The following is a 53,845-nucleotide window of genomic DNA, read 5'->3' as shown; positions in this document are numbered from 1 at the left end:
TAAGGTTCAATTCCTGTGTCTTCTTTTTCAGCCTGTTTCTATCCACTGCTGGATGTAGGCCTCTCCAACTTCTTTCCATTTCGTACGATCCATTGCCATTTGCTGCCAGTTTGTACCTGCAATATTCTTAATTCCGTTTGTCCATCTCTCTGGTGGTCTACCTATAGCTCGTCTTTTATATGGTCGCCAGTTCATGATCTTTTTGGTCCAACGTTCGTCTGTCCTTCTTGCAATATGTCCCGCCCAGCTCCATTTCAGAGATGCTATTCTTTCCATGACATCAACGACCCTGGTTTGTTGTCGAATCCATTGATTCGTCATTCTGTCTCTGAGTGTTATTCCAAGCATACTCCGTTCCATGGCTCTTTGTGTCACTCTCAATTTATCTTCGGATGCTTTCGTTAAAGTTAACGTTTCCGCTCCATAAGTAAGCACTGGAAGGACACAAGTGTCGAAAACTTTGCGTTTCAGACTATTATTCATTTTGCTTTTGAAAATTAGTCTGAGTTTTCCGAACGCTGCCCATGCAAGACCAATCCTACGTCTTATTTCTGCAGTTTGGTTGTCCAGACCTAACTTCAGTTTATGTCCTAGATATACATAGCTGTCGACTCGTTCAATGACAGTGTCACCAATTTTGATTTCTCTATCGTCCCCGATGTTGGTCATGACTTTTGTTTTCGATAAGTTCATCTTGAGGCCAACTTTGCTCGCCTCTTCACTTAACTGTTGTAGCATAAGCTGAGCCTGACCTAGATTCGCTGCTATCGGTACAATGTCATCAGTGAAGCGGAGATTGCTCAGGTAATCTCCATTTATCTTTAATCCCATTTTACTCCAGTTTAACTTCCTAAAAATACTCTGCAGAATCGCCGTGAATAATTTCGGTGAAATGGTGTCACCCTGCCTTACACCTCGGCCAATTCTGAATTTCTCCGTGCTCTTATGAAGTTTTATACATGAAGTAGCATTTTTGTACACATATCGAATTGTGTTGGAGTACCTTGAGTCTACTCTACATTCGTCTAATGCGTCCAATATCGACAATGTTTCCACTGAATCGAAAGCTTTTTCGAAGTCTATGAATAGCAAGACTATGTCGATGTTGTATTCACGACACTTCTCAATAAGCGTTCTCATCACCTGCAAATGGTCGTTTGTGCTGAAACCAGATCTGAAAGCAGCTTGTTCAACAGGTTGGTAGAAGTCGAACTTGTTAGTGTTCCTCTTCGTAATGATTTTCATAAACAACTTGTAGAGTGTTGACAATAGGCTTATGGGTCGGTAATTTTCCAGCTTTGTTATGTCTCCTTTTTTATGCAGCAATGTAATTACCGCATTTTCCCAGGCTTCTGGTACTTCTTCCCATTGGAGACATTGATTAAACAAAGCCGTGATTGCCTTTAATAAGGAGTCTCCACCCAGTTTAATGGCTTCCACTGGAACACCATCTTCTCCGGGAGACTTTTTGTTTTTCATCTCGGCTACTGCGGCCTTGACTTCATCAACAGTTATGTCGGGCATATCCTCCGATCCCACGTTTCTTATTATTGGTCTATCTTCGGTTTCTTCCGTTGGGCTCTTCCGTCTTGCTGAAGAAAACAAATTCTCATAAAATTCTGTTGCAATGTTTAATATCGCATTTCGATCCGTTTGGATCGTTCCTGTTTTGTCTCGTAATTTGAAGATTTCTTTTTTGGCGTTTGTCATTTTTCTTCGTAGGACTTTCATATTGCAGTTAGCTTCAATTATGTTTTGAGCCAATTGGACATTATATTTTCTTTCATCTGATCTCCTTGCTTTGTTGATACTTTTAGACAGGTTCCGGTATTCCACCGAATCTCGTCCTCCGTTTTTTACCAACTCTGCTCTGCTTGCGATCAGGTCTAATGTTTCTCTGCTGAGTTTTGATTCTTTCCCTTTGACGGATTTGCATTTGGATTTCATGAAACCCATTATTGTATCGACGATTTTGGTATTCAATTCGTCCAATGTTTCACATTGATTGTTGACGTTATCTAATTCGGCAGTCATTTTCGTAGCAAATTCTTCATTTTGTGTGTAAAGCCGTTGTACGTCAATCCTTTCACTTTTCTGAACTAGTTGTGATCTTTGAAATCTGGTATTTAACGTGACTCTTGCACGAACCATTCGGTGATCACTACCGGTTGAAAAATTGTTTAGGACCGTAACGTTCTTAACGGTTGACTTACAGCCAGTTATGATGTAATCGATCTCATTTTTCGTTACACCATCTGCACTAGCCCAAGTCCATTTCCGTTGAGGCTTTCCTGCAAAAAATGAATTCATTGCGTACAAATTGTGTTGCTGTAAGAAGTTGAGTAAAGTATTTCCACGCTCATTTCTTTGGTCGTTGCTAAAACTACCAACAGAAACTTCGGAGTCTTCTTCTCGTTTTCCCAGCTTCGCATTGAAATCACCGACTAGATATTGGTAATGTGAAGGGTTTTCGTCCAGAGCTTTCTCGACATCTTCATAGAATCTTTCTACTTCTTCGTCATCATGGGTGGACGTGGGTGCGTAAACCTGAATTAATTTGACACTGTATCTGTTATTTATCTTCAGGCTTACGTATATCACTCGATCGGATATGCTTTTCGTGTGAATTATGCGATCCGACCACCGCTTGTTTATGAACAATCCGACACCGTGCATCAGCATCTGACTGTCACTTCCTCGGTAGAAGAATGTATGCCCTGATTGTAATTTCAGGCATTCCTCTCCAGGTTTTCTCACTTCGCTCACTCCCACAACATCCCATTTTATCTTTTCTAGCTCTTCTTCCATTTCTTGCATTTTTTGTCTTGACGACAATGTTCTGGCATTATATGTGGCAATGTATAATTCGTTATGGCTTCGTTTGAAGGTTTTTAGCATTAAAACACCACGCTTGCTACTGCGGGTTGGTGAGTATGAAAGCTTTACTTTGCTCGCCCCCGGTAATCCTCGAGCTCTGACCCGCACATTTCTGCACGTTCCGGGACCACCGTGCCTATCAAAGTGCACAGTGCCCGACGGGGTAGTGTTACTCTTTTTGAACATTCTTTTCCATAAAGCTTTGCCCATTCTTTTGAACCTATCTGAGCAAAAGGTTATTCGTCCTTTAAAAGCTTAACCTAGTAGCTAATAAGAATTCTGGGATCGATCTATCCTTTGGCTTCCTGATCGTGTTGTTTCACCTCAACGTTGGTCCCTTAACCCCAATTCTTTCGGCTTCCAGCTCACGATTCATTCAACCTTAAGATTGATCTATCTAATCCTATCTTATCTACTGCTACGTCCTCGTTAAACTTCATTCCCTCCACTCTTTTTCAAACTGGCTTGGGACAGTCTTTGGCGGTGTTAATTCCTGTGTAGGCAGATAAAAATGATTTTATTTAAAAATCGGTCCGATTTCGGTAGGCTGGTTTTCAAAAGAATCCCTCATTTTCTTTTGAAAATACATTTTCATAATAACCGTTCTTTCTGCATGAGTATATAAATACCCGATTCGTCGTGTCATATATAAAATACGTTCCGAACCCGATTTATATACGAACGTAATCTGAGATTGCGAAAAAAAAATAAACAACAAGAAATTGTGACCGTGTTATCTAATTTTAGTTACTAGCATAATAACTTTCCACACGACTTTCTTCCAAGTTTTAATTTGGCTAATTTTTTTGTTTTGTTTGAATCGAATAAAATTTTAAGATTCCGCGTCCGAATAAATCAATTGATTACCAGTCATTACCCTAAAAGACGCGAGACTTGAGAGGACTCTAAATAATTGTTGGAGAGGCGATATTTCTACACGGTGAATATCCTCAGGAACGATATTATCGTCCTGTCGTTTTTTGAACAGTAGTAACGTTTTTTAGACGACAGTATCGTCTTTCATTATGCTTTAGACGGCAAGCATAATAATAGTTTTACTATCTGATCTATTACTTCATTTGATCGAAGATTTTCAGTGAGTGATTTCAGAAATCTTTTACTTCATTTGTTTTGAACATGCTTTTTGCTATATAAGACCTCTTTAGTCATAGCTTGTCGTTTATTAATACTGTCTTTGTCGATAACAGATGAGAGCCGTCTGTAACAGGTTAACGTTACGCTTTCGCAATGGACCATTAGAGGATTATATGAGTCAGTGTTGTGGTATGTAATGCGCTTGAGGACATGTAACTTGAAATGAAAAATTGCTGCACAGGTGGGACACGAACCGAAACCCACATCGTTTTGTTGAACGATAAGATCGTTTTGTTGAACGATAAGATCGTTTTGTTGAACGATAAGATCGTTTTGTTGAACGACAAGATCGTTTTGTTGAACGACAAGATCGTTTTGTTGAACGATAAGATCGTTTTGTTGAACGATAAGATCGTTTTGTTGAGCGACAAGATCGTTTTGTTGAACGATAAGATCGTTTTGTCGAACGATAATATCGCACCGGACAGTATTATCATTCAGGAAGACATTTTCCTTCAGAAAGATATTATCGTTCGTACATACCATGTAGAAATGTTTGGCCACCGTATCAGGTTCCAATATTACAATGTTTTGCAGAGTCAAGGTTTGAATTTTCAAGGTAAAATTTATGACGTATTGTTACGAGGAGAAAGTTGGCTGATGTGAATGAGATCGGCGTTTTATAAGATTGATTGTATGTCCCTTTGCTGTCTTGTCTGCTTTATCGCTCCCTGATCTTCATTCCTATCAATCAGATTTATGCGGGACGGACCAGTCAAAACGGATTACTTGTTCGAATGCGTCAATATGTAAAAAGTGCAATAGAAAGCAGACGACGCTGGCCTAGGGCCACTATTGCAATCTGAGGTCGAAACAGTTTCTTTTGATGTTCTGTACATCACCCTTCCATCTGTCTTGGTGTTGCAGTTAGCCCAATTATTTGCTATGAAAATTCGTAGATCTGATTTGTGAGTAGTCAAAGACTACTCCGGAAAAAAATCTGCTCACTTTACACAGTGATATTTAACGACAAACTTTAATCGCTTAACAGAAAACACGTGTAATTGGAACATGTAATTTGGGATTAGTACCCTAAAAACGGGCCCGGATCAATGTTTTATCAATGCACTGTATAGATAACTGACATGCAGTAAGCTAGCCACATTGAGTTGGAGTTCACGAGTTTATTACTGATACGTGAAAGTAGCAATATCGTCATTAATCCTTCGGAAATTTAAACTTCGCTTGTCTTCTCAAGTTCTTGTATACAACACTTTCAAGAGGCTTCCACTCCTTTATATTTATCTAAGCTATATGTTTGTTCCAAGTAACTGTAAACCAAAAATTTGACAGTTCAACTTGATCCAGATCGACATAACCTGCACGATTTTTCATATATCATGTCCGGAGCGATAGCAGAGGACTTGACGCAGTCTAACTTCCAAAAAAAGAACGAAGAAATTTTTTTGAGACGCGGCAACTATGTATAGCCGAACATTTCAGTTTCTGCCCTTTAGTGTATATCCCCACAAAACCTATTCTATCTTATTCGCGCTTCAAATACGAGCAAAACGAGCTATCACTCGACTATGTAGGTTTAAAATTGCCGGAGATACATCGTTTTGAAATTGGTCACTTTTCATACAAAATACACCAAATTGACTTTTTCCAAACAATCAAAATCTTTCAACTTATGTTTCTGTCTATCTATCTATCTATCTATCGACGGTCGATCTCGGAAACTAATCAGCCAATTTCCATGAAATTTTGCAGGAGTCTCAGGGTGGGCATTAAAATGAAAATGTGATACGCCATTACTCCAGGAAAAACCAGAATTTTGTTTCATTGGCCTCGAAGTGGTTTCTGAGTGTGGTTTTCGAGGGTCGCGAACGCGTTTTCGGCTGTAGCTTAGCTGTATTGAAACCTACTGAGGCGTGAGACCCATCAAATGAACACGAATCGAACAAAAAAATAATTAGAAACATTGGTGCAGATCCGGTTGAGCTAGAGTGGTCAGAGTGACCAAATTTTGAGCTACTCGAGCGTAGGATGAAAGAACTAATATTTTTGCGATTATGAGAGATAGATAGTTACTTTCTTCGGCAAAGTCTCAGAGTTTTACGAGTAGAATAGATTGGCATATGTGAAAAATGTCGAAAGTTAGAAGGGTTTTAGAGCTATTTCTTGAATGGTTGCAGATAGAGTTACTTTCTTCGTCAAATTTTCGAATTTCGTCAAATTTTCGAATTTCGTCAAATTTTCGAATTTCGTCAAATTTTCGAATTTCGTTAAATTTTCGATTTTCGTCAAATATTCATTATTTCGTCAAATTTTCGAATTTCATTCTAAAAAGCACTTCTAAAACGACTGATATCCCAACAAAAATCTCTTCGATAAAATTGTGACACAGAGATTTTTGTTGGGATATTATATACAAACGTTGATGAGGCTATGTCCATCTGGATCAAATTTGACAGAAATGTGACACTTTGGACATTGGAACAAACCTATACTTGTAAATAAGTGAAGGAATAGAAGTAAAAAAATGCATGGAGCTCATGAAGTTACGTACCTGTTTTGGTCGGTTGATTTGAGGTAATTTTTCGCTCATATGCTAAGACATCCAATCTGGGATACATTGGAGATGTAAGTCGGTTTTTGGGTCCACGCCCTTTCGTGAGCAATATAAAATCAATCGTCCAAACAGTACCGGACTGGCTCGAAAAAGCCCATGCAACTCAATTTAAAAAGGCCCACAAATCAAAAATTCTCATACAAAAATCCAAAAGGCCCATCGGGAATCCCCCGAATTCACCGTATGGCCAGTCCGGGCCTGCGTCCAAAACAGGTCCGTAACTTGCTATCAATTTTTAAAGTTTTCGAAGATTTTAGTTGATTTTCGACTTGTGTTTGAGGAAACGGACGTGATTTCTGGACGATCCTGATGAAATGAAAACTCATTTGTTGAATTTGGAAATGTTTTTCCTTTTTAATTTTATAAAACGAAATTCGTACAAAAATTAGGTTTAAAACAAAGCCGAGAACAATGTCTCAATAAGATGAATCGAAATTACGGAGCTTTTAGTTTGCCACAAAATTAGTATTGATAAGACACTTTTGTGTTTCACATAGTACTTTGATTTTGAAATAATAAAACTGTGTACGGAAAAACAACAACAATCCGTAGCAAAGCGAATCATTTTAGTTTAATTAAGTTTTACGGAAGTTGCAGTTTTCTTTTCTTTTTGTTCGCCAAATTTAGCATACTTATAATATACTTCGATGGAATGTGAAAATAAAAACAATCAAAATAGCAATTTCTAACATAATTAAAGCTCAACACTCAAAGCTAATCTCTTCTCATTTTTATCGAATTTCTCCTCATTTTTTGAAATTTCTTTTTCAGTTAAAAAAAAAATTGGAGTCGTCGGTCCCTCTTATTTATTTATTATCATTTGAACTACGTTGCATTTTTCTTTTTAATAAACTGAAATATATTTGGCAGGGCCTATTATTCGAAAATTTAATTGTTCATTTCTTACAAATTCTTTTAAAGATCAAAGATCTTGAAAATTCTTAAATCTGTGATTTTCAAGAATTTAAATTCTAAAACTCCTTAACAGCCTGAAATTTAAGAGTTTTTTGAATTTATTTATGAAAATTTCCTAAAATTTCTAAAAATTCTAACAAAAACATACGCCACAGATGTACGAATTGTATCAAAACATTAGCATTTCTAAATTACGCGTCCTATTGGAAACAAATGACCACAAGACCTGTGAATCTACGAGTCCAGTGTTAAAACAAAACTTATACTTTTACATATCCAGTATTGTTTCGAGAAACTTTGCCAATTAATTCATAGACCTGCCTGACGCCAGGATTTTTATTGAATAGATGAATGGAATCTTTTTTTTTGATTTCATTTGAAGTTTTCAGAATTTGTGCGTAAGTCACGCAACTACCTTTTTTAACGAACGTGTTCCGCTTGGAAATGATCATTGATCATGTAATCATGTACCCATTCCAACTATAACTTGCTGGTACCTAGATTATGCGCCGGCTTTATGTAAAAAGAAAAAGAAATATGAAGTCCGACAACTTTTTTTCAAGGCTGTCACTTTGGTGGCTACAATTTTGTAGTTTTCATATTTGATACGAATTAATCAAAATCAGACAGTTGGTAAGCAAAAGGTGTGAAAAGGTGACTTTGATTACTGATCTCTAGTTGGTACGAGCTTTAAAGCCTTTTGCTTTTGCAAAGATTTTTAATAGAATAAGAAGTCGCTGTCAGTGAACATATGCAGGAAGTGGCCATGTTGAAAATGTGCATCTAAAAAATGTATTTAAATTGACTGGTGGCGCTACAATTTCTTGAGATGGAATTTTTTTGAGAATTTTGATTCCGAAAAAATTCTGAAAATTTCGAACAGTTTTCCAAAAATTTCCGCAAAAATCTGAAAATTCTGAAAAATTTCTGACTTTTTTTTAGGAATTTTCTGAATTAAAATTCCAAAAATAAGCCCTGGAGTGATAATATTTTTCGCATCGAGAAATGTTGCCAACCTCATCAGTTATCATAAGCACATTTTTCACTAAAAGTGTGACATCCTCGTTTTCTTCCTTTCTAACCTTCATACCGTTCCGCTGAATAAAATAAATGCGAAAGTTCATAGTTACATTGAGAAAAATCTATTCAAAGTGTTACCCAATTTTCATGTCTTTTAATTAAATTTGTGATCGATGGACCTTTGAGTTTAAAATCGATTTGGAGATGATATGAGTTTTAGTAAATTGTGGGGTGGGTGATAGCGAATTTAAACGGACTGTGTGAATGCATTACACGTTTCCGAGATGAAATCGGAGAAAATTGTCTCTTGGTATAATTGGAAATAGAGTTAAGATCTTCTTAACTGCTATTTACAGACCGTTCCATTTCGGATATAGTTCACTTTTATGCTGCAAGGACACCATCCAAAAGACGATGAAAATGTTCAGTTTCACAATTTTTTGTATGTAGTTCTGTTGGGACAAAAATTGAACTAATCGCGAAATGGAATGTTCTACTATAATGCACGGACAGTCTTTAAATTTAAGTTGAAAAAATAAAACAAAAAGTGAACTCATCAACATCATTTTAACATGAAAATTTACGCGGTGATTTTCAAATATCAACTAGGATTGTGAATGCCATCGCCCATTGTTAGAATGTTAGTAACAAGTTGAAAATGTGCTGCATTGCTCTCCTTCTCCTAATTTCCACCTAATATCCAGAAAGATCGGCGTATTTAATTTCCAAGTCTGCCGCAATGTTCTTATATCTTTCACGTTCTCTATTGAAACTATCTGAAAATGAAGGTAATATGTCAAGTGGTTAGTTATGGTTAGTAGATGAAAAGGAAAATGTTTTTGTTTAGTTCTAATTAAATGACTTAGATCAAAAGAATTATAGGGTGGGTCGGTATAGCTAGGTGCCGTATAGTTGTCGAAAACGTCGCCTGTTGTAATATGAAGTTCTACGATGTTCCTATTTACACAATTTACTCGTCGTTTCATACACAATTTCAAACTTTTAACCAAATTTCGCTATAATTGTTCTACGTTGGATAGCTGTCACTTATGTCTACTAGAGGAACGGAAATTTTCTGATACAACATGCCGTTGAACATTTACACTTTGGCAGCGCACTTCAAGCATGAGTACTGAAGTACTGAAACTCATATATATGTAGGATATATGCGACATGTAGACGAAAAATGTAATCACTCATGCTTGCAGTCACCGGACTACTCTAATGCTTAGTTTCCTCTTACCAAAAAAGTGAGAGAGACAAAATTGATTTTTTTCAATTTTTCCTTTGTTTATTTGACAGCTCGCTCTCTCACGGCTCTCTCACGGAGTACTTTTTGTTGAGTGGAATGGAGACTTAAATAGGGGACTGAAACTTGACAGTGTGTCACACAACTCTAAAAAACTCTAGAAAAAGTGTCGAAGTGTTGAAGTGCTGTTGTTCAGTTACAGTTAAATAAATCTAGATGTTTAGGTAAAACGGAGAGCCTTTGTGCAAAGATGGATAGTGTTTGCTCATGTTTTTCATCGCGTAGAGGGTCAATCCGAATGGACTAATATAGAAATTCGAAAATTTGACTTCCCCAGCACGAACGTCCTTCCAATTCACGCCGTAAGTGCAGTCGAAATTCAAAATCTTTCTCATGCAAGTCTTTCTGTCGCAGCATCATTTTCATACAATGAAGCATTGAAATGTATTTTTCGGCTCACCTTTTCATCGACTCGTTCACTTGAAATTTAAATTTTGGGCACACTGACGGCGTGAATAAAAGTTGTATCATTCAATTGTATCAAATTGACTGAGATATTCAAATTGAGACCCCTTAGTTTTCACACATTTTCCTGCATAGTTGCCATTCGTTTCATTAATAATTTTTGGGAAAACTAAGGAAAATATACGAAAATTTAGCGAAATTCAAGAAAATATGGGAAATTGTTTTACCAACAATAGTCCCTGTTTCAGGCTCTCAGTCTACAAGGAACAACAACCTAACATAATTGAGTAGGTAACTAGTAACTATAGACTCTTTTAACCAGAAATTATTTATAATTGAGTTGTTGTTTGTTAGCTTAGTCTGAAAAGTGAACAATACCCAGAGCTTGGGTTTCACGAGCAACAAGAGGATCTACGAGATTTTAAAAATTCTTTACAATTAGCTGCCTTGTAATTGCAACATTTGCAACTGGAGAAGGGAACTAAAATGAAAGTAAATGTTTTGTTGTATACCAGACGATTACCGCACCTGTTTCTTTCGAATTCGACTGCTTCATCAACTCGTACAATACATAACAGAGAATTCAATCAAATAAAGAGCGAATAAAAACCAAAACAATTTGTTCATAAAATAGTTTTAATCAAAATAAAATAATCAACAAAAAACGAAATGATGGAAATACTTTACGATTTTTATTGAAATTTTTCGTTTAAATAAGCAAAATAATAAAATATTCAATTTCTGTAACATTTTATACATGAAACGAACCAAATCATAAATTTCATTATACCAGATGGACTTTCAAAGGATATCTCAACATGGTTGCGGTAAGATCTCAACTTTTTCTTAATCCTTGAGAATAAGTTCAACGAAAGCGGTATCAAGATCGTCTCCAATATCCTTGTATTTCTCTTTCTCGCTGACGAGTTCGTCTGTATAGTGGTATTTGTTGTTGTTGTTGTGGAAAGAAATTTTGAATTAAAAATAAAAACAATTTTACTTGAAGCGGAAAATTAATAAAATTTTGCATATTTAGCTTAGCTCTGCAGCATTCCGCAAACGAAATCGAAAATACGGATTTTCCTTTACCTATTCATAGGCAGATTGAAAACCATTTTTTTTTTAGAAAAATCAAAACTAAATTAGAACTGGCCAAAACTTCAAATCACTGCGTTTTTGAGTATAGCTCTCAAGAAATATGTTCAAAATGTTTTAGTTTAAGCTTAAGAAGACATTAGCAGATTCTTAGTACTTAGCACATGCGAATGAAAATGAAACTTTTTTTTTGTATAATGCAACAGATTAAGAGGTTGCTGCTGGAGCTGCTTCGGCTGGTGCTGCTTCCGATGTCACTGGAGCGGCTTCCACTGGTGCTGCTTCTGTTGTTGGTGCAGCACCTTCAGCTGGTGCTCCTTCTGTCGCTGCTGGAGCACCTTCTACGGATGGTGCTTCCGTCGTTGCTGCTGCTGGTACTGCAGATGCTTCAGTTACTGGTGCTGGACAATCCGACGCAACACCAACGTGATGACTGGCAAAGCTCGATATGAAATTGCATGTTGGTTGTCCATCTTCGCGAATGGCAGTCGGCTCTGGCGGTGGAACATAATTCTTAACAAACGGAACTTCAGCACCCTCAGCCGGCAGATCCAAGAAGTAATCGAATGGTGGCGGTGGTGGTGGTGGACCTTTCGGCACTTCTGGTTCCGGAACAACAGCAGTTGCGGCTCCTGATTCGCCTGTCGCAACACCGTCCACTATAATAGCAGATCCGTCAGCAGCAACGCCAGGAGCCGCACCGACTTCACCGCCAGCAACAGTTGCCACTTCTGGTGGCGGTGTCGGCAGTGCTGGTGGTGTTGGTAATTTTGGTGTTGGTGGTTTTGGATGTCTGTCATTGTAGCATGGAGTCACGCCGGGAATGAGTTCGACAAATGCAAAGTCGAGATCATCGCCGATTTCGGCGTATCGTTCGCGTTCTTTAATGAATTCGTCTGCTCGATTCGGTTTAATTTATATATTTATGGAAAGCGTCAGGTCAGCCAAGCAAAAGCGGTTTTAAGAAATGTTTGGCGGATAAAAAAGAAAGAAAAGAAGCAGAATAAATGATAAAAGAAAATTAATTTCAAAATAAAACACAACGAACGTATACAGTTGTCAAATAAAATGATTTATTATATAAAAAAACACATAAACAACTTTTGCTGGATTTTTAAATTAATTTCAATCGGATGGGGGGTAAATTTTGTGGAAATGCAAAAATTAATTAAATTCACAATTTAGAGAAGACAATGTGCATGCTAATTTTTAGTGTTACTTGTTTTAAATAAAAAAAAACTCAATCTTACAATTAAATAGACAAATTTGTATATTTGTAAAAAGAAATAACAAAATTGTTTTGCAAGGAAAAAAATAAATATTCTGAACACAAAACTTCGAATGTTTGAGGAAGAATGTTGAATAATAGGAATCATAAATTCATGGGTTTTCAGAGCTTTTTCTTTCTAAATTATTTTTAAAATTAAAATTATTTATCTTTCCTGCTTTGAAAACAGTGTATGGTTGCAAGAATTCTTATCTTTTGATTATACTGTAGAATGGCTTGGCCATTTGGACATTAAATTATTTCCTTCAGAAAATATAAAGAAAAAATTTTCAAAATAAAAATCTCGATTCTATTACTATTCGAAAAAAAAATAGATTTGACACAGCACAGCTTCTATCAACAACATAGAAAATATTCGGAGGCTGAAGAAATCACAGAAGGCACTGCGTTTCTTTTGTAAAGACAGATGACTTGTTTTCGTTCCATGAGTTAAAACATACAATCCTAAGGCTTGCTTTTCACTTACAAAAAAACCACTCCGTTTTGCCTTCAACCTCTTTCTATTGTTTAAAGAGTAAACGGAGAGCAAACGGAGAGCAAACGGAGTGCTGTTCTCCGTAGGTGGAAATCAAGAGTACGCGACAGCTCTTATCACTAAAGCCTCCAATTTTGACATCTGTCAATTCAGTTTTGATGCTAGTAGCAGTGCTGTGACAATGATCAAACCGTGTGTCTTTTGCAGTATTATGTTGAACGGAATGACACAAATTTTCTTCTTTTCTACGTTACATTGAAATACTTGTTTATACACAAACTAACGCCGGCAAAAATACTGCACTTATTTCCTTGGAATGTACCGTTCGATCAACAAGAAAATTTTGAAAGAAAAGAAAAAATCGTAAACAAATTCGAATGTCAATGTCACAATAATATAAGTTTGGGTAATTCAAATCTAACTCTGCTGGAACGAATCATAAAAATTTTAAATCGAAATTAAGACAAATGGAATCTTTCCCGAATGCCTAACGATTATGCTAAAAATTTTACTCTCGAAGTATATCCTTAAATATTATGGCTTACGATGAAAATGCAAAAAGTTAATTAAAAATTAAATTGTAAAATGGTTGGTTTGTATTCGTCGCAAACGTGTGTCTGTATGTGTCTACGAATAAAGGAAACAAAACTAAGACAACATTTGATTTGTCTCCCTCTCTTTCTCTCTCTCTTTGCTTTATGACCCTTTTGCACAGCCCTGTAATTTAACGAGTATACTGAATACTCGACCGGGTGGCGGATGTGCGGGCAATGACTAAATAATTTCTATAAAAAAAAATATTGAATTGCGCTTTCTTTTGCTTACTTTACAGCATAAATTATAAAAATGTAAGGGGGGCATGTATAATAGATGTTTTGCGAAAAAAAAAAATTATTTTTGATGATTATAACAAATGATTAGGGAATTTTATAATGTAATTTCTCTCGTGTTTCGTTCTTGTTTGGGCAGGAAAATATTACATATTTTGGATATCATGCAGAGTCGCCTCCATTTCCTCTTGTAGTAATTTATTTTTTTCGCGTTCAAGCAACATATCGTCTGAATTAGTAAAAAATAAAATAAAAAACGAAATCAAAAAACAACATCAAAAATCAGATCACAATTGAAAATACAGTTCATGCCAACCAAATTTGTGTCTAACTGATCACAGCTGTTGCAGCTGTTCCACTCATTTCTTTAAAATGGTTTTTATAGCCAACTCGCACGCGCTTACACTTCAAAACCATAAAAAAGCACGCATAATCAGTGTGAGGGTTTGAGTGGACTAGCTGGTTAAACAGCTGTGGTAAACGTAGTCACGATTCGGTTGAAATTCATTGTATCTTCGATAAACGATTAACAAAACGAGAGGTTGTCGCTCAAAATCCTTAAATTCTTTCAAGAAATTAATTGTCGAAAATTGTTTAAATTCTCAAAAATTCCGAAAATTCTTAATTTTATAGAATTTTTAAGAATTTAATTCTTAAAATCCCTTAATAGTCCAGTCTCTTGTGTTAAAAAAAGGCGATCCGCTCGCTTTACGTTTTAAATTTTTTTTCCCGGTCACTTTTTGGGAAAGTCCCTACATTGACGCCATTTTGTTTCACAAAAAAAAGTTTTACGATGAAATGTTAGTACTTGATCAGGTTTTCAAGGAAAGAAAGAATTTTCGAATAACATTGTCAGCAGAAATTTCATTTTTTTTTTAATAAAAACCACTCTTTCTGCCGGAAAAGCTATTTTCCATTTTCCAAAAAAAAACAATTTTGTGCCATAGTTTTCCATGTCTAATCATATGAGATAAAGAAAACAAGGCATCAGAACAGTCGGAGCGTTTGCTGCGACTTAGCCCCGTACGACCCGTAATCCTATTTCGTCCGCAACCATAATACGTCCTTAGCCGTAATACGCCCGGAACCCTAATACGTCTACAACCCTCTAATGCGTCTGTTACCAAAATGCAAGTCAAGTTGGGCATGGTCAAATTTACTGAAAGTGTTCATTTTCAAAATTGCGCATAGCGCAATTACGAAAGCCCGTACGAAGTACCTCTCAAATAAAACCAACAATTTACGACATTATTTTAGAAACCCAAAATTTTTGCCAACTTTCCATTACCTCTCAACTAAAACAAAAAGTAGCAAAATCGGATAATTTTTACTCGATTTTTGTGCAAAAAACACTTAGGGCCGAGTAGCGGCCTTAGTTCAAGGACCCAAATTTAAAACTTTTTTTGCCATCATTCTATTCGGCATTCAATTATCTCTCAAATGAAACAAAAACTAGCAAAATCGGATAAGATTTACTCGATTTATGTGCAAAAAACACTTAGGGCCGAGTAGCGGCCTTAGTCCAAGGGCCCAAATTTGAAACTTTTTTCGACACGTTCTTTTCGGTATTCAATTCCCTTCCATAAAAAACTAAATCTAGCAAAATCGGATGAGATTTACTCGATTTATGTGCAAAAAACCCTTAGGGCCGAGTAGCGGCCTTAGTCCAAGGGCCCAAATTTGAAACTTTTTTCGCCACGTTCTTTTCGGTATTCAATTCCCTTCCATAAAAAACTAAATCTAGCAAAATCGGATGAGATTTACTCGATTTATGTGCCAAAAACACTTAGGGCCGAGTAACGACCTTTGAGCCCTCCCAACAAGCCCGCGTTGCATCTTACCCAAAAACAATGTTCAGCAACTTTGTTCTACTCGTCAATACCTTTCATTTGATATATCACAAGCAGCTATTGCATGCGTATTTCGGTAGATATCGTCGAAAGACTGAAAAACACCTATAGGGCCCTAGCTCTGGAAGGGCCGACCCTACCATGTCCATTTTCGAACTTGACCTTACTTTTGTCGATACCAATCGGGGAAAAAAAGAATTTTGAAAAAAGGTTGTGATTTACTCAAGCTAGAGGGGTCACGGACAGACGGACGGACGGACGGACGGACATTTTTTTTATTGCGGATTCGTTATCTATGAACATAGACAAATGCTTTGCCCTTACCGTCTGCTTCCAATTCAACATGTTACAAACGGCATATTAATCTTATAAGCCCCCAGTACTTCGTACGGGGCTAACAATCATATGAGATAAAGAAAAAAATTATGAAGCGAAAAGAGAGCGGAGCCACGTTTTCTGACACAGGGGACTGGACTATTAAGTTCTTAAAAATTACGAACGATAACACGGCCTATTTTTGGGAACTTTATTTCTGAATCCAAAAAATTATGAAAAAGTTCCGAAAAATATTCTCAAAATGTCAGAATTAAAATTCCCAAATATAAGTCCTGAACGGTAATCCTTACAATCGTCAGCGCAAAACTTCGTTTCGTTACGTTTATCGAACAAATTCTAATGTAAATTGGTTACGAAAAGAAAACAACGATTCGTATATTTGTGCCGAACTTTGTCAGCTCATTATTGCACTGGCCTCGAAAAGAATTTGTTAGCACCAGTGTGGACAATAAAAATGATTTCATCTGATCATACTAGTTTGACTCAATGTTTTCGTAACCGCATTACACGAGAAAGAAAAAAGTTTGGTTAAAGAAAATAAATTGAAGAAATAAAGAGAAAAAACAACACGAAAACATTTAGAGCAACATTTTCATTTGCTTTGCGAGTTAAATTTCGCGTAACATTTAAGTGAATCATACCTTCGAGTCTGTCGACTTCCTTCTGGAGTTTTTGAACGGAACGTTCGGCAAATTCAGCACGAGCTTCAGCCTATTCGGAGGGAAAATAGATGGTTTTCATTATAAAAATTAGATTTTATTTGTGCACACCACAAGACGTCGACAAACACTTATAAATATCAGCGCCACACAACCGGGAAGTATGAAGTCCATCCATCAATTTGAATTTGGTGGATAAGGTTTGGATGGTATAAATTCACCACAGCATGACGAAAGATATCATCCAATTTTACCCCCAAATAAAAACTGGCATGGACTTTGAACATCCGCGTGTTGTGAACTTCGTACGATTTACACGGCCGAATTTATATCTTTTTGATTCTTTGAATAAGGAATGGGTCACATTCCATCCTTAATTGTTAATATTAGCAGTTCAAATTAAAGGCCAAGATCAAGATCGCACTAGCATATCAATCTGTCGCTCACCTAATTTTGTTTACTTTTGTTTCGTTACTTCTGTACACATTATCATATTGAATTTCGCCTGTTTTGGCCAGTACGTTAAGTGATGTTACTAAAAGTGTTTCTTGATCTCAACCACATTGTTACAATTTACATAAAATTTTAATTTTTGTGTGACTCTACACTGACATGTAAAGCAAAACATTGTATCGCTTTGTGTCTTGGCCTTTAAGGAACTTTCGAGAGCTTTAAGTTTCTTTTGTGTTCGGTTGAAATATTCCACTTTTACAGTGGAATCCAAAAGTAGTTCAGAGCTTTCGAAAGCTTCCCAAAGCACACAAACAAAGATATACGGGTGTTTCGGCAGTAACAGGAAAGAGCAATGAGCAATCAATTTCAGCTCCAGTTTGCTGTTTGCTTCAGCTGATTCACTCATGCAAACAAAACTGGTTATGAGTGTTAATACGAACAGTACACGCATGCGCGTGGTAGTGGTTAAACCATGTAAACATACATAGCCACTTTTGTTTGCATGAGTGAATCAGCTGAAGCCCAATGAAATTTGACTGCCCCTTCCTGCATCTCACCCAGTTGTTTCAATTTAAATTTTTTATGTGAATAACTTGCAACAGTCGCTTTTCTGATGTATACTGATGGTTAAAGACAGATGAACTCATCGACACCAACTGTTGCGCATTATTTACATAACGATGGGACGACATCTACATTTAATTTCGGGTTATTAAAATGTTAGAACAAGAAAGCTTCTAAAACCTTTTACAAGTTAGATTGTTAATTTGGTTGTTGTTGTTTGTTAAACTCAACATCATGCTCAATGCAACACTACCCACCTGATTTTCAATAAAAATTTAAATTCGATTCGTCGACAAATTATATCGTCACCCATTACTGCCGTATTAAGCAGAAACATCGCATGTCTTTTCGCATTAGCTTTTAAAAGCTTTCGAAATTTTTTTTTGAGCTTCGAGCTTCTTTGGAATTCCAATGGAATGTTCCACTTTTTGAATGGAATCTAAAAGAAGCTCAAAGCTCACAGAAGCTTTCGAAACCTCTTAAAAGCTAATGCGAAAAGACATGCGATGTTTTTGGCTAACACGGCAGCATAGGTTTCTTCCAAGGCCTTTCAAAATGTCAATCGTCATCCACAGAAAAGCCAAAACACCACCTCACTTTGAAGTTTTAACGAAGTTAGTTGCGGTTACGTGTGCTTCTGTGGATGACGGTCGTTTGTTTTCGGCCTGTCAAAATTCGTTTTTACCGTATGATGGAAGAAACCTATTAAACCCCATTACAGAAAGAAGAAGAAGGATAGTTAAACTCGTATCGAGCGTGCGATTGATATGATGATCCATCACCCGTTTTGTGTGATTTACATTTTTTGACTTAACTTTTTTTTTGGAACAAATTGAAAACGAAGCTCTGCGATATTTTAAATCTGTTGATAGTAGGGCTTATTGTTTGGAATTTAGTTTCTAAAAATTATGAAAAACTCCTAAAATGTTCCGAAAATCAAATTTCGGAACGTTTTCAGAATTTTCTAGAATTTTTCGTAATTCTGAAAAGGATCCGAAAAATTCCGAAAATCGAATTTCTGAATTTTTCGGAACTATTTCGGAGTTTTCAGAAATAACATTCGCAACAATAAGCACTGCTACCGATAGGTAACGGAAAGATTTCGTATGAATACTTTTTCTGGCATCCGAAAATAGTTCGTAGGCGTAATTGAAATGATTACAAAGCTAATCATAAGCAGCTCACAAAAAAATGCAAACAAATGAATCCAAATGGACATTGCCATTGAATACAAATTTTCCGAATGAAATATTTCCGTTCCACATTAACTAGAGTGAGGCTATAAACACTTGCATTTCGATATTAAAAACGAAACGAATGACGCTTCGTGCGCTCACGTACACAAAAAACAAAACTCATCTTTCTAATTTGTTCCAATTATGCTAAAGATATTCTAAACTTAATTAATGTGACAGCTATATGCGATGCACATAACGAAATGGGACACTTTTTCGCACTCCCAATTTCGTTACGTGTGCCGAACAAGATTTTTTCGTTGTTGCAATTCGGTTATGAAAAGAGAAAAACGCGCTGGTGCCACTTCGGCGACTCATTGTACCACAGATTGCTGGATCGAAAATCACGTCGGTTAGTTTGTCATTATAGCACTAGCGCACTTGGGCTTATTTTAGACAATTTTAGTTGTGAAAAACTTCAAAATTCCAAAACGATTTATAAAAATTCTGGAAATCCCGAAAGAAATTCCGAAAAACTAAGGTAAAAGCAAAATAAAATGATCGAGTCTGGTTTTTGACAATTGAAATTCCATACGAAGGAATTCTGAAAAACGTCGCACAAATTCTGAAAATTACGAACAAACTCTGAGAACTCCGAAAAACTCCGAAATTCCGAAAAACTCCGAAATTCCGAAAAATCACGAAATTCCGAAAAATCACGAAATTTTCGATTTTTTCATAATATTCATAATTTTTGAGAATTAAACTCCTCTAAAATAAGCTCTGATTGAAGCACTAGTGTAGAACTGCCACTGCTAACACACGTAATTGTCTCTTTTCATAACCGAATTCCAAAATGGTAATTTATAGAGCTACTTATTGCTCTCATGGCATTAAAATTGAAGTATAGTAGTCAAATGAATGGAACTTACGCTTGCAACCTGTTTCTTAAGACTTATAATATTTTCCTCTGCTGTTTCACGATTGACGGAAGCCTTAATGTCGCATTGAAAAAGGTAAATAAATTTGCGGTTAATAATGTAATTTATCTTGGGATATTATGGAATGTAGGACGTAAGAAGAGAGCCTTTTTTCTGTCGATTATTTTCATCGAATCCTAATATTTCATCGAAGGAATTGGTGTCGGAACGACAACGAAGTAGATAGTATGTTTCACGAACCCCAATGAAATAAACTTAAAACGCGAGATAAGAATTTTGTTAATTTAAAATAAAATTTAAATTAGCCGGAGCAGCGATTAGTTAAATGGCTAAGCAAGTCATTGAAACAAACAAAAAAAACTGACTGTAAAATTGGCAAACACACAACAATTAAATAAATAAAATCAAACAACGGCAAAAGTTCATTATGCAATCCGATATTTCGGACACTCGATGTTAAATACCTCCTTGAGACGGGTGGTAAGAGTTTTGATTTGGTTCTTATATTCCTCTTCACGTTGATTGGCCTAAATATTGGTTTTTGTTTTTAATAAAATCTTCAGTTTTCGAGCACACAATGTCTCTTTAGGATTTTTTTTTTAAGAATGGAAACTATGGTTAATTTGTGATAGGGAAGACTACAAGGGATGGCTGGTGTATTTTCGATGAGAAAAACAAAATTGAAACTGAAATTCAAGCATACCTTTTCTTCGGACACTTCGAGGGATTTTAAGTTGTTACCAACAACACGGAGTTCTTCTTCAAGTTCCACGATTTTGCTGGAAGGAAATAATTTTCATTTTAGCATAATTAACGACAAATAATTCTTATTTATTTGAACAGTTTTCGTTAGTCAATCAAGAACATTTAACTGAACAGCAATTTGTCATCAATAGGAGAAAATTGCTGGGTTTGCAGAATTTTCTCCAAGAGATTAACACAACATTTCCCGTGCTTGCAAGTGAAAAAACCCGAATCTTGATTTAGTAACAGTAAAATAATTTTAGGAATTTTAATTCTGAAAACTTCGAATAACTCCGAAAAGTTCTCAATATTTCGAATTATTCTGAAAATTCCGAAAAGTTCTGACAATTCCGAATAACTTCGAAACATTCTGAAAAAATTCTCTAAAATAAGACCTGTTTCATAACGTTATCACCCTTTTCCAAATCAAATGCGGGAAAAACGACGAATTTTTCCAGTGCAAGCACGAAATACTAATTTACACAGAGACTAATTTAACGAAAACATTTTCCCATTTTTCATACGTTTTCCAGACTTTCCCATATTAGTCTAAAAACCATTTTTGGGAAAATCGGAAAAAATTGAGGAAAAGTGGGAAAATGCAGAAAAAGAAAAAAAAAGTAGGAAAACGTTTTCCTCAAAACAGTCTCTGAACTTACGTAACTTGAGAGAAATTTTCTTTAAAGTGTATGAGTTCGAGCAGAAGCCAAGGGCTGTTCGCCACACAGATCAAAAAATATTTTCACTCAAGCTGCGTGTAAAACATTTCGTGCCAAAGGTGTCGAAAGTCACTCTTTTTAGATGTGAGAAATTTTGGCGCCTGAGACCAGGAAATGTTTTCTTTGTTTTGTTTTAGCGATCAATAGCAATTTACCAACCTTTCACTCAGTTCCACCTTTTCTTCGGAACGTTCTAGATCTTGTTCCAAGAGAACGAGTTTCCGGGCGACCTAATATGATTAAGCAGCGCAGCCAATATGATTAAGGAAAAACAACAAACAAAACAATATTATTAATTGAAGATTTTGTTAATGAAAATTGGCATAGCAAATTTTATCAGTAACATTAAAAAACAACTCAATCTAAACTAAACTCAGTTTCTCAGTTTTGTTAATTTTCAATATTTTGGGCTTATGATTATTTGGGGTGAGAGGGGCGGATTAAAACACACACATCAACAAGTTGTTACGACTTTAACACTCTCTGTCTCCGTCAGTTACGGCCAAAACCTACTTTTCACCGAGTTCGGCACGTTCTTCTGCTCTTTCTAAATCAGCTTCAACCATAGCCAATTTACGGGCAACCTAAGCATTATCATAAAACAAATATTTGAATAAATAGGTTTTTACGCTATTTGATTGCTAGCAAAATTTATTTTCTGCACACAGCCATGCAAAAATATGGCAGCCGATAGGGCATGTTATTGTTTGTGAACATGATGTGATCTTTTTGTGGTCGAAAATTGGTTTCTTCAGTGCTGAATAAGGTGCATCAATTTTATCTGCAGACCAGCTCCCAGAGATCTTATGCCACGAAGTCATGTTTATATATGATCAAAGAAAAATATTTGTGAAGTAGATGAGATCACGTCATTATCAGTTATTGACACAGCTGAAGAAAGGGCTTCGCCTTTAGCATTGATAATGAATGTCATCCGAGCAAGCTTCAACAACTGAAGATATTTAATGTGGAACCAGGTGTCCAAAGTAATGAAACTGAAGACTGATTCCATGAGAACATTCGTAAACGTTCTATAAAAATTTCTGTGGAGATATGACTGAAAACCATCCATGACTTCGTATTATGAAGTTTAGTGAAGCGAACATTGACCTCGACCCACTGGAACCTCGTGCAGCCTTGTGGGGATTCTCAAAATTTCCAGAATTTATACAGAGTTTGGTGAAGCGGAATAATTAATTAGAATATTGTGTCTCGCTCTGGGTGCAAATAAATATCTGATTGATTACAGAAAATCAATCCAGAAGGACGAATGGAATTTACGAAATGACTTGCATGTCATGTGAAAGTGCAGCTGATATCTACGGAAGAGTCATTCTCCGACCACAAAAAGCGGACATCATGTGCGTGTTACGGAATGGAAATTAAAATTCGTATCAAATTAAGATGATTAAAATTGATAAATTTATTGTCTCTCTTGTTAAATCATTATGTTTCGATACTATAAATCTCACAAATGTGGTCGATAATTTTGTTATAATAATTATGGTTAAATATGCGTACATTTTGGTTTTGCATCGTAAATAAATGTATTAACCTTCGAGAAACGGCCAGTGCATATCGCAACAAAAGTCTGTTATACTTCATGTGTGTAACGTTTGACACAAAATCTATTATTTCATTAGTTTGAACATACATTTCGCTATATATAATAGAACACTAGTCAGAGCTGAACGCTAAGCATGTTCGTCGTTGTCGACAAACTAACCGTTTCTGTAAGGTTTTAAAGCGGTGGTTATTTTAATGAAGAATTTTAATTCAGAAAAAATTCCGAAAACTCCGAATAATTCCGAATTCTTTTCTCGGAATTTTTCTGATATATGCAGAGTTATTCGGTATTTTTCGGAGTTCTCCATTTTTCGGAGTTATTCGGAATTAAAATTCTCTAGAAATAAGTCCCGTTTTAAAATGATGACAAATATATAACAAAGCATTTCTTAAATGGTAAATTAGTTTTTTTGTAATTTGATTACTAAAAACGCACTTCTTAGGCGTACCATTCTCATATAAAAATTTGTGTCACTATTCGACACTAATATTAAAATCAAATTCATTTCGACACTAGTGTTAAAATGAATCGTTTTGTTTCTGTAGCCAAATTACAAAAATTATCTTGTTCGACACAAGTACAAGTTTCAGTGGGCCTGAACGAAAACTAAGTCAAATTCTAAGACCTTCGATTATTATTTTTTTACCGTATCAGGAATAGCTGCCCTAATTCGCTTTGATATGCTGATTTGAACTGATATGCTTACTAATCGACTAGTTTTGTCGATGCATCAAAATAAAATTGGGAGGTCTTGAAATTGCATTTCGTTTTTATTCAAGCCCAATGAAACTCAGGGCCTCAGAGAATTTTATTCTGAAAATTCAGAAAAATTTAAAAAAATTCCAAATAATTCGGAAAGATTCCAAATAATTCGGAGAAGTTTCGAATAATTTCGACAAATTTCGATTAATTCGGAAAGAACCAAATAATTCGGAGAAATTTCGGAAATTTCGAATAATTTCGACAAATTCCGATTAATTCGGAAAGATCCAAATAATTCGGAGAAGTTTCGAATAATTTCGACAAATTCCGATTAATTGGGAAAGATCCAAATAATTCGGAGAAATTTCAAATAATTCCGACAAATTCCGATTAATTCGGAAAGATCCAAACAATTCTGAGAAATTTCGAATAATTCAGACAAATTCCGATTAATTCGGAAAGATCCAAATAATTCGGAGAAATTTCGAATAATTTCGACAAATTCCGAAAAATCTGAAAAACTACGAATAATTGTTCAAATGTTCAAATTTTTCCGGAATTTTATGAATCAAAATTCTCTAAAATAAACCCTGATGATACCAATGAAATTGGGTTGTTTTTCTACACAATATCTCCGCTCCGGCTTGTATTGACAAACTCACGTAATAGAGAACAACCCCATTTCATCGATTGTATCGAGAAAAACATTTCTTTCAGAATAATTTTGATTTTATTAATTTCGTTATCGTCTCATTGTAGTACATTCAAATGGTTTAGCTGCTATCGTTTTTTCATTGGTAAAATTTGATGAACAAATTCAGTTTTTTTTACATTGAATATTTTACCCGACTTGTACATAATCGTATAGCAGTTTATGTTGGGGCATAAATTAATAAAAGTTAAAACAAAATCAACAAAATTCGCGTTGATTGTTTTTGCAAAATGTTTTTTTTTTCCTCAAAGAAATTAGCAAAACAAAAGAAAAACAAAAACTATCGCACACAACAATCAAGTTATTCGGTAAAGCACCTCATCGTATTTCTTGTCAGCTTCCTCAGCAAGGAAACGGGCTTCCTTCAACTGGTTTTCAAGAGCATCCATACGCTCTTCATCGGCAAGTGAACGATTCTCAAGTACTTTGCGGGCACTATGATCAGAAACAGATGGATTTTGTTTATAAAGACGCATTTACTGAAACAAAGTTTTTTTTTTTCTTTTTGTCAAATGTAAATCGGTAGATGATGATGATGCAATTTATGTTGTTACAGTTGTTCGGCCACTCCCGTCCGTCTCGTTCAATCCTGTAAAATTATTTCAGCAAAAAAGAGGGAGAGATCCTATAGATGTGAAAACCCTAAACCATTCCTAACATATCCCTAACAGTGTCCCTAGATATATTCGATCATACAACAGAGATTCGTATAATGATCGAATCCTAACCACTTAACGATTAGTTTAAAGTAAAAACTGAATTTTACACTCTACCTCTTCGTATTTTTTGTCGGCCTCTTCTGCAATCAATTTCGCTTGAGATAGTTGAGCTTCCAGTATAGCTACTCTATCGTCCTCCATATTAGTTCTATTTTCAAGAGCTTTTCGTATCCTTTGTATTAGTCAAAATGGGAAAGAGATTTTATTGTTTCGTTGTTCAGATAATAAATGATGAAAAAGGGAAAATAAAATGCGTCGATATCTTCGTCACATTGTCAAAACAAATAAATATGAAAAATTCTTAAACAATACGAAGTACCTACCGTTCACTTTCATCAGCTGCTTGCGAAGCTTCGGAAAGCTTAGCTGTGGCAGAGCCTAAACGCTCTTCCGAACGTTCAAGATCTTCTTCCAAAAGTTGAATACGACGGTTAAGGGCGGCTACTTCAGATTCAGCCTGTTTGTGGACAAGAAAGGGAAATAATTTATAAAGCAAACCGTCAACGATGGCAATTAGGTGGGTGGTATTTTCAACGAAACGAGAACGTTGAATCAAACGATAATAAATAAAAAGGGGAAAATTTGTTTGTTCTTTTATTTCCTTGTGATTTGACCAGACCGGCATACAGTAACGAACTGTATACATAACAAACACCACTCGAATTTGTGTATCGAATTTTATCTGAAACTTCCGATTTCGGCCCATGTTGGAGTTGAAAACGAAAGAGGTTAACGAACGTTTTCGTTTCATATCACAGACGTTTGTTTAAATTATGTTTCCGCTCGGTATAAACATTAACCGAGAGTTTGCATAGTATTCGGTCATTTTAGAAGTCCTGGTGTTGACGTAACATGTTGAGATCACGGATTGAAAACCCATGCCGAAGTGGAAATTTTTCTTAATTTTCTTGTGGGTATTGTGTATAATGACGAGGGCTAACGAGGATACGGCGAGTGTATTGGTCGGTCAGCCTAAAGAGTTCAAATGAGTGACACGTCACTATTTGTAAATATTTGTTTTGCCAAGTGTGAGCTTTGCGGAACGAGCCGAAGGCGAGTGAAGTAATCACACGAGCCAAAACCAGAGAAATGATAAGTTGGTACACCTCTCTGGCGAGATAGAAGGATCATGTGAATGACAATCGGCTCCTATGGGAGAGAATGTGAGAGAATTGGTATGTAATTCTCTCCCATTCTCTCCCATAGAAGCCAACTGTCATTCCAATGTTCTTTCTACCTACCCACAGGCGTACCAACTTATCATTTCTCTAGCCAAAACAAGCATTTAAACACAGTGACGTAATACATTTTATCACATACGCGCGGTGTTCGGATGTCAAACTCAACTAGAAGTTTAATTGAAATATTACACTTCAAGTCTATGTTGTTGTCTCGTTTTCGCTTATGTGATAAAATAGAGTACACACTTGTCACTATCAGTATCGGCAAGCCTCGACTTCTTCGTGACAAGTGTGTAACATATATTACAAGTTAGTGTGTGGTAAGTGAATTTTCACAGTCACAAACAGTGACGTAAAGTGCACTTTACCGCCCGCTAGCATGTAAAAGATATTGATGTCACATGATGAAGGGTGAAATTTGAAAATAAATTTTTTCACAAAGTCATTCGCACGGTGCGAATCGCACCTGACAAGTTGAACGAAAGTTTAACCTGTAAGCCATGCCAGGCAACAAACATTTTATTTTCAAATTAAATCGTTGATGTGTATCACATTAATACCTCAATTTTGACTTGTTCGTCGTCTACGATGTAGGCTCATTAGGACAATACGTGTAAAAACAAACCGATTTCGGTGTCAGTGTAAATGAAATAGATGCGTGATCTTATGAACGGTTGATATTCACGTGAGTTGTAAGTCAGGGGTGCTACAACAAATTTTTAAATTCATTTGTTTGGGGTCCGGAGCTCAGTTCATGGGAAATCTCCGTGAGCACAAGAGTTAATGAAACAAATTGAAATTGTCTGTCTATTTGTTTAACATTCCTCCTCACCTTGTGAACGAGTAACAATCAATGCAATAACGATTCATTTAGCCAGACAGTTGCGCTAAAATTAATGATGAAATTGAGTGAATCGAATTTGAATTCGACATGCGTTTGAAAGTGCAGTAAGACACAGTAAGGTCTAAGATTTAATCACTTAATACAGACGTTGATATTATGTGCATCAATTGGACAAATTCATCAATGTCCTTAAGCTTCTGGCGTATCTGTGGTCTTTTTCAAAATTAGGTAACATCAGATTTCTGCTGCTGGAATGTATGGACTTGCAGACGTTTCTATGTAAAATGAAAATTTTGCTCCATAACAAGAATTTTGCCGATGAATAATGAGGTCTTTGACATTATTTATCCAGATCTATTTTGGTAATGGAGCGGGGCAAGGTAGGTATTCTCAGTTCATGAATCTATTTTAGCGTTCAACTAAAACGAACATGACTGAACTGCAAATTGAACCTAATGAAATCTGGATTGTTAGCACGATCATATTAAGATCGACAATGCTACATTTTCAACAATTGCATAAAGGTTGTTGACGCTTCTCGTTCCAGGGCACGGTTTCATGAATTTTTTTTTTCTTTAAATGTTTTCATGTTAAAAATAACAATTCACGTTTCACAGAGACAAGCTCCATAAAAAGCCATTAGAAATAAGTTAAAATGAAACGTTATGCATATAATATACGCTGCGCGGTGTGCGTATTATCGGTCGTTATGGTGACCAATTAATAAAATGGTCACTTAACTGATACGTACAGATGTACTATTTTGTTGTCGTTTGTGACTGCAAAGCGACACAATGGTCGAATATGGAAATGAACGGCATTTCTAGCATGTTCGAATCGCGGACATTTCAATTTTCTCTGCTAAAAAGAGCAGACATTCATGAAGAGTACTACCTGGGCATGGAAATATTGCGGACATTTTTTCAAGCCTTCGCTGAACCTGGAAATATATAGACCGGGAAGTCAGTCTTAGGAAACCAGAAAATTTTGACTCAGTTACCGTGAAGAAAACATTATTTCCATACCCGCACGATTCCTTGGAGAAAATTGGGTCTAAATTTCTCAAATAGGGCTTAAATACCGTGTGACTTGCGTGTTTCTACCCACCAGAAAAATTTAATTTCAGAACTTTCGAGAAATAAATGCTGATTCTGCTGAAACATAGCACGAGGAAACTGTGTTACGAAGAACGATCTGACCATTCGAGCATTCCTATCAGTTTAATTTGAGCTCGGATATTACGGACAGTTGGTAAGTGGAAAGCAAAGATTACATCAACAAAAGTCTCAGCGCGAATAGAAAAAAATTGAATTTTCCATGCGACTAAAAGTATGTGTAGTATGTGTAAAAAAAAAACACTTTCCCCGATTTGTACAAAACTTTTCATGCCAAGGTGGATGCGAAAGTTGATTTATTTAGCGGGGCGATTAATAACTATTTTCGCACCAAGCAATGACAAACTTTGTCGACATTCAAACACTGCCAAGTGTTTTTGTCGCCTCATTTTTAGTGGAACGGCTAAAAGGTACCATCTAAGTGAATTCAATTCGATATACAAGTCAATATTTACACAATGACTTATAAAGTTGACTCAATTCAATCAGCCGAACACTGTTTTCGACATCATTAACAATATCAATGTTCGATGTTTTCTACATTTTCTCGCTTTTAATTTATCCGAATAGCCAGTACAAAAGTAATGAATGAGAAATGATGGTTTCATTATGGCGATGACGTCATCGAAACGAATGTAAATGCAAAAATGTGTGTATGATTACACCGGCGTGTTTAAAGTACAATGGAAAATATTTCGAGAATTTTGTTTAATGGACGAAAGTGGTGTTGGGATTCGATGAAACAAACAAAAAAAAAATTACTCGAATTGGACGGTGTGTCAGCAGTTTGAAATGTGTGTAATTTATATCTTTCTCATTGATCACTCAATCAACGAACGTAACGAAAGTGTGTTATGTACGCTAAAAAACGACACAAAACTAGCCGAGAAAAAAAAACTAAATAATATTCCAAGAACATCGTAAACTTATGGTCATTTCCTTATAAGAACATTAAACGTAACAATATTTGTCCAAGTCAAATCGACTGGATTTCAGTTTCAGTTTAGTGATTGGTGGATGTGTGTTTGTTTCATTAGAGAAACTTTTCCCATTTCGGTTTGGAAAAATGTTCAACGATGCCTTAAAAAGGACTTGTCTCGTATACAGAACATGTCTTTAAATTTTTAACGTAAAGAGCGTGAAGAGAGTCGATTTTGAACGGTCGTTTAACTAGGCAACAAAAATTAAACGATTTTCACATTTTCGATGAACAACGAGCCTTAACTAGTCCGTTGGTTCCCATTGATTAATTCAGATAATTGTTCAAAATGTCTCAATATGTAGCGTCAATATTACTGGAAATTAAAATTTTTTGTGACCTGACGTGGGACAGGATCAGTTTAAGCGAAAAAGAGTTTGAAAAGTCAAAGTGAATGTAGTCGAGATGTCCGTTTTTGCGTTCAATGAAAAATCCTGTTTTGGATTTTGAACATTCTGAGCAATTTGAAAATTCGACCCGGTCACAAACAAAAATTAATTAACAGAGCTATACACGATCGTCGGTTATATCTAATCTAAATAACTTGACGATGGATAGAAAATGATATTATTTTCAGCAATGATAACATCATCACCAATTACATTACAGGTTTCAAAAATTGTCTACATTATATTGTTGACGTGCATATAATTTAAAGAAAGAAAAAAAAAGTTGTGTGTACGAATTGTACATGGCAACATTAAAAACAGGTATTTGAACTCACATCTTCACGCCGCAAAACTTCTAATTGCAATCGTTTTTGGTATTCCTCACATTCATCTTTATACTTTTCCATTTCTTCCTTGGTCTGACGCATTTTTTTCTTCAGAACATCGAGCAATGTTCCTTGTTGAATATTGGTGGTCATTGTGTCGTTGGTACTTTTGTTTTTTTTTGTGTAAATTTAACGAAATTTAATTTAACTTAAAGATATGACCAAAATATTGAAAGAACCGTTTCAAGATTATGTAAATGAACCGAAAATCCGTACGTGTTCAGAACATACAAGCACCGAAAATGTGAACAAGAGTTTTCTCTATATAACTGATATTATTAGCCTCAGTAGTTTCAATGTTTTAACCACACCTCGAAATAACTTTATTTTTTCGGGGAGAAACTGTTTCGATCAACTTGGGAATGACACAAAATACACCCGGCGTACAACAAAATTGCTCACGGATAATAAACTCGGTTCGAATTGACAAAATTGAATGCTAAACCGAAATCAATCACGCAAAATTAAAACACTTCCAAGATTAAAACACACTGTGTTCGACTGCCTTTGATCGACGTATAAAATCAAAATGGCTACCTTAAAGAGAATATTATGGAGACGACAAAAAAAAAAATCGGCTAACCACTGGTTGAAATCACTATATGTATGAAATGGCGTAATATAACAAACAATATGCGTATACGGAATATCTAAAGCATACAATGAAAGTAAATCCCAAAAAGCACAAAATTTCTGAGGCTATGTAAGTTGCCTATTTCTTTGTGTTTGTTCAACGACATTCGATGCACGTATACGTATAAACATACACAGTGTTCGGGTATAAAATGCATGCCGCGCCGCATGTACAAGAGTATTCGCTTTCTTGTTGTTTGATACGTTTTGATGCAGAGAGAGAGAGAGAGAGGTTTTTTTGAGGCGCTTGGCAGTATAAATGTGCCGACTAAATGAAAACATTGAACAATGTCCGAATTATTCGACGGCCTAAGTAGTGACCCGGCATAAAAAATGGTCAAAGAAAGTTGGTAGTTTCAATGAAAACATTTTATAGGAAGTGTCACAACAGACGTCCAGTAAATGTTATGTCAACTCGATAAAATTATCGCGCATGTCCATTCAACCGCTCCCGAATAATAAAAAAAAATTGTTAAAAGAAGAGCCAACATTTTGTAGAATTTTTTTTTTGTCGGTTGTCGTTATAGTATGAAAATGTTATCATTGAAAAAACACCTGTGAGTGTTTGGATGTTGTTATAATATTAGTCATTTGCAAAGGCGCCGTTTCCGCTATTTTCAAATCGGAAAACTATTTTTTTTTTCGATGAATTGTTACGTACAATAAACGGGTATTATTTTAGTAAACGAGAAACGATTTGGTTCACCGGGTTAACATTATCTTCGACCAATAAAGCATTACCAATGTAGAAAAATTTGGTTAACACGATATACGATTTGTTTTGACCGGCTTTTTTTTCTTGCGATTGATCTGTCAATTATACGGTACCCTTTGGTTGTACACTTAGCGGAAAAATGTTTTAGTCGAGTGAGTGGGATTGTTAAATTGTTTGTGACAAAAGTGTCAAAATTTGTTCGTTTTCGCAAATTTCAACAAAAATATCCACAAATTAAGCGAAATTCCACAAATTGATGGAAAATTTCTGAAAGTTTCGTTAAATTTCTGAAACTTTCGATAAATTTCTAAAAGCTTCGTTAAATTTCTGGAAGTTTTGTTGAATTTCTAAAGGTTTCGATCAATTTCTAAAAGTTTCGTTGAATTTCTAAAAGTTTCGTTAAATTTCTAAAAATTTCGTTAAAATTGTGAAATTTTCGTTAAGTTTCACAAATTTTCGTTAAATTTCACAAATTTTGTTAAATTTCACATATTCCGTAAGAAATTCACAAATAATATGCCATCGACAGATTGAATAATGTCAATCCAAGCGTGGTCAGTTTGACTTTTACCGAATTCATGTCTGTCACTTATAGGGTCACTGCCGACTTTTATTTCTTGAGCACAAGTTGGCCCCTACCGAAGCCCTCGGTGTATATTTTGGATGTTACACGTAGAAAATCAAAGTCAAAAAGTGACCAAAATAAAGATGGCATTGAAAAATAAAACTTTTTGTTGGCAGATTGTTTGCAGGTTCAATCCAAAAATTTGACTTTCAACGACTTTCATTAAGAGGGCAGCGTTTTTATCGCTGTATTCGAACTGAAAACCTGTAGACTGTTGTGAGATCATCACAGATTGTCAACTTGTTTCAAAACGTAAATAACGAAGTCAAGAACATGGAAATTCTTAGTGAGATGTAGTGTGATAAACACTTAATAACTTAGAAAAGTTGAAGGTCTTCCTCTGCATACTGTAACAGAGCCAGCCACAACGCCAAGAAATTAGACTAATTTCCAGCGTGCTGCATAATATACCCACAAGATTTTGTGTTAGTCGAACTGACCCATTTACGAATTATGATTTCTACGAATACATTTACATCGCTTTGAAATTAGATCGTACCGACAATCGAAGACTTATTACTATTTTTCATCAAAATTAACGTACAGAACATCGAATACAATTTCGGTATCGAAATGTATCGATTGTGTAACCAATTTAGATGGAAATGAATTGAAAAAATAAACAAAAAAAAATTCCCGTCAACATTGCAACTCCTCAAATGTAGAACTCATTGAGCAGATAGAATTTATCAAATTAAAATTTCGATTGGTGGATTGAGTAAAGTGGTTCAATGGGGGCCGTAGACTGCATATTCTTACACAACTCTTCAGCTCTACGGAATGAATGAACGAATGTGGTAATGAGTCATTTCTGTATTGATGATCAACGTAAATGGAATTTGTTGATAAGACTGTGATAAACAAGAAAATGTTTGCTCACTGTGCGTTTGCGATATACTTCAACAGAGAAAAATGAGAACATGTTCTCGAAGAGAGGACACACGCACTCTTTGAAACTTATAGATGGTAATACAACGAAAACCAGGTAGGAAATGAGTAGGTCAGACCTTTCTTAATCCTCAAATCCGATTCATTCTCCCAAAAGTGCATTTGAGGTTGACACAGTTTTAAGTTACTGTATGACTGTATGTTCATCACTCACATATGAACATGTAAGTAAGTGTGACTTGTTACTTGTCTTTTGTACCAGAATTCTACCTGCCGTTCTGGCCTGGCCGAATTTGAAAGATGCTCGCAAAGTACAATTTATTCGTGGCGGCCAGTCAAGACTGCCACGATGGGTCTGTACCCATGTGGATGAGAGTCGAGGGGATAAAATTCGCCGAAAATGTTCGGGCTTGAGGTTTTCATGCTCCAAATGTTCATAAAAAGCACTGACATGTGTTGTTGTTTCATCAAATCGGGGTGATGAAATGGTATAAAAGTTCACTTTCATTTCATTTATGATTCACTATACTTGTACATGCAAAAAGGTATGACCTACTTTGCAGAGGTTCGTCATGTCTTCGTCACTGTCACGATGGCCTGATGAGATGTGGTGTATTTTTGAACAGAATTATTAAATGCAAAGCATCATAAGATTATCTCACAGTCCGAAACAGTGGCAGAAACCATTTTCATGTCGAGTTCGTTCTCAAGTTTTATTAGAACTAATGTTGATAGTTACGTGACGGTCGCCAGATCGAAATCGATTGGATTGAATCGATTTCCAGTGATGGGTATATGAAAATCTAAAGTCTGTCAGCCTATCACTCGCCTCGTCTAGTCACTAAACCCTCCACAAATATCGAATAAATAAAATTAAAAATTTTACCACCAGCAAAATGTCCGAAAACCTACCCGCTTCAATTGCGTTTTCATGATATTGTGCAGCTCATTACGGATGATGTTAAACTTCATCATCGTATCCGAACTGAAAATGGATCGTCCGAATGCCAGACCCGGATAATCAGCACAACGCCGTTGACGCCGGTGTTCTCGTTCCGCAACGTCTTCGGTTCGTTCGCTGGTGCACCGCAGCTTCGACCATTCAGCTGCCTCCGGATCATTTTCGATTTCGAATTTGTCATCCGCAATGCCATCCGTCGGCTGTCGGTCGTCTTTGGGAATATTCTGAACATTCTGCAGAACGTTTGCCCGGCGACGATCCGATGATTTCGATGACTTTGTGCGTGTTGATAATTTGCTTAGTTTGGACGGTTTGGCGGAAACGTCGTCATCGAATATTGTTTCTGGCTTATAGTTAAATGAGGCACTTTCGTCTAATTGCTGAGCACTTCCATCTATTCTATTATCGACATTGGTTTCGTTGAGCGGTACATTAACTAAGTAATTTGGACTGGTCTCGTCATTATCAGTTGACGTTTCAGGCAATGTTGAATGGCTAGTCACTTGAATCGAATGGGAAAACTGTTCACCATGTAATGCAGATATCACTTCCGAGGATGGTATATTCGATCGACGTTGACCCATTTGTTGTGGATGGTATTGATGACCCCGTTTCCTCGTTGTGCCACCTCTTTCACCCATCTTGTCAATGGGAATTGTTTTGCTTTTGTTTTTGTCTATTTCAATAACTTTATTATTACTGCTGTCACGTCCATTATTCGGAAATAATATCAATTGTCTGATCTGTCAACGTAACATATGCAAAATGGCAGCTGTGCGCCGATGTCAGTAATGTGTTGTACTAGTTGACGTTCCGATTGCGTACGATGTTTGTGTGTTTGGAGGTACGATTCAAATTTATATATATTTAGAAGGCTGCCGGAGAACACATCAGCGATTGATGAAGACGTTTCCAATTGGAGGAAAATTTTATTCGAATCTTTTTACTTGAACGCTCCTCTTAAAAAACCGAATTTTTTTAGGTTTACCATAATTTTTATGTCCACGAGCGATCAACTTTCAATTTCGAATCGAATTCCATTTCAATTAAAGATGTGATATAACTGCGTCGCCGAACATTTTCTCTCCATTAGAACGGATATTTAATTTACTTTTGTGACAGAAATGTATTCAGAAAACAGAAATTCGTTTCGGACAAGCTAAACTGTTCGTTGGACGTAACACTTCCGAAAATATATCGAGTCAAGTCATCATGCTCTCGCTCATAGGAATTTTTCTTTTTTTTTCCATTTCGTTATGTTGGTATTCCTTGATTCATTATATGCAGCGAGAATGGAGTGGCACACATTTGCGCAAACGCTCAACCCAGCCAATGTAACAAATTATTTAAAAAAGAAAATTCAAGTTAAAATTTTCGGTTTCAGCGACGACGACGAAGTTTAAAACCGTCGAACGAAACCGTATTTGGCAACGGTAATAAAATGTGTTTTGAAAATAGGACGGTTATTTGATACGTTTTCGTCGAGTTCGATGTGTAGGTGAATGGAAAATGCACCGACGCAAAAATTTATTGGAAAATCATAATTTTTGGTTGTGGGTGTGTCAGTTCACCGTTAATCCGGTGAATAATGAAACACGATCAATAGACGAAGGAATTCCAACAACCCGAAAACGATTTTAGTCAAAACATAGCAGAACGCTTAATAAACATCCGGTTCCGGTATCCACAATTCGGACCAAATGTATCTCTCGTTTATTATTTTTTTACTGACCTCGTCCCTCAAATAATTTCAGAATTTTTATGATAGAAGGAGAGCACAACGGTACATTCTACAGCTCTTCACGAGCTGTCAACTTATAGGAATAGGACGCTTCTTATTTTTGTAAGAAAAATCTAACTTGATAAGAAAACATAATTAGACAGGACAGGCCTTCCAACGGTAATGTTACTTTTTTAACGCTTAAAAAGAAAAAGCCAGAAGAAATTGTTTTATACAACCTAGGAAGTATAAATCACGTTGGCCCACAACTATGAGCTGAAAATTGACAATTGTCCGTTTTCCATGAGATAAATTTAGAGAAATGATAACAGATGTCGCTACGCTGACCCTGTGGGGCGGAAGCAATGCCATCTGTTATCATTTTTGTGGGTAAATTGGATTTTATCTTTTGTTATTGTATATTAAGTCGATGTACGCTTCGCTTTAACGGCAAAGACGCAAAGTTTATACAGTTCAAATGGACTAATTCACCTCAACATTGCTTCCTTCTCAGTTTAAAACGCTTTTTCCCGTCAAATCACAAGGAACAAATATTTGCTTCAGAAAAAATGTGATAAAATTAACAACTCACGTTTTGTAGGGCTTTGTTCTTCTCTTCAAGCTTGGTGTTCACTTGCATCAAAGCTTCTTGTGTTTGATCTAAATCATTCTCAACAGTTTGGATCTTCTTCTGTAGCGATCTGGCTTCTTCTTCAGCCTATTCATTGGATCGAAGCAAATCGTTCGTTAGATGGCACTGATATACATTTACGATTCAATATATTTACCTTTTCTGCACGAATGTTGGCATCACGAGCTTCTTGTTCACAAACCAATGCACGATCTAAGGCATTGTCTTTTTCAAGCTTCATCGCTTGCATTTTCTTCTTGATCGCGTCCATGGTGAAAGTTTTGGTTTGATTTTACGGCGAAATCGGAAATTAACTGCAGAGAAATAAAAGGGAGGACGTTTTAGTTATCATTGTATTATATTGCATTAGTGTTGATGTTGCGATGATATTAATGTAGTTCAACAATTTGCTTATTTTCATTTAAGAATCTCCGTGCTAAATCGCGTAAAAACTTGAACCTTCGACCTGTATTGGCTCTGCGTAGTTTAAATATTTTCATTCAGTCAAGGTCATAGAAGTAAGGAAGAGTTTATAGCGATACTGTGTATGAGCTACAGGAGCTAAGACCTCCCTTATGAGAGTAGGGGCACGAATTTGCTCCTATGTCTCAATAAGTAGATGGAGAATTCATTAGAAAATTATCACCGATCCATCTGGTGACAAATTCGAGGCTAAATTTTTTGATTGGGCGAAAATCAAACTCGGAGAATGTAGCAATAATCGCTTCATATGAATAGCAGGACGTTATGGTGCTATCAACTCGTTTGGTGGATTGATTTTAGTGTCAAGTGACACACTATCAGTTTTTGAAACTTGTTGCAGTGCTGAAATTACAGACACACGGTAAATGTCAGTAAATTCGATTAATGAATTTACCAATAATGGACCCTAGCTCGAGTACTAAATCTACCAAAATTTACTGAAAGGTAAATTCGGTAAATTTTGATAAATTTCGGGACGATTTTGGTAAAGTTCGGTAAACTAATTTACTAATGACACCGTTTTGTAATAACCGAGTTTCTATCAGTTAAAAAATGTCTTTTAAACATGGTTATTGCAAAATACTGCTGTACTAACAGGGGTCGTGGCTCCAGTCGACTAAAAAACATAAAATGGGAGACCTGTTAGGAAAGAAACTAAATGCCTTTCGCAAATGTTACAAAAGTCATCAGAACCTTCAGTTGAAATTTTACTCAATTATCAATCCGCACTTCTAATTTCAACTTAAGTCTCGCTTTAATTGTACCTTGTCTCGCTTTAATTGTACCTTATTTTGCTTTTTATAAGCTATTGGAAGAAGGGCCTATTTTAGCGAATTTTAATTTTGAAGAACTCTGAAAATTCCAAGATAGGCCAAGCCCTGCTTGGAAGCTATCCGAACCGAAAAATGTGTTAGCTTTGTAAACCTTACTGAGTTAGCTCACATTTAGAGTTTTCATTTCCGATGTGAGCTAAAAATAGAAACCTAAAAGTGATAGAATGTACACTAACTGTATGTGCGTCTCAATGTGTGTCAATCGAAAGCAAGTGGAAAATTTCATCAGACGAAAATTAGAGAAGAACACAACAAAAACGCACACTTTCATATTACATTTGGCCGTGGTAACATTAGACACTGGTAATTAGGACTTTTTCCAACGAACGAAACTCATTTTTCGAAAATAAAAATATAATTCAAAAGCAACGAATAGAAGAGCTTACACCTAACAGACACGTTACTCCTTCTCGCACATACTCGAGTTATATTTTTAGATTCTGAAAATAACTAACATTATGTGGTGAGTTGCCGATTTGTTCGTAATTTGAGTTTTTTTTTTCTTGGGGTTTGAAAAGCAAAAATCTTATTTTCAGAATCATAAACCGTTCATATCATACGTGAAAAATGAACAAAACTTTTACCCTGTTCCTTTACTCTTTGTGATTGAGACGAATTTAAATTAAACAAAAAGATAATTTCTCTGCCTGCATAATCGTGCGTATCTTCACAAAAAAAAAAAAATCCCAAATATTTCGGATGACACTGTTTCGTAACACATAAATGTCGTACGCTTTCGTTACGAACACCAAAATACCTTATAAATATTCACAGAATAACAGTCGGCGATTTACTAATAAACCTTTTTCACCATGATGCATTTTTGATATATCATGCATTTATAATGACTTGACCATTGATTCATTGATCAACAGTGTGGTGGAGGTGAGTCACTACTTTAGGTACCACATTAAGCAAATTTTTATGATTTTATGTTGCTTCTTATGCTAAGGTACCCAATCATACCTAGACTGGTATTTCGTACGATACCAGTGCACTTTTGACTAGTTCAATTTACCTACTTAATTAAAAGGACAAACACATACTACCAAACCGTTCGTATTTCATGTTGGAACCACTATTTTACGTAATTTTGTTTCAAGATTTCCTATCTAGGTATAATTTATACTCTTAGGCTGGTATCACCTATGGTTACCTTCAACAAACAAAATTAACGAATTGAAGAAAGAAATTCTTTTTCCGCAATTTTTAAGTTTTCACACCAAATTTCTTGTCACCTACTTCTTTCGCAACTTGCACACTTTATGATAACAAATAACTTCCTCAAAAACGTTGTTTTTTTCTCGGTAAATTCAGTAAATCATTCGATGATTCAAAGTGAAGGAAAATAAAATCGAATGGAATGTTGGCCGTAAGATCGTTATATAATCGGTGTGTCTTTGTTCCCGCCAATCCGACCACTTTTAAATTAATAGGCTGTCGCTAAATATCTAATGGAAACATTTTTCCATCTAAAATCTAATTGTTAAACTGTTTGTTCATTTAGAAATTCCTAAATCCAGCTGTGTAAATTCAAATTCAGAGAGGAGCCTATGCAGAACACGGCACACATTTTTCTTTTGTGGTCTCTCTGTCTTTATTATTATTATATCATGTTCTACAAGAGCAATTTAAACTATATTTATACAAGGGGCATGGTAATAGTAATAGATTCTTCATAATGAAACATATTTGTTTGGTGTTGTTTTCACTTGGATTTTAGAATTAAATATTCACCGAAAAGTAAAACTTAAATCGATCGAATTAATCACTTTCTGTTCTGTATTTAGCGTGACTGACTGACTATGAACGAAACGAAACAAAAAAAAACCACTTACAGATCAAGTCCGTGAGATGAACAGATTGACGGCGAACTGTACGACGGTTAAACTTTTTGATAGTACGTTTGCTACAACAAAAAATAATTATGATCCAAGCCAAAGACGATTTTCGTCTTTCATATCCCCCACTCAAGCTACAATACCACTACCTTTTTTTCGCATACATCGTTAAAATCATTCAACTTTTCCCGAAAATAAAGATCTCGCTGCATAAGACAATATAACACCAATCCTATACACGATCATCATGCCATTTAAACAAGTACACATATATATGAATAAGATACGGACAGAAAGAAATATATATATTTCTCCGAAGCATTTCCATCGACAATTTTCTTTTAATGCGAATAAATCGTCTGTGTGTGTGTGTGACATTCCCCCACCACGTTTATCCCTCCATATTTTCACGATCGCCGATTTTCCCGATTTTTGATTTACAAAATTTATAAATTTCTAAATAAAACACAACATAAACTTGCACATCTCGCTCTCTCGTATCCTTCTCATTTGTTTTTATTTTTGGCAATGAAAATGTTTCGTTTACTTGTGCAAAGCCAATACACGCACACAGGTTCCGAATATATTTATTTTCAATTAGCCGAAAGCTAGGAAAATGAAATTTAAAAATAACTTTTTTTCGTCATATCACAGTGAAAAATGCGCAAACAAACCCACATTGAACATTAGAAATTGAATACTTTTAGCAGATTTCGTATATTTGGGACCTGGCATGTAGGTTTAGCAAGTGGTCTAAAGTTAAATTCATGGGAGTATTTGCATGGATGAACATTTTGAATGATTGACTTAACGTTTAAGTGATCAAATCAACTCGAGTTAATCTAATTGACTAACAAACTAATTGACACAATATGACCATTAGTACTCCATTTAGATTAGTTTGGAAGCAATTAGGTCAAGCAAACAGATGAAACAAATCGAAAATGCTGCGAAAATGAATTTAAAAACCGTTAAGGCCAGGTTATACCCGCTTACATCTGTGCGATATATGCGGCCATAACCTGGCCTTAACCTACTCTATGAATATTATCAACAAGCACTATCACATTCAACTCAAATGGCACTCGTAACCACACTTACACTCCTAATCATACTTCCACTCCTAACCCAACTGATACTTCTAACCGCACTGACACTTCTTATCACACTGACACTTCCAGCTACACTCAGAATCACAATTCCTATAGAAAATCGAAATTTCTAGCGAATCGGAATTCCTTGGGAAATAGAATTCCTATTCCAAGTGAAGCTAGGTGAACCTAAGCGAAGCTAGCATATACATATAGATAGGAATTAGTAGGAATAAGGCTACAGACGTAAATCTAATGGAAGCAAGTTCAATGTAACTGAATGCTCTTGCGGAAATGTATTCCATGCCTTCAATGTTTTATCATCAACCTAAATTTTGGTCAATTAGCCTTTGACACCACGATTCCATTTTGGGTCACTGACTCAGACCAAAAACCACAATTTTGGGAAGATCTGTTTTAGCGTCTGGATCATGCCTTAATTTTGCTCATTGATGCAAGGCACGGGGACTCGGCTCCAATTGTTTATATATGTAGTTTTTCAGACCACTTTTATTTCTGAATGCTTCAGCTCATTATTTGAGAAATGTTGTCAAACGTTTTTTTCATGCTTCAGGGCTACGAACCAGCATTTTCTTATCTGGATTTCAGACACCACAGTTGACAAGTGTGTCATACATTCGACTCACACTTATAAAACCACATTCATACACCCTCAGGGATAGCAAACAAGACAAGACAAACAAGACATTGAAAACGTGTTTTGGTCCTAGTTTTCATTGACAATTTCGATAGCGAAATTTCTGACTTTATTTGACAGTTGCGACAATTTCGAGTTGAAAACAAGAACCAAAACACGTTTTAATGTCTCGTTTGTTTTCAGCCTAAGATACTTTGCTTGAAATTGGCAAGTGCAGTTTAAGCAAATGCTGGTGCGTTGTTCGAGGACGGGGATAAGATGAATTTTGTTTTTTTTTCTCGAGTTTTCGCAATGCACTTCAGGCAATCGATAGCTGCCAAATGAAGTACTATTTTGGATGATATGGTCTTTACAGTGTTTCATAGTTGTGTGATAACACTGTCCAGTTTTAGTACCCTATACATGCTCGAAGTGGTTTTATCGTCCCTTTGCAAGAAAAATCATATACGTGCCTGTGTTTGGACGATTGATTTTAGGTACTTCGTTAGGGTTACACTTCAAGAAATTGCCTAAAATCAAACGTCCAAACCACATACGTAACTAACTAGTATTATTTATAAATCGGAGCGAAAGAATACTAAAATTTCAGTAAAGTTGTTGCGCTGTCTCTACCTAGCTTTTTGGGATTCAAATTCAATTTAGGTCAATTTGTAGATGACTGGGTGCTAGTTCCCAGGTTTTGAATAGTCTTTTGGAAGTTATGCAGGATCTTTGAGGATTCTTTAGAGAATCACAGGAAGTAGCTTCACTTTCATGGGATTAAAATTCAATTTAGGCCAATTTGGAGGCGACTGGGTTGTGGACTAGAGCTGCTAGTTCACAAACTTCGGATGGTCCTTTCGAATATATTAATCGCCATGGGTGAAAAATTCGTCCAAAAACCGATATTATTCTCAGAACGATATCATCGTTCACAGAGCGATATCATCGTTCACAGAGCGATATCATCGTTCACAGAGCGATATCATCGTTCACAGAGCGATATCATCGTTCACAGAGCGATATCATCGTTCACAGAGCGATATCATCGTTTACAGAGCGATATCATCGTTTACAGAGCGATATCATCGTTTACAGAGCGATATCATCGTTCACAGAGCGATATTATCGTTCACAGAGCGATATTATCGTTCACAGAGCGATATTATCGTTCACAGAGCGATATTATCGTTCACAGAGCGATATTATCGTTCACAGAGCGATATTATCGTTCACAGAGCGATATTATCGTTCACAGAGCGATATTATCGTTCACAGAGCGATATTATCGTTCACAGAGCGATATTATCGTTCACAGAGCGATATTATCGTTCACAGAGCGATATTATCGTTCACAGAGCGATATTATCGTTCACAGAGCGATATTATCGTTCACAGAGCGATATTATCGTTCACAGAGCGATATTATCGTTCACAGAGCGATATTATCGTTCACAGAGCGATATTATCGTTCACAGAGCGATATTATCGTTCACAGAGCGATATTATCGTTCACAGAGCGATATTATCGTTCACAGAGCGATATTATCGTTCACAGAGCGATATTATCGTTCACAGAGCGATATTATCGTTCACAGAGCGTATTATCGTTCACAGCGATATTATCGTTCACAGAGCGATATTATCGTTCACAGAGCGATATTATCGTTCACAGAGCGATATTATCGTTCACAGAGCGATATTATCGTTCACAGAGCGATATTATCGTTCACAGAGCGATATTATCGTTCACAGAGCGATATTATCGTTCACAGAGCGATATTATCGTTCACAGAGCGATATTATCGTTCACAGAGCGATATTATCGTTCACAGAGCGATATTATCGTTCACATAGCGATATTATCGTTCACATAGCGATATTATCGTTCACAGAGCGATATTATCGTTCACAGAGCGATATTATCGTTCACAGAGCGATATTATCGTTCACAGAGCGATATTATCGTTCACAGAGCGATATTATCGTTCACAGAGCGATATTATCGTTCACAGAGCGATATTATCGTTCACAGAGCGATATTATCGTTCACAGAGCGATATTATCGTTCACAGAGCGATATTATCGTTCATATAGCGATATTATCGTTCACAGAGCGATATTATCGTTCATAAAGCGATATTATCGTTCATAGAGCGATATTATCGTTCACAGAGCGATATTATCGTTCATAAAGCGATATTATCGTTCATAGAGCGATATTATCGTTCACAGAGCGATATTATCGTTCATAAAGCGATATTATCGTTCATAGAGCGATATTATCGTTCACAGAGCGATATTATCGTTCACATAGCGATATTATCGTTCCTGGATGATAGTGGCCGTGTAGTAATATAGACGTTTCATAATAAGATATTGCTTTTCTTCTGACTCGTTGCTGTCGTTGACAGATTGAAATAGTCATCTGGAAGAGGTATTCATGCATGTTTAGCAGTTTAGACATATGTTTTTCGTAAAACATTGATAATGGCATATTTGAGCTATCAGTGAAAAATGAAACATTCTCAAACACACACAAAAAACAACAACAAATGTTGTCGAGTCATAAAAATTTTCATAAACTAAAAATTCATACACTTTTATAGCTGCAAAGTTTTGAAAAGAAAAAATTATTTCAAGTACAACGTGTGCAAAAAAAAACACGAAACACTCTACAGAATATAATAATAATAATAAATAATTGTAACCATATATGGCCGAAATTGGTTGACCGATCTGAGAAATATATTATTGCAACATCGTGTCATTGATTTGCATTTACCTCTGTGATCGACTAAATAACACTGCGTGAAAAATGTTCAAGGTGAACAGAACTGTTTCGTGAATTATATTTTTTTGTGAGTAAGAAGAATACTTACCGACCGACCATATGCTCATTGCAAACAGCGTTTTTTTTAGCTGTTGTCGTACACTTTAATTGATTATTTGTTTATCTGGTATAATTTTGGTTATTGACTCTTTGAATGCGAGTGAATGCGATTAGTCAGTCTCTGATCGATCGAACGAATTCTTCTGTGACATGAAAAGGTCGTGAAAGCTGGTAAACAGCAGTAAAAAAAACCTACTTTTAAAGAAGATTTAGTCATATCATCCATGCACAGAATTTGGGTACATTTGGATTGTCGACATATTCGTCTCTATATGAAGTATGAATGAACTCAGGTACGTTTTAGCGCTGACAAGGATTATGATAGTGAAAGCAATCGTTTTTGGTCATCATCTGTTGAATCAGAATGGGTGAATTCTATTTAAAGGGAAAAAAATGTGAAACGTGGGTCACCAAAAAACGTCGTGGCAAGCTGCAACTGGTTGATTTTTAAAACTACTAATAATCAGTACTAATACTCAGCGCTCTGACAGACAAATATTTAGGAGAATAAGCGCTATACTCAGCGCTGAGAAAAACCAATATGTGTGAGCGAGGTGTTGCGAAATTTAACGAAATTTCCTAATTTCATAAATTTCGCATTTACAAATAATCGTAGCTATGCTATAAACTTCTGTGTTCTAGAGAGATAGAATTGATATAAATATAGTCGGTTCTCATTCCAGACATTTGACGGATCTCTTCGGTTGCAATATTTAGGCGAACGGATATGTCATGAAAACGTAGAATTTCGTTAAGTTCAAAGAATTTCGTTAAATTCAGAGAATTTCGTTAAATTCAAAGAATCTCGTTAAATTCAAAGAATTTCGTTAAATTTAAAGAATTTCGTTAAATTCAAAGAATTTCGTTAAATTTAAAGAATTTCGTTAAATTTAAAGAATTTCGTTAAATTCAAAGAATCTCGTTAAATTCAAAGAATTTCGTTAAATTAAAAGAATTTCGTTAAATTCAAAGAATCTCGTTAAATTCAAAGAATTCCGTTAAATTTAAAGAATTTCGTTAAATTCAAAGAATTTCGTTAAATTTAAAGAATTTCTTAAATTCAAAGAATCTCGTTAAATTCAAAGAATTTCGTTAAATTTAAAGAATTTCGTTAAATTCAAAGAATTTCGTTAAATTTAAAGAATTTCGTTAAATTTAAAGAATTTCGTTAAATTCAAAGAATCTCGTTAAATTCAAAGAATTTCGTTAAATTTAAAGAATTTCGTTAAATTCAAGGAATTTCGTTAAATTTAAAGAATTTCTTAAATTCAAAGAATCTCGTTAAATTCAAAGAATTTCGTTAAATTAAAAGAATTTCGTTAAATTCAAAGAATCTCGTTAAATTCAAATAATCTCGTTAAATTTAAAGAATTTCGTTAAATTCAAGGAATTTCGTTAAATTTAAAGAATTTCTTAAATTCAAAGAATCTCGTTAAATTCAAAGAATTTAGTTAAATTAAAAGAATTTCGTTAAATTCAAAGAATCTCGTTAAATTCAAAGAATCTCGTTAAATTCAAAGAATTTCGTTAAATTCAAAGAAGTTCGTTAAATTCAAAGAATTTCGTTAAATTTAAAAGATTTCAAATCGCTGTCAGAATTTGAGACGCAAAAGCTAAATGAAGTGATCCCTGGGATAAGTATACCGTCGACAGAAAGTTTTTCTTTACTGGGCGCTCCGTTACTTTTAGACGGTATTCCACCGGCGATTGAAAAGAAGATACTGAATATCTCTCTTCTTATTTCTCGACTAGATGGTTTAAACTCACACCAAGCCTTGTTTCTTTTGAAGAATTGTCTTGCTATCCCAAGGATGATGCACCTTTTGAGATCTGCTCCTTGTTGGCTCTTCAAAGAAAAATTGGATTCTTTTGATAACATGATAAAGGATTCAGCAGAGTCTATAACGAATGTCAGTTTGGATGAGAAGACATGGATGCAATGTACACTGCCAATCAAGAAAGGTGGTCTCGGTTTGATATCAACGGCTGATATTGCTTCATCAGCATTTATTTCTTCAATGAAAGCGACTAACCATTTACAACAACAAATAATGCCATCTAACAACGAACTTTTAGATTCTGCAATCGAGTTTTGGAAATTGGAATCAGCCGCCGAGATACCATTCGAAAACTCCGCTATTCAGAAATCTTGGTCTATTCCGGTTATGGAAAGGAAATTCGCTGACCTGACTTTTTCTTTTGGAAATGATGCCTGTCAGAAAGCCCGTTTACTAGCATCATCTCAGGAAGAATCTGGACTATGGTTGAGCGCGTTGCCTTCGTCATCTCTTGGTTTACGACTCGATAACGACACATTACGAATTTCGGTTGCTCTACGACTTGGAGCAAAAATATGTCATCCCCATAAATGTATTTGTTTGAAGGACGTTGACATCTATGGTTCTCACGGACTGAGTTGTAAAAAAGCATCCGGCACACGGCCAAGACATTATACTTTGAATGAAACAATCCGTAAAGGAGTTGTATCCGCAGGACTCCCAGCAATTTTGGAACCACCTGCAGTTGTTCGTGAAGATGGCAAACGCCCGGATGGCCTGACGTTAATACCATGGTCGAAAGGAAAATGTTTACTGTGGGACGCTACATGTTGAGACACAGTTGCAAAGACTTATGTTAATACATCATCCAGAAATGCTGGTTGGGTGGCTAAAACAGCAGAAAATAAGAAGATCGAATAATATCATTCTTTACTTGATCAATATTATTTTGTTCCGGTAGGTTTTGAAACTTTAGGTCCGTGGGGCCCTCATGCAAAACAATTTATTTCCGATTTGGGCAAGAGAATTGCTGATGTCACTAATGACAAGAGATCTACTCTTTTCCTTAAACAGAGAATTTCTATAGACATTCAACGTGGTAATGCAGCTTCCGTGCTTGGTACATTGCCATCAACCGAAGCATTGGATGAAGTTTATTACCTTCTTTCGAATCGGAAATCGAAACAGTAATTTTGTGGTGGCTTGTCATGATATATGTATTTTCGATTAGTTAAGTTTTTCTCCTGTTTCTCAAGAATCAGGCCAGTTTCCATGGTTCTGGACAAAAAGAGTAGGGTAATTTAGGATTTATTCAATGCAAGCAACAATAAAAGAAAAAGTATATTAAAAAAAAAAAGATTTCGTTAAATTCAAAGAATTTCGTTAAATTCAAAGAATTTCGGTAAATTTAAAAAATTTCGTTAAATTCAAAGAATTCCGTTAAATTCAGAGAATTTCGTTAAATTCAAAGAATTTCGTTAAATTCAAAGAATTTCGTTAAATTCAGAGAATTTCGTTAAATTCGTGTAGTTTCGCGTCAGCACTGCATACAAAATAAAACGTAAAATTATCTTTTGACCTTTGATTTATTCATTCATCATTCAAAAATAATGAACAATTTATCGATAAAAAAATCCATCGTTTAACACCATCACTTAGTTAACTGGCAGAACGTACAAGTTATAAACTGTAAAATTACATTTTTCAGGTTTGATGGTCGTCGATACAAACTTATAGAGTATAAGATCTTAAATTTATCAAAATAGATTGCAAAGCTTCAACAAAATGATGGAGCAGAGACATTACATGCTATATACCACTTATTCGAACAAAATCGTTTTTGTATTTTTATATAAAAAAATTTAAGTAAAATATCAATTTTAATAAACAAAAAGTGAGTACGATCACATTGACTACAATATTAACACTCATTGCTTATTAGTTTGGCTACAATGAACGTGATCCTTGATGTATTGCTGGTGAAACCGGAAACCGGAAACAAACACTTCACTGTCCAGACAGATGTCTATTGCGTATAATTATTGGATCGCCGGTTTTGACTAGAGATCATTCATAAATTACGTAACGCTTTTTCAGTGCTGTCATCGAAATTAAATCTTAAATAATTCGATAAATACATGACCTACCTGACCTGTGAAGTTCAAAATATGTTCCACCCGCTAAATGGAGCGTATAGTATAGCTTTAACGTCATATAGCCCGTATTTTTTTTGAGTTACTTAAGATTTTCATTCGAATGACAGCACTGAAAAAGCGTTACGTAATTTATGAATGATCCATTGAAAACGTGACTGAATTTTCAGGGGGAATATCTATGCGGCGAATGATGGAATTGAGAAAGTTATGGATGATCACAATAGTCCAGGGCCTATTAAATTTCTTTTTTGTAAAAGAAATATTTTTGCAAGGATCAATGAACAAAAAACGTTTTTGACGGCATTTCAAATGTCCATATTGTACGTAATACTAGACGATAACTTTATAAACTTAAATGTACAATAAACACGGCGGAGCTATACACAAAAGGGTTAACTTCTTAAACAAGACATGTCTCTTGTCTATCAGTCAAAATGGTCGCCCCTATACACAAACATAGTATCCCAAAATATAATCGTCACAAACCTTTTGCATGTCTTCTCCGTTTTCGTATTGGAATTCACTTTTTTTTCACTGCCTAATTTCGAACCGCAGGATCTTGTTTCATTTCTTGTGGATTTCGGTATTCGTCGTCTGTGGGCGAAAGAGAAAATCAAATTGTAAGATATCGAGACGCATTCGTGGTTATTCGTTTTGAATCTGTACAGGTTAGTGGATCGGTAGTGCGCGAAATGTGTGAAGAGAACCGTAGAGATGTGCGGGCCTTTCAATTTTTCAACCCATACCAGGGGCGCCTATTTCTAAGGACAAGTAAGACCACTACTCGGAGTTTGGTTGATACTTGGCACTAGTACTTTTACTGCAAAATGAATGAAAAGTGTCTCGTGGGCACCTCAGAAATACAAGTTGCCACCTCTGACCCATACATCTCGTTACTCGCATAGAGTCATTCACAAATCCCGACACCTTCTTCTAGACCTTTTTCGATATTAATATCTGAACCGATATCTTAGGCAAGGTGGCATGGATTACCGTTTGCTATATGGACCTCTGTCATTTTGTGTTAATCCAGAAAATTGGTGCATCTGGATCTGGAGGATAAGTTGTAAATGTTTACAAGATGGTTAACTTTTGGAAAAGTGCCACAAATATACGGCGAGGAAGACGGAAAAGCTATTTCACGAGAGAATACAGTGGAACACAGTCGGTGACAGTAGTTTTCCATTGCGTATGTTGGTCATACAGTAGGTAAGATAGATAGGTAGGCAGATTCTGACGATCTCGTTCTTAGATACATTGTTTTTCCCCTGATCTTGTTAACCAAATATGAAAAAGAAAAGAACGAGATCTGCCAATTGTGTCGCTAATTTTCTAAGATGATTCTCTACATGAAGTCAATTGCGCGTAGAGCTGAAGCGACACCTCCAGCGATATCATTCATTTTAGAAGTTACCCAAGGCTAGCGCCACACTTTTCTCTTTAGAGGTTTGTGTTATGATATCATTCGTTTTGGACGTTTTAGGTCAACAATTTGACCAAATTAGAAAATTTTACGAAAATTGAAAATTAAACAAAAACGTCAGAAAAGAACCTCACATGCACATACACCAAAAATTGACACCTCGCCTACTGTTGTAGGCATCTACAGAAATCACCGACAACGGATTTAGATTATGCTAAGTTCGATCTAAGCACGTCTTCATTTCAAATAAAAGTGGTGGACTATATGACCTAGAGGTTGGTGTAATGATCTGCCAGGTCATATTATTTGTGAAATTCGAAGAATTTCGCTAAATTAGAAGAATTTCGTTAAATTCAAAGAATTTCGTAAAAGTTTGAGGATTTCGTTAAAATCGAAGAATTTCGTAAAATTCGTAGAATTTCGTAAAATTCGTAGAGTTTCGTAAAATTCGTAGAATTTCGTAAAATTCGTAGAATTTCGTAAAATTCGTAGAATTTCGTAAAATTCGTAGAATTTCGTAAAATTCGTAGAATTTCGTAAAATTCGTAGAATTTCGTAAAATTCGTAGAATTTCGTAAAATTCGTTAAATTCGTAGAATTTGGTTAAATTTGTAGAATTTTGTTCATATTATACAAATATACAATTTCTCAAATTTCGCAAGCATAACTAAGGAACCATTCATAAGAGACGTCATTGATGAATGATCCCTTGCTCCGAATCTCACACAGAATCTGTTGATCTGTTCGAACAAAGATTTAAATGGCGAAAAAACCCAAATTTTGCCCCTCGTTTCATTTCAGAATGTTTACTTACCATCACCCTCCTCTTCTGCTTGCTCCAGATGCAGGTCGTCTTCGCGATACTCTGGAACTTTGCCCTGGTCAGCGTCCAACTCGTTCAACAATTTGTTATTTTGCACAGCTTTCCCGTCTTTATGCACATCCGAGTCTCCTATCACTTTGCCCAGATTCAGGCCTTTGTCGTACGCGTTATTCGTATCGTCCTCAGCCGCATTGTTCATATTCAATAACTTGTCTTCTAGCACTTCTTGCAAATGATCTTTGTGGTTCCGATCATCGACCAAAAAATCATTGTTGTCCAACACTTCGTGCGCACCCGTATCAGCATCATTGACAACCACTTCATTCACCACTTTGTCACTGCTTTTCTTCGCGCCACCGATTTCATCCAACACAACGTTCGAGTATCGATCATTCTGACTTCCCTTCTCACTCAAATCGTCATTTTTGTTCAGCATAAAATCGACCATTTCCGGTACTGGTACCACGCCCTCGGGAATCGGTTTACTTTTCGTTTTCGATTGAAATTTACTCGTCTCCGTGGTGCTGGATGTCTTCAGTTTGTTGCTTGGTGTGGCAGTCGGTACGGGTGCGTTTGGCATTTTCAGTTCACCATTGTTGGACGCCGACGATTTGAGGGCATTTGGTGATGTGGAACTTTTGCGTTCGTCGCCATTTCTTGGCGGTTCATCGACAGTATCTTTATTCGCTTCAATTATTGGCTTCGGAAAAATCTGAAAATTTTCTACAGAATTAATAATGCCACCACTTTCACGACGCTTGCTGCCGACACCCGAATTGTGCATGCGATTAGATGAAGCGGTATGGTTAACGATTGTTATCGGTATTCGGTACAGATTTTCACTCACGGGAATTTGGGCATTGAAATTCTTGTCAACCACTTTACCATGTTGCTGGGCGATCAGATCCTGCTGTTTCTGTAAATCAAACGAGTCGATCGCATCGTCCGGTCGCCACGTACAATGCTCGTTATATGAGTCGACCAGCTTTTCCAGCCGATAATTTTTGTATTTTAATTTCTTAACTTCCGGTTCGTCCATGGCTGGGTTCTCTTGCAGTGCCGTTGTCAGAATGTCTTTGTCACTTTGCAGTTGCTTCAGTTGAATCTGTAAAACAAAGTGAAAGAAATATGAAGGAAATGCTGGAATAGCACCGATCAACAGGTCATGTTGTCTGTTTGGTTACTCATCGAAAATTGTACGTCTGCTTCAGAGAGTAACCAGCCATCAACGCAGAATGCTGAAAGGTACCAGAATACCTGAAAGGTAGGGTTCAACGGCTGGCGTGTTTAAATGTGGTAGGAGTGATGACCTCGACACCAACAGCGATGTACAGGCTGTGTAAAGTAGTGCCTGATATTTGTGAAATTTGTGGCCCCAGTTGTTGTATTGCTTACTTCTATTTATGAAATTAGCATTTCGTTAAATTTCGATAAGCTTGGTAAAGTTTCGTTAAGTTTCGCTGATTTCGTTAAGTTCCGTAAAATTTCGTGAAGTCTCACAAAATTTCGTTTCATTTTGCCGAATTTCGTTAAGTTCAGTACAATTTCGTTCAATTTGACACATTTCATTAAGTTTCGTAAAATTTCGTTAAGTTTCGTTAAATTTCGTTAAGTTCAATACAATCTATTTCAATTTCGCACATCTCACTAAGTTCGTAAAGTTTCGTTAAATTTCGCCGAATTTCGTTAAGTTCCGTAAAATTTCGTTTCATTTTGCCGAATTTCGTTAAGTTCAGTACAATTTCGTTCAATTTGACACATTTCATTAAGTTTCGTAAAATTTCGTTAAGTTTCGTAGTTTCGTTAAATTTCGTAGAATTTCGTTAAGTTCAATACAATCTATTTCAATTTCGCACATTTCATTAAGTTCGTAAAGTTTCGTTAAATTTCGCCGAATTTCGTTAAGCTACGCTAAGTTTTGTTCAGTTCCACACAATTTCACAAATAAAAGGCTCTGGTACAAATGAATAAATTGGGTCGGTCAAAATCGGAATTTTGGTTTGTCCAAAATGGTATCAGACTTGAAGCATAAGTTCAGAGAAGTGAAGGCCAAGCAGATTTAAATGGGAAGGCGGAGTGTCAATGCTGTGGATTCAGATTCGGGCATGGTTACAGATGGATCTGAGACGAAGAAGGAACGGCAGCCTGCACATATTCAGAGGAATTGAATTACAGTTATGTCATTACTTCCGAGAGAGTTCACTATCGTGTTACTAACTGAAGTGATGGCCATGTGTAAGGGTGTGCAAGAGATTATCAGAGGCTGATTTTCACGGACAGTGAGCCTCAACGACTTCTCATCGAAAACACGGAAATTTCCGTAATAGAAGTAGTAAGGTCAGGAAGTAGATAACAATGGAACTTTGATCTCCCAAATCTCTAATCTATCTGTCTGACCAAGTCAATACCAACCGTTACCTTCAAGCTTTGGATTTCGTCGTCCTTCTTCCGCAGCTCTTCGTTAAATTCAATTGTAACACGTTTGAGTTTGTCCTTCAAGCCGTTGTACTCTTTCGTGTATTTCGTTTTGTTATTGACACACTCCTCCACCAAATCATCGTGTTGGTTCTTCAGCAATTTATAGTGCTGTTGAAGCGATCCGAATTTCATGTTCGACTCAACCATCGTCTTCTCCTGATATTCTTTCGCATCTTTCGATTTACGGATCAACTCCGATCGGGTTTGTTGATGGTCGTACCGTTCCGATTTGAGCGATTTCTCAATGACTGCAAAGCGACACTCACTCTTTAATACTGTTTTAATATCGCAACCACTCTCTCTACTCACTTAAAATTTGCGAATTCAACGACTCCTGTTGTTGTTCGCATCTGATTTCCATTTGTCGCATTTCGTCTAACTGCTGCTGTGAACTGTGAAATATTGCTACGAATCCAATGGTTAGCAGTAAAACAGCCAGACCGATGAAGAATCTGGATTTACTGGCACGGACCATTCGTGCGGTCATTGTTGTTGTTATTGTTGTTGAATTCTGTTAGTGTTTATCTAATTGTTTGTAGTCATTTTACAGTTGTTTGAATAAATTTGATGATGAGATCAGAAACAGAGCGTCAACAAAAAATCTCTTTCTTTATTTTTCAGCTGTCAATAATGAAAACTTTCATTATTAGTCAAAATGTCGGTATGGTAGATCGGCTCAAATTGTCGATATGGTGTATGAGAATTTCGGGTGTAATGGGTGTAATTTGAAATACATTTTCGTATCGAAATTTTCCTTATAATTACTTATAATTATAAGTTTGTACACCTGTTGCGAGATAGAAGGAAATGACAGCTGTCAACATGTTGTCCTACTCTTATTTTGATTGTGTGTCCTGTACTTCCCACCTCACATCAAATAGTAAAAACTTTTTTTTTCAATTTTAGTCTAGGGGTCACTGAAAACCCTGTGTTTAAAGTCAGGTGCGGAGCATGTTAAAGTGTTTTTCGGTAGAGTTTAGTGTCCTGATGAAGAAAAGTTTGGATGCCAGGCTGAGTTCCTGGGCAATAACTTTTGGCGGCGGCTCAAAGCCGAAATTCCGTGTTTTTTCATGCTTTTCATTGAATATCACGAGAACCAGAAAAGATAAAAAATTTGTTTCTTCGGGAAAAATATAGAGTTTTAAATTCTAAACAACATTGCAGAATACAAAAAGTTTGTGGAAAATAGAGGATGGTACGAAAACATTATTGAAGTCGAAATTTTTAAGGTATTGAAGAAAATGCGTGATTTTGGAC

At 36.0% G+C, this 53,845-nt stretch overlaps 2 protein-coding genes across 29 annotated transcripts; both read right to left on the bottom strand.

Moving 5' to 3' along the window:
• Positions 1-9,138: 9,138 nt before the first annotated feature.
• Positions 9,139-39,462, bottom strand: LOC119074306 (tropomyosin-2). 27 transcript variants are annotated; one of them, XM_037180350.1, is made up of 10 exons: positions 39,307-39,462; positions 36,310-36,466; positions 36,114-36,239; positions 25,409-25,542; positions 25,140-25,257; positions 21,545-21,615; positions 20,626-20,701; positions 20,387-20,449; positions 16,772-16,841; positions 9,139-9,318 (listed from the first exon to the last, which is right to left on the bottom strand). In XM_037180350.1, the coding sequence occupies exons 2-10, from the start codon at positions 36,421-36,423 to the stop codon at positions 9,236-9,238; spliced, it is 855 nt and encodes a 284-aa protein (XP_037036245.1). In that variant the 5' UTR covers positions 36,424-36,466; positions 39,307-39,462; the 3' UTR covers positions 9,139-9,235. The 27 variants fall into 27 exon arrangements, with proteins under 27 accessions (XP_037036245.1, XP_037036243.1, XP_037036236.1 ...); XM_037180348.1 differs by lacking the exons at positions 21,545-21,615; positions 25,140-25,257 and adding exons at positions 21,899-21,969; positions 24,684-24,801 and having other exon boundaries at positions 39,307-39,461; XM_037180347.1 differs by lacking the exon at positions 9,139-9,318 and adding an exon at positions 10,974-11,188.
• An 8,642-nt stretch (positions 39,463-48,104) lies between these two features.
• On the bottom strand, positions 48,105-53,223 carry LOC119074303. Of its 2 annotated transcripts, XM_037180325.1 has the most exons (5): positions 52,898-53,223; positions 52,529-52,836; positions 50,958-51,215; positions 50,102-50,822; positions 48,105-48,458 (listed from the first exon to the last, which is right to left on the bottom strand). In XM_037180325.1, exons 1-5 carry the CDS (start codon positions 53,073-53,075, stop codon positions 48,403-48,405), a joined length of 1,521 nt encoding a protein of 506 aa, XP_037036220.1. In that variant the 5' UTR covers positions 53,076-53,223; the 3' UTR covers positions 48,105-48,402. The 2 variants fall into 2 exon arrangements, with proteins under 2 accessions (XP_037036220.1, XP_037036219.1); XM_037180324.1 differs by having other exon boundaries at positions 50,102-51,215.
• Between the last annotated feature and the right edge of the window lie 622 nt (positions 53,224-53,845).

Source organism: Bradysia coprophila, unplaced genomic scaffold, assembly GCF_014529535.1.
Source record: "Bradysia coprophila strain Holo2 unplaced genomic scaffold, BU_Bcop_v1 contig_151, whole genome shotgun sequence".
NCBI lineage: Eukaryota > Metazoa > Arthropoda > Insecta > Diptera > Sciaridae > Bradysia > Bradysia coprophila.
The sequence above is the reverse complement of the archived record's forward strand: the minus strand, read 5'-3'. Positions and strand labels throughout refer to the sequence as shown.

Excerpts from the sequence above, each read along its gene's own strand:
- LOC119074306 (XM_037180327.1), bottom strand. The coding sequence starts at position 34,442 with ATGGGTGAAAGAGGTGGCACAACGAGGAAACGGGGTCATCAATACCAT. Across the intron at positions 20,702-21,898 it reads CGTGCCGAACTCGGTGAAAA|CAAAATCGTGGAACTTGAAG; the intron begins GTAGGTTTTGGC and ends ATTTCCTTCCAG. Across the intron at positions 12,248-16,771 it reads GGAAGTCGACAGACTCGAAG|ACGAATTCATTAAAGAACGC; the intron begins GTATGATTCACT and ends CGAATCGAGCAG.
- LOC119074303 (XM_037180324.1), bottom strand. The coding sequence starts at position 53,075 with ATGACCGCACGAATGGTCCGTGCCAGTAAATCCAGATTCTTCATCGGT. Across the intron at positions 52,837-52,897 it reads GTTGAATTCGCAAATTTTAA|TCATTGAGAAATCGCTCAAA; the intron begins GTGAGTAGAGAG and ends GTCGCTTTGCAG. Across the intron at positions 48,459-50,101 it reads AGCAGAAGAGGAGGGTGATG|ACGACGAATACCGAAATCCA; the intron begins GTAAGTAAACAT and ends TTTCGCCCACAG.